The 72,089-nt window shown below is 34.4% G+C and overlaps 1 protein-coding gene and 1 long non-coding RNA gene across 2 annotated transcripts; both read left to right on the top strand.

The window, feature by feature from the left end:
• Positions 1–23,331: 23,331 nt before the first annotated feature.
• Positions 23,332–24,571, top strand: LOC136027705 (soluble calcium-activated nucleotidase 1-like). Its single transcript, XM_065705156.1, has one exon. It carries the CDS (start codon positions 23,332–23,334, stop codon positions 24,487–24,489), a length of 1,158 nt encoding a protein of 385 aa, XP_065561228.1. The 3' UTR covers positions 24,490–24,571.
• A 7,363-nt stretch (positions 24,572–31,934) lies between these two features.
• Positions 31,935–68,808, top strand: LOC136027123 (uncharacterized). Its single transcript, XR_010617506.1, has 3 exons — positions 31,935–32,083; positions 41,277–41,432; positions 67,847–68,808. It is a non-coding gene; the product is annotated as an uncharacterized LOC136027123 (long non-coding RNA).
• The last annotated feature ends 3,281 nt before the right edge of the window (positions 68,809–72,089 follow it).

Below are 72,089 nucleotides of genomic sequence, written 5' to 3'. Positions count from 1 at the left end.
TCCAGCCGATATATGATAAAACATGTCCACTAAAAGTGTTGAGAAATACAAGGGAATCACCGAGAAAGCCGTGGGTTACATCAGAACTTCTTCAGATGATTAAGAAGAGGAATCTACTGTATCAGTCATTTTTAGATTGCCAAAGTGCTGATATGTTTGAAGAGTTCAAAAAAATAAGAAATCAAGTGAATACATTACGAAGATCTTGTGTCAAGAGTTATTATGAATTGAAACTTGGGGAAACAAAGGGGGACTCAAGGGGAACATGGAAGGTTTTGAGAGAAGTGTTGGGTAGTGACAAGAAGAAAAATACACCAACTTCACTAATTGTGGATGGAAAAGTCTATGAAGGCAAGCAGAGCATTGTGAATCACTTTGGTGCCTACTTCTCGACGATTGGTGAAGTGGTTCAAAAGCAAGACCAGCCACTGAGTCAAGGAACAAGTGAGGAAGCTTTCATTGATGATAGAGGCCTGGGACTAATAATGGAGGCTGAAGAAACGAATATGCAGGAGTTGAAAGAAATTGTAAATAGTATTAAGTCCAACTCTTCAGGTAGTGACGGTATAAGCCTTAAGACATTCAAGCTTATTATGGTTTATCTCCTACCATGCCTTGTTTACATGATTAATTTATCACTGAAATCGGGAGAATTCCCGCAAAAGCTTAAAGAGGCGCGAGTGATTCCTCTTCACAAAAGTGGCTCAAAGACTGATCTGACTAACTGGAGGCCGATTTCTCTACTGTCGGTGTTCTCGAAAATGTATGAAAAAGTTATGCATAAAAAGCTTTATGCACATTTAACAAAACATGGTTTTTTAAGTGATAGTCAGTTCGGATTCAGGAAAGGACATTCTACTGTTCATGCTATGCAGCATTTTCTTGATTTTCTGAATACATCAATGGAAAATGGTGAAATGACTTTATCGGTTTTTATAGATTTTAAAAAAGCGTTTGACACGGTTGATTTTAAAATTTTAATTGATAGGCTAAGGTCACTTGGAGTCACAGGTAGTATTTTAAAGTGGTTTGAATCTTATTTGATAGGGAGGTCGATACGTGTATGTTTTGATGATGTTATATCTAATAAATTTTTTATAAGTTGTGGTGTTCCGCAAGGTTCTGTTTTGGGTCCCTTACTATATCTTGTATATGTAGATACTATGCGGTTTTATGTTCCGGGTGTTGTTAATACTTCTTTCGCTGATGACACGGTATTTTCAGCTGCTGCAAGAAATGCTGATGATCTTGTGGAGAAAATTAATCAAGCTTTAAGTCATCTTTTAATTTTTACAAAGATTAGCCGTTTATCAGTGAATGTTTTAAAAACTCATTTTATATTATTTAGTAGGAAAGGAAGTCCAGTTGATTTAAATGGAAAAATATTTCTTTGTAATAGGCCATTGAAACAAGTAGCTGTGGTGAGATACCTTGGTTTCCAGCTTGATCAAAATCTGAATTGGAAAGCACATGGTGATCAGGTGGCAGCTAGGGTATCTAGAGGGCTTGGATTGATTCGGCGTCTGAGAAATCAGTTACCTCATTCTGCCCTTTTAACTCTTTATCATTCTATTGTCATGCCTTATATTTCTTATGGTTGTGTGATATGGGCTGGTGGATTTTATACAAATTTTAAACGTGTTCAGGTTTTACAAAATAAAGTTATTAGACTACTAGGAAATTATGTCCATGGTGAAAATGATACAGTTAATTGCTATAGGAAACTTATGATCTTTAATGTTAGCCAACTTCATGATTATCAACTTGCTATATTTGTATTTCAGAGTATTTATGGTTTGTCCCCTGAAATTTTTCGTCAAATGTTTATAAGGAATTCTTCATACCACAGTTATGAGACTAGAAATATGGATGATTTGGTATATGAGTGTCGCAGCTCTCAGAGGGGAAGTTTTGGTCCCAAGTTTGCTGGACCAGTAGTGTGGAATTCTTTACCAATGAGTATAAGGTTATCTGAAAATGTTAGCCAGTTTAAGAGTAGACTGAAGAATCACGTTCTGAGTAGAAAATAAATAAATAATTTAAATTGGATGGCTTATTGATTTGTTTTTTTAAGCGTTGTTGTTTTTTTTTTTTTTTTTTTTTTTTTTTTTTTTTTTTTTTTTTCTTATTCTTTGTTTTCATGTTGTTTTCTTGTTCCCAATTTTTTTGTTTCATTTTGTTTTGTTTTGTTTTTTTTTTTTTTTTTTTTTCTTATTCTTTGTTTTCATGTTGCTTTCTTGTTCCCAATTTTTTTGTTTCTTTTTTTTTTTTTTTTTTTTTTTTTTTTTTTTTTTTTTTTTTTTTTTTTTTTTTTTTTTGTTAATGTTGTTGGTATTGGTGCTCATTAATGTTTATCAGCCACTACTAACAAGTCTCTGACTTTCTAAAGTGGCTGATGTGTTTTTTTTTGTATATTGATGATATGTATAATAAAAGTGTCCTCCTCTCTCTAAATATTTCTTTATAATTATTATTCATAAACATTATCATCTGTAGTGCCAGTGGAAAATAAAACATCAAATACTTGCAAAGGCACCATAAACCTAAAGCAGTTAAGCAATATTTTTTTCTATCATTAGAGCATTTAAAAAATATTTCAATTTTTGCACCCTACAATTAGGTATACTTTACGTCATATTTAGAGCACCTGAGTTCAAAAATTAACTAATGAAAAAATTTGCGCAATAATTTTTTTACAACGTTCTCTTGAAATCATCAAAAAGCAGCTGAGAAAAAAAAATCAGTGAACTTTTCGTAGCAGGTTTTATTTATGCTTGCCTAAGTTTGAAAACAGGCACTTAAAAACAAAATTAAACAATGGCTGTGATACAAGTTTGGAAAGTGAGCTAAATTTTAGTTGGCTTCCAACTGTCTATTTAAGCGGTGATGTCAAGTGCATTAAAAAGTATCAGCTAAAGTGGTCTTTAGCACTTTTCCCGTTGCAGAACAGCCTGTTGTCTAAGTTTATTAATAAACACCCGTTTTGGAAAAATAGATTTAAGATCACTGTAAAGGAGATATCACTCACAATAAAAATGTATTGTGATAATTTGTTGTAAAAATTGGGCTGAAACTAAAAATATCCGTCCTCTTCTAATATTGTTGTTGTTTTTTATTGTTTTTCGATCATCAAAAACAATCATTAGTGCTGACAAGTCCCAGACTATTGTTATATTGCATTCCTTTATATAGCTCGAGACTCGATTAAGAATTTGTAAGGAAAGCAAAAACAAATAAAGTACTAAGGGTATCAAAATAAAAACATCCCCCCGGCACCTAATTCAGTATTATTTATATCAATATATAGCGGTTTTGTAAGATATTTCTTGTGGCTGCTTCAAAATTGCGGAGATTTTGTGGAGCAAAATGGTTTTGTGCTCCACAAAATGTGGAGCACCACATTTCCGCCAGTATTTTAGCGTTAAAACGCTAAACAAATAATTGAAACTAACTAGTTATATTATAATCCGTTTTTCGATTATCAAAGACAGCTACACCTTCAAAGGAATGCTACACCCTCTTTATTTTCCTTATGTACTCTTGTAATTCTTTTTCAGAGGTCAATGTGGAAACACTGACAAAAATCTCGAACTTCCTTAAAAACTTCCTTCTTTTTTGAAACAAGACCGAAGATGGACCCAGGGAGCAAAAATGGTTAAACTTAAGATATCCTCAAAACTATGAGCAATAAAAAATATTGTCTAAATGAAAAACCAGCAAAAACTAAGGTAAAAAAGCCTTAGAAGGTGTAGCTTTCTTTTGAAGATGAAGTTGTATTTTCCGTGTTTATTTCCTTTTCTTCGTTTTGTTTCTGTGTTCTGATCAATTGTCTCATTAAGGAATAGAATTTAGCTTAAACCTAGTACTCGAACTAATCTTTAATGCTAGCTATTCTCCTTATTTGTGTTTTGTTACGTTTTTCTACGTTCTGCACAATATTTTTACTGTTACCTCGGTTTTAGCTTGAATATTTATGAATTGACAGAGTGATTAAGTGCCATCTATTCAGCCATCTTTTGTCATATTTTTAGCATTTTTTCAAACTTGGCACCTGCTACTACCAAAAACTGCATAAAGGTATGCATTTCGATTTTCTAATTTTTTAAGGTATAAATTGTTGTTTCAATTTTCGTTTGACCGGTATACATTGTTGTTTCAGTAGTTACTTGACCGATTCTGTTTTCACTTGACCGATTCAGTTTTCACTTGACCAATTCGATCAGGTTTTATTTTCACTGTCCTTAGCACTTTAAATAATATGGCAATAGTCATTATTCTTGAAAATTACTGACGGTTTTTTTATGCAATCATTTCACGGATAAAAATTTTAATGTAATTTATAACTTGCAAAGTTGCAGAGCAATCCTTAGTTTTAATGCCTAGAACAAACACAATCAATTTGATGGTGCAATTTTTCCGAGATCTGATCATATTCATGGGTGCTTTTCCACTTTTTCTCTGAAATGAATGACTTTTAGCTATTAAAATAACTCGATAGGTATATTTTAAAAATTGAATTTCCAATTTCCTGGGCTTTTCAAGATATATCTAGTTGTGTGAGTTGAGTACGGTTGGCTAATTTAACAAGTTCAAACATTCAAATTCCACTTCCACTATTTTCACTATCAAATTCCTTGGTAATTTGAGGATAGCCCAATATTTTTACATTAAATTTGATTATTAGTATTAAAAAAGAGGCTAGATTGGCACTTGTAAACACTTAGAAGAAGTCTAAACTAAACATTAGGCCTTATATTTCGTATTATGTTGGCATTATATAAACATTTTAGATTGAACGTTTCGAATAATTTTAAATTTACAATAATTTTGGCACTTTTTATGCAAAAAGCAAACGTTTACAAAAAGTCTAAATGAAACAATAAAAAAAACAGTTTAAATCTTTAATATGATTCATTTTTCAATTTAATTAATATTTAATTAAACTGTAATTTTAATTTCAAATTAAACATTTGGAATAAATAGAAATGAGAAAGAATCTTCTTGGCAATGAAAAGACACACAGCTACGATTCATTTACACAAGATCTCCTTACGTCATACGAAAAATTCTTGTGTAATACATCTTTGAAACTAAATAACATTCAGAGTTCTCAAAAGTTCTTTGCTTTGTTTTCAAAATAGCATTAGGCAGCATTACATGAATAGGATAAAAAAATATATCAATTTGTGAACTTTTTTGTGACCGATCTGATAAATTCTAAAAACAAATAGAAAAGAAAATTGAGTTTCAATTTTGTTCTAAGTCTTGACCAAGTCTAAAAAAAGCATTTGATCGTTTGGAGGTTAAATTGTTTGGAGAGTGGTGTGGCCAAACCTACAAATAAATTAATGAGAAAATTGAGTTTGAAGTCTATGCTTAGTCTTTAGGTTTAGTTGAAACGTTCAGAGACCAAACCTGATCTAGTCAAAAAAAAAAAAAAAAAAAAAAAAAAAAAAAAAAAAAAAAAATCAATAAGATGAATTCAAAGACATTTTCTTTTCTTAATTCAATGTTATGAGTTTGGCTTTAAAAAAAATTAAAACCCCTTTTAATTTGAAAAATTCAAAAAATTTCAGAGGCCAAACTGATCAAGCACAGAAAAAAAAATCTGTCAGTTTGATTTTAGAGTATCAAATCAATTATCTTTTTGAAAAATTTTCAAAATTTAATGGTGCTTGTTAATGCTCAAGCATTCATTCATTAGCACGGAAAATACTCTTACGTACGGTTTAGACTGGACTTAACCAAATTAGTCCCTTTGAAAATTACTTAAAGCTTACGGCTAACAAGTTTTGTCAATACCCAGTACTATTTCATTGCATTACTGTATTATATGATTAAGGCCTTATAGAGAGTGGTTAGGGGGTTTAAAATCCTCCAAAATGTCCTTCTGGCTAGTAAAAACATAACAAAAATGCATATAAACGAATTTTTTATATGTTTTTTTTAAGTTTGTTGTACCCCCCCTCCCTGAACAAAAATTCCAGATACAGCCCGGTACCTGATTGGCAAACATCGATGTCCACGATACACCGTGTATCGTATCCACGGCCACGATTCCAGTACGGTGGACTCCCCAAGTGTAGTACTACAATCTACCTAGTACGGATGTTTGACTGTGTCCTCCAATGGCTTGAAAAAGCTAGCTGTTTCGTCGACATTTGCGCAGTGGATTTCCGAAAGGCCTTTGACCTAATCCGCCACCGGACTGCAGGCATGAATATCCAGGAAATGGGGGCCAAACGACGCACCCTTGGCCTTGTACTTGACTTCTGAAAACACTTGACTGGCCGAAAACAAAAGTCTTTGCACTCCACGAAAACGATTCGGATTCATCATGGTCAGATACTTCTTGCAGGGCCCCACAAGGCACAAAATTAGCTGGAATAATTTTCCTAGCTGTAATTAATTCCCTGCTTAACCATCACGACGACTGTTACAAGTTTGTAGATAATCTGTCCATAGTGCTCGCTTACCTGGTCGAAAACACTATCATAACAAACCAGTTTTCAGACCAGTTATTTGATCAGCTAAAGACCGAATGCTCAAGTCATGATCTTACCATTAACGTAGCCAAATCGAAGATAATTCGTTTCAACCTCTGAAGCGGAATATAAATATGCCTCTAGTCCCTTTCCCGATTGTGAGCGAAATAAAAATCTTAGGAGTAACTTTCACTAGTGACCGTAGTTTCAGTGCCCATATTAATTTAACCGTGCACAAGGCTAATGCAAGTCTTCAGACACTTACCAAAATGAGGCGTTTTGGGTGTGATACTGAAAGTCTTCTCCATGCCTACATGTGTTATGTTCGCCCGTTGCTCGAGTACGCGTGCCCTGTGTAGGGTCCATCTGCTATCCGCACAGCGTACCTATTACGCGACATAGAGTGCGTCCAGTAAAGAGCAGCAAGGATTATACTCCGAAACCTTGGCATACCCTATGATCAAGCCCTCGCTAAATTAAATTTATCTCCACTGGAAGTCCGGCTTGAACACCTTATTCACCAATTTGGAAAATTTGTCCTCGCCAATAAGAGCCACCGATCACTACTACCCGAACCAGACCCTCCCAATAGCCGAACTCGGTTACAAAATAAACTTGTACCCCCTAAAGTACGAACCAATCGATACGCCCACTCATTTGTGCCTTTCTTAACATCAGTTTTTAATGCTGAGTTGTAGTGTGTGATTTTTGTTTAAATGTATGATTTTTGTAAAAAAAAACTGAATTTAGCTATGCTACGATAGTTTTTAGATATACTGATCTCTCTCTCTCTCACCAGCGTTAGCTGCTGATTACATCAGTTGAAGGAGACTGACACCACTCTCTACGCTGAGTCATGTCCGGCAGGAGACATTAGTCGCAGTCTCTGATATTTTATTTATTGCACATGTTGATAATCATTCTTAAGGAATATAAACTTGCTACTTCATAAAAGTAAAAGGGAATCAAGAGCTTTAACTTTAAAACCTCAAGACAGTGGACTTGATCTAAGAACTTTAAACGACTGATATAAAATATGAAAACGCTAATAATAGGTAATTGGCACATTTATTATGTATAAGACTAATACAGGGTTCCCACACCGTCAGGAAAGTAAGTAAAGCTGTCCACAAAGCTAATGAACCGTTTTTCTCGCATAATTTTGTTGGCTTTATTGATGTCAGAAAAAGCTATATTTTACTTAATTTTTTCAAGAGAGTCCACAGGGTTCAGCCAATAGCAGAAGACTTGTTGAAAATTTCAAATAAAGCACACAGAAATAAGTTTCTACATGTATAATAATGTATACGTGTTTAAATATTTCGCCTAGTAAACGAATCAGGCCGAGACAAAAAAAAAACAAAAAACATCTAATCCTTACTTATTAAAATGAAAAAAAAATGCATACGAAGATGGATTTCTCAGCTCCTCGTCTGCTCTACATCTGCTCCACGTCTGATTATTTCACTTATTTGCTAAGAAAAATTGCTATAAAGTAAAAAAAACAAGTTTTTTTCTGCAAGTGGGACAAACTTTAAAGTGCACAATTTCATGAAAAAACTTTATTAACTTTGATGACGCCAGCGGAGCCATTGAAAAGACACATGAAAACTATTTAAGCTCTTACACAAATTTTGACAATGAAAATATTCGTCTGATCCGCCTGTCGAATGAACCATAACGTGTTGTATCCAAAACTAAGATAATTTTAATTATTGAAAAGAAATTAAGGAAATTTTAATTAATCAGACTCCCTGTTTAATTAAGGAAAGATTTTCCCCAAATGAATCCGATAAAAACATGGACATATCCATTTCTTTTTAAAATAGTTCAAAGATCAGATAACAAAAATTTGGCGTCGACACAACCCCTCAAAGCCCGGCGGCAGGCGTTGAAAGTTATGCCCTGGGGGTATATACGGTTCTTATGGAAGGAAATTTCGTTTAAACTTCAAAGAAGGCTCATTTGATTGGAAATTGAAAGCTCTAGTTCACTTTTTAAGAGTCAAAAGAGATTAGAGGGCAACTACCCCCCCCACTACTCATTCCCCCCCGGTGGCACATGCTGTAAGTAATGTCCATGGAGCATATACGGTTCTTATGAAAGGAAAACTCACAAAAACTTCAGAGAGAGCTCATTTGATTAAAAATTGAAATTTCTAGTTCAATTTGAAAGGGTCAAAAGAGATCGCAGGTCAACTAGCCCCACCCCCCTCCACAACCTATTTTCCTCAAACCCTTCTGATAGCAACTTTGAGATAGCCTTTCTTTAAATGGTCCAAAGATCATGTGACGAATACTCAGGGGTCGACACAACCCCTTGGGGTCCGGGGGCAGGCGTTGTAAGTTATTCCCTGGGGGCATATACAGTTGTTATTGAAAGGGTTATCATATGAACTTCAGAGAAGGCTCATTTGACTGGAAATCGAAGGATCTAGTTCAATTTTTAAGGGTCAAAAGAGATCGGAGGGTAACTAGCCTCCCCCCTCCTGAGCTGCTTTTTACCCAAATGCATCTGATAAAATTTTGAGATAGTCATTTTGTTAAAAATAGTTTGAAGGTCAGACAAAAACTCCGGAGTCAACGCCACCGTCCGGGCCCGAGGACAACCGTTTTAAGTTATGCTCTGGGGGCATAGATGGTTCTTATGGAAGGGTTGCTTGTATTAACTTTGGAGAGGGCTCATTTTAATGGGAATTGCAAGTCCTAGTTCTCTTTTTAAGAGTCAAAACAGATCCGAGGGCAACTAGCCCCCCCTCTCTAGGTCTTTATCCCCAAACCCATTCAATACAAACTTTGAGATTGTTATTTGTTTAAAATAGTACAACATCAGGTAACAAAACTCCGGGGTCAACATAATCCCTAAGGGCCCGGGGGCAGGTGTTGTAACTTATGCTCTAGGGACATACATGGTTCTTATAGAAGGGATGCTCGTACAAACTTCGGAAAGGATTTATTAGACTAGCAATTTAAAGCTCTAGTTCAATTTTTAAGAGTCAAAAGAGATCTCCAAGCCCTATTTTCCTCAAACCGTTCCGATTAGAACTTTGAAATACGCATTTTTTTTAAATACTTCAAAAATAATGTAACAAAACTTTGGGGTAGACAAAATCCATTGGGACCCAGGGACAGGCGTTTTAAGTTATGCCATGTTGGCATATAATGAATGAATGAAGTTCAAAGGTCAGATAACAAAATATACAGTGTCAACACCAGCCCTCAGGGCCCAGGGACAGGCGATGTAAGTTATGCACTGGGGGTAGATGTGGTTACTATGGAAGGGATCTTCGTATAAACTTCAGAGAGGGCTCATTAGATTGGAAATTGAAAGTTCTAGTTCTCGTTTAAGAGTGAAAAGAGATCTAAGGGCAACTAGACCCCCCCCCGCTCTTTTTCCTAAAACCCATCCGATAACAATTTTGAGATAGCCTTTTTGTTAAAAATAGTTCAAAGGTGAAAAAACAAACTCCTGTGTAGACACAAACCCCAAGGGTCTGGGGACAGGTATTGTAAATTATGCTCGGGGGCATATATAGTTCTTATGGAAGGGATGTCCGTAAAAACTTCGTAGATGATTCATTTGATGGGAAATTACAATATCTAGTTCAGTTTTTGGGAGTTAAAAGAGATTGGAGGGAAAATAGCCCCCCCCCACCACGCCCCTTTTTCCCCAAATACCATCGAAAAAAAAAATAGAGAGCCATTTTGTTAAAAACAGCTCAAAGGTCAGATAAGAATAACTCAGGTGTCGACACAACCTCCCCGGGCCTGAGGGCAGGTGTTGTAATATACAGAATAATTCCGTATATTGCATATACGGAGTAATTTCGACTCTTTTAAATTTTGATATTGCTGCATACTCCCAGTTGAATTTTTTTTTATATTTAGCTAGAGCATACGAAAGTTAGCATAATTATAACAAAAGAAGGAAAATAACATTCAAGGAGGGAAATCCCAATTAAAACATGCCATGAAATTATGTCAACAAGTGAAAATTGCATCATTTTAATGCAATCCAAAAAAGGGTTATGCCAGTTTTGCCTCTCACTCAGACTATCTGTCTTGGCTTTATCTCCAATTAACCATGGCTTGATGCCAGCAACTTGATTTTAATTCAAAAATCTGAAAACTCTGACTCTAGTACCCATGACGCGATATCTGAAGCCACTATAAAAAGAAATATTTTACTATATGTTCTCCCGAGAAAGGATGCATGTTTTTGGGTTTTATTATGATTCTTTTTTTTTACCAAGAGTGATTGCATTAATCTAGCTGTTTAACTTGAAAAAACTCTAATTTCTTATTTATTTTTGGAAAGCCGCAAACCATATTGTTTTTTTGTATTAAAAAAAACATTTAAGAATATCAAAAAGTTTGTGATTACGGACTATAGGAAGAGGGATGCTGCTCAATAGTGACCAAATATCTAAAAAACAGAATTGTTGTGTCAATAGATCAAAAGAATCAAATTATTATGCTGATTTCAAATATATATGTTGTTCTTTAAGTTTAGAGTTAACCATGCATATATATGAGACGAAAAAATTTTTATGTGTCACTAAAAATGGAAAATAACCCTCAAAGGTCAAGCAATCTTAACAAAAATCACTTAAGGCACTAAGGTGTCTCACTGAATTTCTTCAAAGAGACTTCAATTTCTTTGATATCCGTCAAAATTAAATATTCGGAAATACTCGTCAACACGTAATTTGTCGTAGTTACGTGTTGATAATTGTCGCAGCGATTTATACAGCACCCAATTTTCTACCGGCGGGCATTTGTGAAAATGTCCAAAAATTCGCGATGCTACAGATACCGTCACCAGGGTCGTATTTAAAGTTTTGACGCTTCTAAGCCCAAGTCTTTTTCTCGCTACGTTTGTACAAGACATTAAGAGAAATCCCCAAAAATTCTGTAATAGTGGAAGCGCTAAACAGGACGCAACTGATGAGCCAAAAGTAATGAAAGAGAGAAGTGATACCGAACTCTCATCTGCCATTCTTGGGAGACATCTGACAGTTTATAAATAGCCACAGAATTCCTGTGTTGTTTTAAAATCACTTTCTGTGATTAGGCAGTGCAGTGGCAGAGTACATCTGGCACTTCGACGATGGATCAAATTAGTCCAATTTTTATTGCGGAAAAAATCATTTTGTGATGCTTTATTTTGTCCCTTGGCGCTGAGTGTAACTTAGTACGCCCAATGGTAAATCCTGGCCTGTTTATGGGTGGTAGAACGTATGAAAAATATATACAATTTAGGATATTTTTAAATGAGGGATGGGGAAAATTCGGTTGGGGCTTATAAGTGGCCATGGAATTATTTTGCTGCTCTAAAGTCATGTTATTAAAATCAATTGATTTTTTTTTTTTGAGCTTTCCAGTTAACTTTTATAATTTGTATAAGCCAAAAAATGGGACGAAAGAGAGAAAATGAGCGAAACAGGAAGAAAATAAACAAAAAAAGGAAAGGTAGGAGGAAGAAAAAAAAGTAACAAAACTTGGGCTCTATTACAAAAAAAAGATCTTAGATTTCCATGCAATACGTTAGAATAATTATTGAGGCAGGGTTTTTCCTATAAAAGTGGCAAAAGAAATGAAATTTTCTTCTTTCTCTAGTTAATGACACGGCTGTCATTCAAATTGATCGATCTCAGCACCTCAAAAGAGGGTAAGTGATGTTATGTCTGAAACTGCGAAGGGGACAGTACTCAAACACTTATTTACAGTGATTTTTATTCGTTTTAAGCTTGACCGGCATATTCATTTTAAGTTTTACTTGTTTAAAGGTTATTATTCATGTATATGGTACCTGTTGTATATTTGTTCATTTGCTAAAATTACTATTTAATTTCTGTTCGTTTTGGGTTTAATTTATTCTTTAATAGTAATTTCTGGTCGTTTTGAGTCTGAATTATGATAGATTTTTATATCTGCTGATTTTAAGTTTAATATGGCCTTAGTTTTCTTTGAAGAATTTCTTTTTCAGATATTTTTTTTTTATTTCTATGAAATGGCCTTAGAACTGAATCTTCCTCCTTCCTCTTGTAAATAGCGGGACTGCTTTCAAATCCATTACAGCAGTCCAAAAGATGTTAAATGATGTTTTGTGCTAAACTGAGATTCATGGTTAACGTTGTTAAAATAACGAAGTGGATTGCAAGATTATATTTGCTTCCCTAAACTTTTGGATTTTCAAACACTTAGAATTTTTTCATTTAAATACTTTTCATCATCTTTTTTTTCTAACAGAAACCGATAGAAGAGTTAGACTTAGTCCAGAAAATAGTTTTTTCTGCACCTGCGAGGATAGTGAAAAATAAATCCTTTTTACAAACAAATTCTTATTATAAAAGGTAAAAAATAAAAATTGTAGTATTTTACGAATTACAGAAATATGCCCTCTGAATCACCGCAGTCAAAAGGGCAGAGGACAATGGCCAGATATAATTTATCAGTTTCAAATCCTCTTAGAGCAATGTCTTTACATCAGCTCCGCCTAATTGAATTAAATGTTAAACAAAAAATTCTGAAAAAGAAATGAAGAATTCTATGACATGTTTAACAGACTCAAATTTCCTATCTTGAGTATTGCTAAATCAAAAAGTCCAACGAAAGCAGATGGTTCTGTTACTTATTAAGTATTTTCACTACACAAACAAAGTGTACAATTACAGCTGTACAACTAATGCCCGAACCAAGAGCGGATATGGAATTAATATTTTTGGGAGTGCCCCGGCTAAACCCCCGCTCCCTTGTTTGTGTTTTTAGCCCCTCAACTCCTGTAACTATTGCAATTCTGACTTTCTTGGGAGGGGGAACAGTGCATCTAAGACCACCCCTTGGTTCAAACCACATCGTAGGTATTGGAATGGTAACCGCGGCTGCTACCAGATATTGGTGTGGAAATGATGCTGCACCACTTATTGGAGGGGAAAGCCTCACTGGTACCAAATATTGAAATGGAATTCCTCGCGGTTACCACTACTGTACCGTAAATATATAGTATGTTAGTACCCTTTTACGGTATACACTGCTCCAAGGTATAGCACCGTGATCGAAACGGGCCAAACTATAGACTGCTATATAAAATAGCTTACATGTATTCTTCCAAACGCCCTGACAAAAAACACATATATATCAAATCTGAAAAAAAGACTCTCTATACGGTGTCTCAATGTAGACTACTAAATAAAACACCACTTCTGTACAAAAGCTCTTTCTGTAAGACTAGCCTTAGACTAAGATCTTAGACTAGCCCTGGCCAATCTACTAAATTAAAGTTCAAATCCCTGGCATTTTGAGTAATGTTATCTATCAATGGCCCGAAACAGGAAGACCAAAATAGAATTTAGCTTGCAAGCTTACTTATGGCAAAACAACTATAGCTTAGCACCGAGACTTTAACTTATATAACTTCGAAGACCACACTGCCTTTCCATGACGAAAGTAAAACAGTTCAAAATAGGGATGAAACCTTTTTATTGACAGTGAACAGATATAAAATTTAACTGGATATTTCGAACACATATACAGTGTTCATCATCAGCAGTAAAACTAAAAGACATGAATAAAACCAAACAAAATTTATACCTAATAAACTAATTACATATAGTTTATTGCGCTTTTTTTTCAATGCAACAGCGGAAGCCAGTCTCTTTGACCTTTTCGATTCCGGTTCATTAGGTTTATCTGACATATTCCATGGACAGAGGTCATAGCTTTTAGGTGAGGTGATATTTACTTTATTTGAACTCAGTAAATTATCATAAATTGAATTCAATCCAAATTCACCTGTATCTCTATTTATGGAATTATTCTTGAATAATTTTTTTTAATTTCGATTGTTTCCCTGAAAATTTGCTTTAAACCTTGGTCCCTAGAAATCAAAGAAACATTTTCAAACAAAATAAAATGATTTGGAAAATTATAGATATGTTCCGAGGGGGCCGACGTGAAATCTTCAGGTTTGGTATTTTGCTTTAAAGACGATGAAATAGAATTATGATGTTGTAGCAATCTCATTTTTAAATTCTGGTTAGTACGTCCCACATAAGAGCTTCCACAAGTACATGGGATTTTATAAACCCCACTTTGTTGCTCTACGGAAGTTCGATCCTTTCCAGAATTTAAAAAACTAGCCAAAGTATTACTACCTCTTAAAGCTACCTTTAAGCCATTATTTTGTAAAATTCTTTTAAGCTTTTCACTCAACCCTGGAACATATGGTAGAGAACAAAAATATATTTCTTTTCTGTTGTTTCCAGAAAATCGTCAGAAAATTCTAGAAATTTTTTCCTTCTTTTCGAAAAACTCTGGACAATTAACCAGCCCGGATAATGGTTACTAATTAGAATCTCTTTTAACAACAATAATTCCTCCTCGATGAATTTTGGAGAGCAAATTGTAAAAATTCGGTCAGTTAAGGACATGATTAAACCAATTTTTACTTGGCGAGCATGACCGGAGAGAAACGACAACAATCTGTTATTGTTAGTAGGTTTTCTGTAAATCTTAAAATACAGACTATTTTCATTTTTTAAAAGAAGAACATCCAGAAAAGGAAGTTTATTATCCTCTTCTAATTCTATTGTAAATTTTAAATCACCTCCCCAAAAATTAAGATGTTCTAAAAAACCTTTTAATTCCTCCTCCCCATAATTCCATACTGAAATTATGTCATCCATATATCTCCCCCAAAATTTATGTTTTAAAAAGTATGAATCTAAAGCTATTGTTTCAATATTTTCTACAAAACAATTTGCTAATAAAGGACTTAAAGGGGCCCCCTTGGGTAAACCATTTACTTCTTCGAAAAAACCTCCTCTGAATTGAAAAAAAAAATAAGAGAACGTGTTGCACAACCTAAATAAATTCATAATTACACCGACTTCCAAAACTGTTTCACCACTAATTAAGTCCAGATTCCTTAGTATCTTTCTTTCAAGAAGAATTTCTGCGGCTTTTACATCAATACTCGTATACATTGACACTATGTCAAAACTTGAAATTACAGAATTTGAAGAAATCTCCACTTCTTTTAGTTTTTTTTACAAGTTCTGACGAGTTCTTAATGTAAGAAATTTGTGTAGACATGAGTGGTTTACATAATGACACTAACCACTTACTCAGAGCACTTGTTGGTGACTTTGTGCTTGCAACAATTGGTCGTAATGACAGATCTGGCTTATGTATCTTTGGAAGTCCATATAATTTAGGGCACAAAGAACTTCTTGGTAAGAATTTGTAGAAAAGTTGGGGTGTAATCTTCCCTTCTTCCTTCAAACTCTTTAACTCGTTCTTGAACTTCTTTGTGTATGAGTCCATCGGGTCAAAAGAAAGTTTTTTGTATGTTTTTTCATCTTTCAGTAAAGTGTTTAATTTTAAATAGTAGTCCTTGGTGTCCATTACCACTAAAGTGTTACCCTTGCCTGCTTTTGTAATAATAACAGATTCATCCCTTCTTAAATTCTTAAGAATATTTATGTCTTTGATAGAATTGTTAGGGATTTCTGGTTTTAAAGCAAACTCTGACAGGGTTTTAACTGTAGAAGCTCTTACTAGGCTAATATCTTTGATTAGTATGGGGTTTCTATGTAAAGATGTTTCTATTAAAGAGATAATTTCTTCTACTGGGACTTTATTAGTTCTAAAGCAAAATTTTGGACCTTTTTCTAATACGGACTTTTCTTGTAACGTTAAGGTCCTTGATGAAAAATTAATTACACCTGGTCCAAGAGTTGACGAGGGTATCACGGCTTTATTTTCAGATAATCTTGAAAACTTTTTAACTAATAAAGTCCCAGTAGAAGAAATTATCTCTTCAATAGAAACATCTTTACATAGAAACCCCATCCTAATCAAAGACGTTAGCCTAGAAGCTCTTACTAGGCTAACATCTTTGATTAGGATAGGGTTTTTATGTAAAGATGTTTCTATTGAAGAGATACTTTCTTCTACTGGGACTTTATTAGTTCTAAAGCAAAATTTTGGACCTTTTTCTAATACGGACTTTTCTTGTAACGTTAAGGTCCTTGATGAAAAATTAATTACACCTGGTGTAGAATACTCACCTTGCTTTGCTTGCATTAGTGTCTTATTTATAGTGTGCCTTTATTTATTCTTCCTTGTGTGAGTGATTGCTTGCTTGCTTGTACATATCGCTTTTTCTTTTATAGGTGCTTGGGTTATAATAAACAATCAAACTTCTACATGGTGTCAGAAGTAACCAAGTAAAGATGGATTCAGTTCATTGCTCAACACCAACGATCGACTGGAATTCACAAAACTTGAAACATGCATGGAATAGATTTAAGCAGCATGCAAAATTAATGTTCAGTGGCCCCCTTAGTGATAAAGCAGAAACTGTACAATGCTCATACTTGCTCATATGGGTTGGTGAAAAAGGCAGGGATATATTTAACACCTTCACTATTGTTGACTCAGAACAGAATGTATCTCCATACCTGGCAAAGTTTGACACTTATGTGGAACCAATGGCAAACCCCATTTTTGCCAGATACACATTTCACAAAAGGAACCAGGATGCTGCATAGACTGTTGAACAATATGTAACAAGTCTCAAGATCTTAGCAAAAGACTGCTCATTTGGGAATTCAGAAGATGAAATGGTCAGGGACAGGCTAGTTTTTGGTATAAGAAATGACAGAATCAGAGAAAAATTGCTTACACAGGGATCAACACTCACTCTCACTACTGCCATTAACACAAGCCGAGCAATGGAAGAAACCCAAGAACAACTACTAACTATGAATGAAGCTGAGTACAAGACAGCTATCAAACAAGAAGTTGATGTTGTGAGCAAATATCCTGAATGTTATATGTGTGGTGGACAATATTCCCGTGGACACAAGTGCCCCGCAAAAGGAAAAATATGCTCCAAGTGTGGTAAGATCAACCATTATGCTAGAGTTTGCAAGAGTAAAACTGTTCACCAGCTAGGAATTGCAGGAACAAGCTCTGGTTCTCAGGCTATACATGCATTAGACTTCTGCCCTGGCTCAGGAAGCGAGTTGTATATTGATTCAATTAATTCAATGAATCAAACCAAAGACCATCACATTGATCTGTACTTCAGTACACAAAAGAAGTACATCAGCTCCAAGCTTGATACAGGAGCAGATACCAATATACTTCCATTAAAGGAATATGAGAGATGTTGTCCCCGTCCCACGCTAAACAAAACCAACAGTATCCTGACAAGCTATACCAATGGGAAGTTGAACGTATATGGAGTGTGTGAAGCTGAAATACAATACAAAGATAGGCCTGGACAGAAGCACAAATTCTTCATGGTTGACACTCAGAAAGTGCCAATAATTAGTAGGCAAACCAGTGTTGATCTTGGTCTTGTCAAATTCATATTTGATATGCAAACAATGCAACCTTGCCCTGATCGAATCAAGATCATGATAGACCAATATGCTGATGTCTTTGAGGCTATTGGCCAACTTCCTGGCGTGTGTAAGCTAACGCTGAAGGAAGGATCAGTTCCTACAGTTCAACCCCCAAAACGTGTACCATTTGCATTGGAGAAGAGATTAAAGGCTGAACTCAATCGCCTGGAACAGATGAAAATCATTGAGAAAGTTACAAAGCCTACTGACTGGGTTAATTCTGTTGCAATAGTGGAGAAAGCAAATGGGAACTTAAGGATATGTCTGGACCCCGTGGTCCAGGATAATGTGGAACCTAAAAAGACCACATTATCCGATCCCAACATTCGAGAGCATCCCCCAGAGGTGTGCTGGAGCTAAGATTTTCTCCAAACTCGATGCCACTATTGGATTCTGGTCAATGATGCTTGATGATGAATCATCCGACTTGACAACTTTTAATATCATCTATGGTCGTTACAAATTCAAAAGGTACCCCTTTGGCCTAAACTCTGCACAAGACGATTTCCAGAGAAAAATGGAAGAGGCCTTTGAAAACCTCAATCTAGGCCTAATAGTCGATGACATAGTCATTTGTGGTGCTGATGATAGTGAACACGATGAAAGACTGAAAGCAGCGCTAGAACGTGCGCGTGAGAAAAATGTGAAGTTTAACCAAGAGAAATGGGTGTTTGGTGCAGAGAGCATCCCATACTTTGGGCATCTTCTGACCTCGGAAGGAATAAGGCCCAACCCCAAAAAAACTCGGGCTATTACAGAAATGCCACCGCCAGAAAACAGTGAGCAGCTTCAAAAACTTCTAGGCATGCTTAACTACTTGTCGAGGTACATACCAAACTTGTCCTCATTAAACAAAAGCCTAAGAGAGCTAGCACGGGCTGATGAGTACAAATGGAAACCAGCTCATGAAAAGGCATTTTTAAAGATAAAGTCAGCCCTTTGCAGCAACTTAGCATACTTTGACCCAAAGTGCGAAAACATAGAGATAAAAGTAGATGCATCAAAGCATGGTCTAGGCGCAGTACTAGCAGTTAACGATAATGTTGTCGCCTTTGGCTCACGTTCAATGAGTGAAACCGAGCAGCGGTATTCACAAATAGAGAAGGAATTGCTGGCAGTTGTATTTGGATGCAAGCATTTCCACCAGTATATATATGGCAGAACCGTAACAATAACAACAGACCACAAACCTCTAGAAAGCATCCTTGTAAAACCGATATCCAAAGCACCGCCACGGCTACAGCACATGATGCTGTCAATACAGCCATATAGTTTGAAATTTGTATGCAAACCTGGTTCTGAAATACCTGTGGCTGACACTCTGTCAAGGTTGCACACATCTGACCTCGACAATGAAAACGAGAAACAAGCAGAAGTCTTTGTCCATACACTCTTCAAAAACTTACCTATATCTAATGGGAAAATGGAAAAAATCAGGAATGCAACCTCTATTGAATTACGAAAATTAAGCCAGACTATACTTGATGGATGGCCCCTATCTCGACGACAGTGTGATTCCAGCTGTTTGACTTTCTGGAACTACAGAGACGAACTTGTAGTCAACCAAGGCATAATCTTGAAGGGGACAAGAGTCGTAGTGCCCCCATCCATGCAGCATGAGATCCTTCAACAACTGCATGTATCACATCTTGGCATCGCCAAAACCAAGCAGCGCGCTAGGACTGTCGTATTCTGGCCTGGTATCACAAAAGATATCACTTCCTATATATCCCAGTGTGATGCTTGCAATGCCTTTCATGACAAGCAGCAGCAATATGCTCAGAGATCCCAAAGCTGACTTGGGAACACAATGCCATTGACATCTTCGACTGGCAAAATCGCCAGTATCTTATCACTGTCGACTAAAATAGTCGATTCTTTGAGCTTGATAAGCTCGATTCATTGACATCATCAACTATCATTGTGAAATTAAAGAGCCAATTTAGTCGCCATGGAATACCAAAATTACTCACATCTGATAACGCTCCAAATTTTCTGTCATCAGAATTTGAGCAATTTGCCAAATTATGGGACTTTAGCCACAAAACGAGCAGTCCGAAATATCCACAAGCTAATGGACTTGTTGAAAAGACAGTCCAAACTGCCAAAACGCTAATGTCAAAGGCACTAGAGGACGAATCAGATCCATACTTAGCAATCCTTGAATATCGAAACACACCAATTAATAATGGTACCACTCACCTGCAGAATTGCTGATGAGTCGCCAGCTTCGTTCCGTACTACCGGTGATTTCATCACAACTCGAACCAAAAATAGTGTCTTACTCGTCGTTTGAATTCAACAAACAAAAGAAACAAGGAATTCAGAAATCTTACCATGACCGAACAGCAAAATCATTGACTGCATTGAAGGAAGGGCAACCAGTTTGGGTCAAACTTAGTGACAAAAAGAGGTGGGAAAGAGCATTGCTAATCAAAGTTTTTGGAGATGCTCCCCGCTCATATCTGGTGAAGACTCAAAATGGCTCAACTTATCGGAGGAACCGACGACACATCAGGCCCCGAATGAGTCCAAATGATGATCCTCTAGGGACCGAAACAGATAATACACTTCATCCCTCACCAAGACCCATCTTCGATGGCCCATCATTTGGAACTGGAAACGTCTCGCCATTTGGAACCACACCTTCGCCACGAATACTCTCGGATCCGTCATCTCCAGAGCAAGCATTAACGTCTCCTCTTGCCCTTAGAACTCCAGGGCCTATAGCCGTACCTCCACAGAGCAATGAGGATGTCTCTACCCAGATGCCGAGAGATACCAGATATACCACTCGTTCTGGTCGGTTAGTCAAACCTGTCATTCCCTTGGATCTTTGAAGTAGTAGCTTATAAAGAAGAGGAGATGTAGAATACTCACCTTGCTTTGCTTGCATTAGTGTCTTATTTATAAAGTGCCTTTATTTATTTTTCCTTGTGTGAGTGATTGCTTGCTTGCTTGTACATATCGCTTTTTCTTTTATAGGTGCTTGGGTTATAATAAACAATTAAACTTCTACACCTCGTCCAAGAGTTGACGAAGGTATCACGGCTTTATTTTCAGATAATTTTGAAAACTTTTAAAGTAATCTTTCTCTGGAAAGGTGAAAGTTATGATTGAAATGATTTCTTGCTGTTTGTTGAATAAAACAAAAATCACTTGCACTCACCATTTTGATATAATATTTTCAAGGAAAAGTTTATTTTTCACTAGTAAAGCTATTTTTCTCCTTTTATCTTTAATCAGATGATTTAAAGTCTTGAATTGTAGACCTCGTTCGAACTTTCCTCCTTTAAAAGTGCCTAAATGTAGATTGAATTTTATTGAAGGTGGTAAAATCCTTTTCTTCTTACACTGATGAAGAAAATCTTGTTGATTTATAACGTTTGCGTGTCTTTTATGGGTGTTAATATATTTAGACACCTCCTTGGTCACATTATCCCCATATACTCAACGTAGATGACTTCGAAGACCACACTGCCTTTCCATGACGAAAGTAAAGCAGTTCAAAATAGGGATGAAACCTTTTTATTGACAGTAAACAGATGTAAAATTTAACTGGATATTTCGAACATAAATACAGTGTTCATCATTAGCAGTAAAACTAAAAGACATGAATAAAACCAAACAAAATTTATACCTAATAAACTAATTACATATAGTTTATTGCTCTTATTTTTTTCAATGCAACAGCGGAAGCCAGTCTAATTGGCCTTTTCGGTTCCGGTTCATTAGATTTATCTGACATATTCTGTGGACAGAGGTCATAGCTTTTAGGTGAGGTGATATTTACTTTAATTGAACTCAGTAAATTATCGTAAATTGAATTCAATCCAAATTCACCTGTATCTCTGTTTATGGAATTATTCTCGAATAATTTTTTTCTAATTTCGATTGTTTCCCTGAAAATTTGCTTTAAACCTTGGTCCCTGGAAATCGAAGAAACATTTTCAAACAAAATAAAATGATTTGGAAAATTATAGATATGGTCAAGAGGGCCGACTTGAAATCTTCAGGTTTGGTATTTTGCTTTAAAGACGATGAAATATAATTATGATATTGTAGCAATCTCATTTTTAAATTCTGGTTAGTGCGTCCCACATAAGAGCTTCCACAAGTACTACACAAATTTCTTACATTAAGAACTCGCCAGAACTAGTAAAACCAGACTTAGGGTTGAAAGAGAAAGTAAAAAAGAAGGTGTGTTGAGAAATCCCCAGAGCAACGTGAAAACAGGCGTAAGGCTGAAACAGAAAGCAAAAAAAGTAGGCATGTCGAGGAATCACCAGAGCAACTCGACACCAGGCTCTTGGCTTAAAGAGAAAGTACCAAAAGAAAGCGTGTCGATTTATTATAAGAGCAACGCGTGTATAATCGCCTGGCATTCAGGTACTACGCTTCCGATGATTATAGCTTGAGTCGAGATGTTCAAATCGGCACTATGTCTGAAATTTGTCCCTTTTGCAAGGCCTTGAAATTTAATAGCGAAACAATTGGAATGTGTTGCAGTTGTAGCTTAAGAAAAGTTAAACTTCCTCGACTGGCTGCACCACCAGAGCCATTGAAGACTGTTTGCTGGATATATGTCTGAATCGAAGCGTTTTTTTTTTCATCAAACATCAGGAAATATAACTCATGTTTCCAAATGACGTCGTTTTGTGCCCAAATCGAAGATCGAGGTCATTTTATGCCTACTTTCAGAGTAAAAGGGTAAATTTATCATAGAGCAGGCTCCCTTCTACCATACTCAGGTGAGAATCACACATTTTTGCAACTGTACTTCATCAGTGATAGCAATGTTTAGTTGAATGCACGTTGCGTAATTTTTCCCTACGTTGAAAGGACTTTCGTTTCCCAGTTGCAATATCTTTTCAAAAATAATAATTTAGTGCGTCTGTTCAAAACAGCAATCGATTTGATGCCTACTAGTACGCATAAAATTATTATTTTTGCTGACAAAACACCTACTGGCGAACATATGTGTAGATACAATGCTCCAACTATCAACGAAGTGGCAATTGTTATGGTCGGTGATCAGTTTTTACTGCGAGATGTTTTTCTTCATAAGTGAATATGATTTGTCATTTGAAACTAGAATAATTTCTGAAAATTTCAAATAAAATAATTGTATTTCATTTTTCGTTTCAGTTATATTTGTCTCGTGGATACCAATTGAACGTCTATTTTATTTTGAGATATTTCCATCATTACATTTTGTTTTATTTCAGTTTTCAGTTGAGAATTGCTAGTTATTATGTAAATTGCAAACCTATTTATGGTGTCTGAGCAATAGTTTCAATTTGTTAATTGAATTAGAAAAATACTATAAGATTTTGAAATTAGTTTAATTTTCGTTTCGATTCAATGAACTCGTTACGTCATTTTATTTTAGCTTTTAAGAGATTCTTATCTAACTTCTTAGTTACAAATATGATGTATGATGATTCAAGGCCACATCATTTTACAACAGTTCCTGTCTATAGGATTGGAAACAGTGCTTTAAGGATTCAAAAGCGCCATATACTTTTTGTATTTATATCGTTCTTATTTTTGGTTGTCATATATACTTTCTTTGGGAGTCCAAGTACCAACAAATATTTGGACAGTAGGAAAGATTACAAAACAATTGTGCATGAGCCTCCATATCCACTGACAGCCCCTGAACGGACAGAAAGAGGCTTGAAGTATAAATTTGGAATTATATCAGATTTAGATACATCATCCTTAAGGAAAGATGTAAGACACACTTGGCTGAGCTATCTCAAAGCAGGTTACTTGACTGTGGACATTCCTGCTCAAAAGGCTTACATTGAAATAGAATCGGGTTCCCCTATTGTTTTGTCTTCAAACATTGCGAGTGGCGGAAGAGGAATGGAACTATCAGAACTGATTGTGTTTGATGGGAATGTTTTGACGTTTGACGATCGGACTGGAATCGTATATGTGATTGAAGGGAAGACATCCTATCCATGGGTAATATTGACTGATGGGCCTGGAAAAGAATCCAAAGGTTTCAAGAGTGAATGGGCCACTGTGAAAGATGGTTACTTATATGTCGGTGGCCTTGGAAAGGCATGGACAAATTCCAAGGGTGAAACTGTCAATCATTTTCCTCAATGGGTGAAGTCAGTATCCCCGAAAGGACATGTTAAGCACCATGATTGGCAGATGAATTATGAAGCTTTAGCAAAGGCAGTTGACATTCAGCATCCAGGTTATTTGATACACGAAGCATGTGCTTGGAGTAACATTAAACGAATGTGGGTATTTCTACCTCGAAGAGAGAGTAAGGAATCATATAATGAAGAAGACGACGAAAACAGAGGAACAAATCTGATGCTAATTGCTAATGAGGATTTTTCAGATGTTGAGGTCAAACGTGTTGGCACAGTAACTCCAACTCACGGTTTTTCGAGTCTAAAATTCATCCCAGGCACTAATGATGAATGGATAGTCGCGCTAAAATCAGAAGAAACAAACGGGAAAACGTCTACATATGCATTGGTTTTCAACATGGATGGCCACGTCATTTTACCAGAAACTCAAGTATCTGCTGAGCATAAATTTGAAGGGATTGAATTTTTATGAAGTTTGTCAAACATTTAGGGTTTCATTGCTCTCTAATTATTCTTTTAGCCATTGACTTTATTACTATTTTGTGTCTATTTTACTTGTATTTATTGTCATATCTAAAAATTTTGGTTTCTAGGATTCTACTGTGTGGTTTAATTCGTTTTTTATTCGAGAAGGATTAATAGGCAGTAATATCTCACATCTTTTTCAGCGTTGTCAGCGTTGTGAGTCAGCTTTTCGGTTTCATTCCAGGTTCGATGGTGACAGGTTTGGTTAAGTTTTTAATCCACTTCTAAAACTTATGACCTAATTTAATCTAACTTTAACTTTTATCATCAAGGCTTGTATAATACCGAAAAAGCTGATTCACAAAGCTAATTCAATCCAAGCAGAGAATAAGAAATTTCGAACATTATCTGGTCAATGTCGACATTAACCAGATTTCGAGAATTCACAGCAATGCATATAACATACTGGCTGGGACCAGGCGGCTTCACCGTCTGGTGCCATCAAGCGGCACGCGGAAGGCTTCTAAATATAGATTTTCATATGTATATACAACAGATATGTGCTAATTTTTAAATGCGTAAAACTTATGGATATACAACATTCTTCGCTGTTCTGTTGTCTGTGCATATAAGTAGATTAGCTAGTTTACCGACTCTTGAGCATGCACTATATAATTGTCCGTGGGAAAAACCTTATTAAGATCTATACCACATTTTTCTAATGATTGCCCTTGAGCTTTGTTGATGGTAATTGCGAATGCTACTCGAATTGGGAATTGCAATCTTTTAAATTGAAAAGGCAGATCTGTTGGAATCATGGAAATACGAGGAATAAGAACAGCCTCACCCTCGGAAGGCCCTGTCAAGATCGTTACCTCTATTACGTTTTCCATTGTTTTTTTTTACGGCAACTCGCGTGTCGTTGCAAAGCTTTGGTAGGTTAATATTTCACAACAGTATTATTGGTACACTTATTTCTAGTTGTAGCAAGTGTGGTAGAAAGCCGGGGAGATCCAGGGAATTTAAAAATTCTGATGGATAACTAACCGCCTTATTTGATTCCAGAACTGTGTCGACTGACTTGTAATTGACAGCCTGGTCTCGAATCTTGGTCAGAATAATATTGCTGATTTTGTGGACGTCTTTGTTTTTGTATGGTAGAATCGTTTGCTCACTTAGCCATTTATGATTTTTATAATTGGTTAGAATATTCGGAAATATATTTTCAACCAAATCATTTTTGACGTCACTAAATTACAGAATTCCGGAGGCAGTTGTATACGTCCTGAAATTGAGTCAACCGGGAGCTTTACGTGTCCAATTGCCAGCAATTGATCTGAAAATATTTAACCAGAGTGATCGTTTTGCAATCGGACACGCATGTTTATAGTTAATTTTAATGTCTTTATGTGTACCCCTAAAATAAGAATTTTTCAGGCAAGCATTCATTTCGTCCGCAGGTGTTGATCTAGGAATAACAGGTAATGTTTGCCTAAAATCTCCCGCAAGCAATATTAATGTGCTGCCAAAGGGTTTGGAATATCCTCGCAAATCTTGCAATGATCGGTAAAGTTCCTCGAGCGATTTTTTGTGTGCCATTGTGCACTCGTCCCAAACAATAAGTTTGCATTGCTGCAACATTTTATCCATCCCAGATGATTTGGAAAAGTTGTACGTGGGAGTTTCTGTAGATTGCATATTCAGGGGCAATTTCAAAGTGGAATGAGCAGTTATCCTACCAGGCGGCAACGTTGCAACTATTCCGGGCGACGGTAGAGCCAACGACATGCCATTTTTGGATCGAATTGATGCCAGAATCTATCTTATTAGAAATGTTTTGCCAGTACCTCGTGGCACATCCAAGAAGAAGATTCCTCCAACTTGGTTATCGACACAATGCATTATCTGATCATAAATGCCTTTTTGTTCAGATGTTAACTTAGAAATATTTGTTTGTATATGCGTCAATAGATCAAACGTGTTTTAACTTTGTTCAAGATCCAATTCTACACATGAAGAAATAGCAGCAGTACGATTAGGTGAAGGTATTCCCAAATACTTGAGAAGTTTGTTTGCCATTGATAAGCACAAATCTTCACTCATAACTAAAGTGAAGTTATAAATTTCTGTTGTAGAATTCAAGGTCATATCTGACCCCTCTAACCGTATTCGGTGGATTATATCCTCGGCCACTTGTGATTTGTATTTCTGCCATACCTCTGTAAGAGATAAAGGAGAGCAAGTTGTCAATATAATTCTGAATAATGCAGGAATTTGACTTGAAGTTGACGTTTCGCACGTGTCATTGATGCAGTTATCCCAGTGTTGGTCGTTTTCCAGTAAATTCAGAGCTTAGCATGCACTACGGTAGGTGTCATGTATAGTCCCGTTTATAGTTCTGAAATGCTCAAAAGACGTTGGGTCGGGTACATTCACCAAAAGCAGGTGGAGAAAAAAGCATTCACCTTGATTGGGTGAATGGTGTAGAGTCTTCGTATCGTAGTTTCTTTGAAGATCCTAGGTTGACCGTCGACTGACTCACCCCGTTTTTGACGTTCAAATGATTTCTTATTAGCATTCCACATGTAATACGTAGGCACTTCAGAATACAGCATTTTTTTGCAAAAAAATCATTTTGACATGACGCGAAGAAGGCAGTTAACGCTGTAGGTGGTGGATTCAGGACTTTTTGTTGCACGTTGGATTCCAAAAAAATAAACACGTTGACCATTCTGTATATGTACCGTTAAGTGAACAACAGCTGAACTTGGTTTATGTATCGGAAATGAAATAATTCGCCACACAGCTTCATTACTGGTTATGTATCTCCCAGCCTGATATTGTACGACTTCATCGATATCACTGATTTCGGACTACAAGCCAAACACTTGAAGTTTTACTATGAAATTTATCAGTGATTTCAACTTTTGCAGGAAGACACGGACCGTAATGTCATGTCTATGAACCGGCAATTCTCCAGGAAATAAAAGTTGCTGTATCTCGTCCCAAGAGGGATTGCCCAACCTGGACAACCATAGAAACGAACATAAGCAATGGCCTCTTGAGCATACTTATGCATATGATCCGGACTGCCAGCATATGACAATAGTTCAATTTTAAGCTGGATTAACTTTGGGATATATTATATCATTGAAAGTGCAGATATATTTTACCGTGGCACTAAACAATTAAGAATTCGGACTTGAATTTGTATTATATTTTTTTGCAGGGGGTTTCTTTAGCCCGCTTGTGAGTAAGACTTTGTTTTTTTTTGCTTTTGATAGTAAGGATGTCGACAAAAGTCGTTATTTATGAGCTCTTTAGCTTTTTTTTTATCACCCGGATTGACTCTGGGACTCCTAAGGATCTCCTAATTAAGCTTTGTGTAGATTTTTACTCGGTGGAGGAAATCAACAGAGCAAAAGGAAACCTAGTTGCTTACGTTCCCAGTGAAGTGATCACGTCTCTGACAAAGGAATTTCCAGACTTAGTAAAAACCCGATTGGGCCAATCTACAAAAAGCCTTGTACTTTGTGAATTTTTTTTTATTCTCTTACAAGTTGATAAAAAATTCCTTCCGACTTTTGTGGCGCGTAATTTGCTGTGTCTCCCCTCTTTGTCACTCTCGCACTTTGATCTTGCGAGTATTATAAGCTTTTTTAGTTCTTTGAAATCCAAGTTAGAGGAGCTTAAATTGTTTCTTCAGAATATTGCGTCATTGGATGTTTCAAGCTTAAAACCTGAACTTGATGAGATCAAATCTGCACTTCATGCAATTGTTGCTAAGCAACATTGTTGCTCATGCAATTGTTGACGCCCGTATTTAAGTTATCGCAGTCATCTGAGGTTCCCAGCCTGGTGAAAACCAAAGAGACTGTTTTGACGGGTAGAACTAATGAGTATGCGCCACTTCCTATTAATAGAGCAAGTAGTGGCTCTGTGACTCTTTGTTTCTAGGCTAGCGACTGGTAGCAAGAGTCAAATTGAAGCTGGAACCTATGCCAGTGCTACAGGGAAATCTGCTAACACACCCATGGTTAAAACGGCTCAGGCAGCCGGAGGTTGAGGTTCTCTTTCACATGGTCTTCAAGGTCCCAAATACACTGTGGGAGCTATTATCAGGTATGTGATTCCTAATATGAAGTTAGTCCTGGAAACTAAGCTATCAAAGCTCTTTGTTAGTAGATTTGCTCCCGAAACGACTGAGGACACAGTTGCTAATTTTGTTTCAAAGAAGCTGAAGTGTCCAGTATCTTGCTAAAAAATTGTGACGGCAAGTCCCAGCAGTGCTTCGATCAAGCTCATTCTGTCTGCTGCGCTACGTGCGAAAGTGGTTTCACCTGAATTTTGGCCTGCTGGTATCCTTGTTAGGACTTATTATGAACCTAAGCCTAATATGCCCACTAGTGAACCCACACCTTCCAAAGGTCAAACTTACATAGATGGATGAGAAACTACGTATAGTGTCATATAACTGTCACTCGGTGAAGCATAATGCTGGTGTAGTGAAAACTCTCCGAAACCATGCTACTTGATTTTGATAATGCTTTTTTGGAGGGTTTAAGTGGGGATTTTGTTTCTTTTTCAGTGAATGCTACATAAGCGCGTGATGGACTTTGGAGAGGGAGGCCGAGAGGTGGGTTAGCTATTCTTTGTGAAAACACTTACTCCCGCCTAACATCTTTTCCATTCCCCTCAGATGAGAGGCTGCAGCCAGTCTGTCTCCGTTGTGATGATCAGGAATACCTTTTTGTTAATATTTATATGCCCGTTTTCTCAATTGAGAATTTGCTTGAATTCTCTCTGTACTTAAGTAAGCTAGTACCGTTTTATCTGATAAATATACTTATGTTTATTTCCTGGGTAATTTTAATGCTAATTACAGTACCGATACTATTTTCGTTCGTGAGCTGAAGGCACTAATAGCTGAAAATGATTTGGTTTGTTGGCACGAAGTGGCTCTAGAGTCATTGACTTTTACATATTTGAGCCCGTCAAGCCGTAGGTCATGGATTGATCATGTGGTGTGTTCAAATTCTTTTAGTAGTACTGTTATGCCTATTTCTGTAAGATATGATATATTTGGTTCAGACCATTTCTCACTTTTGTTTGAATTATCTTGTGCTATTTGTGCCGTGGATTTGTTGTGTGCAGATCTGCCACTCCCTGGTCCCCCTGCTGTGGACTGGGAGCGTGTGAGTGCGTCTCAGCTTGTGTCCTATTGTGTGGAGGCTGAGAGGCGTATCCTTGCTCTGGATATAACAACTATTTACCATTGTACCTTCCCTTACTATACTAATCCTTCTCATACTAATGGGTTAGGGGCTCTTTATTGTGCACTGATTTCGATTCTTATTGATAGTGCATTTCATACTCTACTTTAACGTCTTTGTAGTACTAACAGGAAAAAGGGGCTGAATGTTATTCCTGGTTGAAATACTCACGTTTGCCCTCATTATGTAGCTGCAACAAATGCCTTGCTTTTGTGGGTTGCCAATGGCAGACCTCTTGGAGGTGGGCTCGATTCTGTAAGGAGAATTCTTCACAGAAGGCTCTGGAGTGCCCTTCGGTGGTGCAAAAAGAATATGGAGAGTTTGAGGACTTCAGCGCTAGCCAGTAGTTTGGGTTCACTTAATTTCCGTGATTTATGGAAAAATATTGCTAGTTCTAAGAGCGCTGGTCTCCAAAAATATCGAACAGAGTCAATTCAGCGACTGGTCCCAAAGAAATTGCTGAGCTATGGAGGAGTCATTACAGTGCTGTTTTCTCATCAGTGGCTTCAAATCCCAAAGCAGCAAGGGCAAGGTCCTTATCCAAACCTCGGACTGATCCTGTTAAGAAGCTGATAACGGCAGAGTCTGTGGTGCGGTCGTTGTCTGGGCTTTTGGGTAGCACGTCTGGTGGACTTGATGGAGTGACGGCAAATCATACTAAACACGGCGGCCAATCCCTGATTTGTTTGTTGACACTTCTCTTCACTGGTCTCCTTTTCCACTGCTATGTCTCACTTTCCCTTACTGACGTTTGCCTGATTCCTATTCTGAAGTTGAATGCATGTGATATGGCATCGTTAAGGAATTACAGACCGATTGCTCTAGCGGCTGCCATCTCAAAACTTTTTGAAAATGTCTATACTCTCTGATATCACCCCAGATTGATTCGTCGCATTATCAATTTGGGTTCTAAGAAGGATCTTTGACAGCATTCTGTGTGTTTGTCCTTAAATTTGTAGTGCAGTACTTTTGGCTTTTTTCTAGTCCTGTGTTTGCATGCTTCGTTGATGCAAAGGTGGCTTTCGACCGCGTGAAGCTTGAGAAGCTCCTTGACAAAATAGACACTAAAGGAGTTGACCGTCGTATAATTGGAAGTCTTTAATACTGGTTTGAAGTACAGCTTTTCAAAACCAACTGGAGTAGTTACTTCAGTGAGTTTTTCCCTGTTTTGAATGGTGTGTGGCAAGTTGGACTCCTCTTGCCGTTTCTTTATAGCCTTTATGTTGATGATCATAACCTGCGTTTGGCACAAACTGGGGTTGGCTGTTTCATTGGTGGTGTTTTTTTCAATAACCTGAGTTATGCTGATTACCTGGTTATTTTAGCTCCTATAGTGACTGAACTTAACCATTTACTTTCAATATCTGATGAGTTTGCGTCAGCCATTGATATCGTGTTCAACACGGCTAAGACCCAGTGTATGGCTTTTACTCCCGGGGAACTCTTTTGAAACATGTCCCTATGGCTCGGCTTTCTGGAGTGTCATTATCTTTTTTTTGGACCATACAAATATCTTGGATTCACGGTGGATCCGACTCTGAGTAATGAGCTTCATGTTGAAGCACTTTCACGTTCGCTATGCTGCAGTGCTAACTTACTAATTTTTAAGTTCGGGAGTTGCGACCCTTTGTAAGATTTCTTTTCAGAGCTTACTGCACTCCGTTGTCCAGCTTAGCTTTTGTACTATCTTTTCGGGTTCTTTATGAAAATGTTTTATGATGGCTTCTTAATCTTCTTGTGAATTGTATTGCTTCTGAAATATTTTTGATGGTGGCCGCCCATCTTTTCCTGAGCTGCGTAAAAAATATTTTCTTCCTATCCAGACAAGGATACTTGCTTCGGATAATCCCCTCATTTTAGTGCTTTCTGAACCGCTTTTTCGCCTCTCTCAGCCACTTTGGATGACTTTGTCAAGTGTAATTTGAATCACACAACAATTTTGACACGTTTAAATGTACAATTGTTATTTTTATTCAATGAAAGTGGCCCTAGTTATATATATATATATATATATATATATATATATATATATATATATATATATATATATATATATATATATATATATATATATATAAGCAAAATAAAAATAACCATTATTTCTCTTGAATTTGCGTGATTCGCAATGCCATCTGTAGTACATCTCAAATAACTTAGCAACAGTTGATAATAAAAAAAAAGGATTGTAAATTAACAAGCAAGTTAGCACGGTGGATTATGAGATGTAGCCTGATATAGGCTAATCTTGGTAGTCTGGTCTTAAATTCTTGGCTGATTTTTGGATTTTTTTTTCATTTTGAACAACAAGTTGGTCGAATCCCCTTCAAGGTAGATTAGCCTGTCCAGTTTCTGAATCAGGATAAGTTGATATACCTATGAAATAGCCTTTGCTAGCTTAGGCATAGGTTGTATATAGAATGATAATATTATTTTGAATACAAATGCAGGCCTTGGCTAGCATTTATATGTGTTGCAAATTCTTTTGTTTCTCTGTCTAATGGTGAAGTATAGGTCTAACCCAAAATCTAATGTTTGGCAAGTAGTAAATTTGTAGATTATAGTATAATTAAGCTTAAATATAAGTGAATATCTTGCTGCTTTTTGATCCTCTTCCACAAATCAGTAATTTTTTTTAGGGTAAATTATCCGACATTGTGATCCCTGCTCTTAGTAGCCCCTGGTAACCAATAGTTGAAAATATGTGTCTATAAGAACTGGCTGATGAGAAAAAATTACCATTTGTTGCTGATTCAGGAATAGTAATTAGGCCTATAATTTTCTTCGTTTTGATAGTTAAATATTTAGTCCCTATTTGAAAATTGTTTTCCAGAATTTTAAACAGGACCCTCACCTGGGTCAGTTTGTCCAAACAGAATTTTATGTGCTTTTATGCATATAAAGCTCTCATTGTTCTAAATAACTGGTGAACATTTCAGAGTGGGATCTCCAAGTTTTTCTTTTGTTATGAGTTTTTGAAATGACTACCCATGGTACTGGGACATGTCCCACTATATACTGCTTGTGGTATGTACCCGGACATGTCCCAGTACCATGGGTGGTCATTCAAAAAAATCATAACAAAAAAAAACCTTGGAGATCCAACTCTGAAATTTGAATTTGATTGAACAGCAGTTTAATCATTGGCTGGTTGGCATGAATCAGGCAGTTTGGGTTGATGTTCAATGACCCCTATCTCAGACACCAGCTTTGCAAAAAATTTAAAATTTTGGTTTTGGGAGTTTCTCATAGGGTTCTATCACTGTGCCAAATTTCATCAAAATCAAAGATGGTGATGCAGTATTTTATTCTAAACTGTGTGGATTTGATATGGAATGCCCCAATTACTATTTTTCAGTCAGCTGCAAATGGTTTATTTTTGTCACTATATAGTTTTAACAAAATTTTTTAAAACTTGGTTACTGTGAACTATTTTAACTTTTGGGACCACCTTAAAGGCTCTATACGTAATTTCTTTTGAAAGCAATTATTGAATTATTGAAATGTAAAGTGAGCATTAAGTAATATATTATCAGACAAGAAGCTCGATTCAAATGTATCCTTGCTAAACATAGGTAACTCAGTCCCTATTTTGGACATAATATATATATATATATATATATATATATATATATATATATATATATATATATATATCATTGCTTGTTCGTTTTCTTAATTTGTGCAGATTGACTGATATATTTAATATCAATGTTATACAAAGGACAATGCATCTATGCCTCTTGCTTTCATTTATATTGTCTTGATTTTTGAGAAAAATATTTTCTACTTTTTTGTCCAATTTAAAAACAGTTTAGATTTTTGTTATTATTCAGCATCATATAGTTTTTGCTGTATAGGGATCAATCTGGGAATATAATGGCTTAGTGGTCAGATGCATTGTCAGAACTGAAAAAAGCTATTTTAAAAGATAACAAAAGTTTGTGATAGCAATATGATTAATTTTCATTTATTTTTTTTTAATTTGGCCAAACTGTTCTCATTTATAGTTTAAAAATTCTTAAAAGAATTTGAACAACAATAAGCATGAACTTGCTGTAAGTATTAACTTCATTGAATGAAGTCTTCTAAGGCCAGACTTCTGATTCTAGCCAATTAACAACTTGTCCTGTGAAACAAAATGGTTCCATGAACATTTTGATTTGTCTTGCAGGGAGGGGGGGGATAACTTCTTAAAAGACAAGCTTGGTATGGGCTGGTTGTACTCTTATTACTTTTCAACCTTTTTTTTGACATGCCCCTGAAGCTTGTTTCATCTTCTGCAAATATATCCCTCAGTAACATAAAAAGAACCATCTCCAGCCAACTCCCAAGAGTTTTTATAAAGTTATATAAGACGCTTTTACAACCACGTCTGGAGGTTGGAATGTCATTGGCAGCCTCTTTTTTCAAAAAAAATAAGAAGTTGAGTGATGGTTTTTGCAAGCTTTATGAACTACTGGCCTGAATATCTCCTTAGTCACTTATGCTGATGATATTTTTAACATTAGTCAAAGTTGGGAAAAAATTCCTGAAACTTTCCAAAACCAAGAGTAGAATATTTAAAATCTGTTCTTGAATTTCATGCAGCAATGTCTGACATAATACTTTTTAATTGGAAAGGCCCACTTCCTTGTGAAATTGTACTTGGAATTTCAAAGATATGCCCATCCAACCAAAGTGTTTATCTTAGTGTTGCCATCGGAAAAACCATTTTTCTTACTCTTCTTCTCTAAACAGAAGTCATATGCCCACTTCCTCATGAAATTGAACTTAGAAATTCAAAGATATGCCCATTTAACCAAGTGTTTATCTTAGTATTGCCATTGGAAATACCATTTCTCATACTCTTCTTCTCCTAACAGAAGTCATCAAATGCTGTATATCAGCTGCCTATGCTTCCATTGTCTCTAATAAACTTTGTTTCAATCACTGTTATCTTGCAATGCTGTACAACACTGATGCTCTCCCCCACATCCTGTACATTGCACCCTTCTGGAAGATTCTTACAAATGTTGATAAATCGAAAATCTGCTCCACTCTTTTCCATTTTGCAAAAAAAAACTTACTGAGATATCTAATTTGGATTCAAAACTCATCAACAGCTTCATATAGCAGATTCTACTATATCTGTTGCTAAACTTATGGAGAACTGCAACCAAAAGATTTTAAGACATGCTTGGAGCCAACTCTTGAACTATAATTACCTTGTCATGGTTCTATAGCACTATTTTGCTTTTTTTTTCTCCCTGTACAGAGCTCTGTAATTTTTTTTTTTACAAAGATGGGGTTTTATTAAACAGTAATAATAATATACAAACAAGATAAAAATGGCTTAATTCACAATGCTTGACCAAAATATTCTGAATCACTCATCTGATCCCTGAAGACATAGTTATTGATCCAAGTCTTACTCTGAAGAAATGGCTATCTTAAATTTTTATCCGTCTTAATGCGGGGCCCAACAAAAGGGCAAGAGGGTTTGGACTGCCCTTCAATTGCCATCTACACCCTTTCACTGTGCCCTGAAAGTTTCAACTTAATATTGCATGTGTTTGGGGTAGGTACCATCCTTCTTAACATCCCCTGAAAATTTAGCTTAATACCTTTTGCTGTTCCTGACGTACTGAAGTTAAGTCTTTTTGTAAACTGGATGCACATAGTGTCTTGATTTAGTCCAATATTCCCCTCAAGATTCACTAAAGTTGAACCCCGACACCCTTATCCTTGCCCAACCCTTCCTGAATAAAAATATCACTGCCATCCCACTAGTGAATTCTTTGTGTAAATAATGAAAAAATTGCATAATTTACAATGCTTGCCCCTGGAATGGAATATCATCCTGTAGGCATAGCTATTGACCTTTTGGGTATTTGTATAACTGGTTATTTCAAAACTCTGATCTGATTTAAACCAAGTATCTGCAGCATTCTAAATTTATATCTTAACATCTTAGCCTGTTTGGTCACAACCAGGATCATACATTTTCCCCCTTTTAAATAATATAACCTGTATTAAAACAATAAGAAAACTGTCTAATCAAAAACATCTACACCAGAGACTATTTAGATATAGTATCTCTTTAATTTGGCATTTTCTAATTGGAGAAACATGGTTATTTAAAAATTTAAATCAGTATTTAGGGAGAAAAGATTTTAAAAAGGGTGTGCCCCAGTCATTTTTCAACACTGCCCTGAGTATGCTTTAAAAATTTTAACTTAAACCTTCTGATGTTATTTTAGATATGGCAGATAATCTCTATTGACAAAAATGATATATAGGCTATAGTGTGTCTTACTTTTGTTCAACCTTCCCTCCCTTAACCCTTGTGGAAAGTAATCCTTAGTATCTTTAAACCATATCTGAGACCTTGGGCTAGGCATGTTCCTGCCCTTCAATAACAAGTCAGCATGTCAATGATGTGTTTTGAATTTGCAGAGCATTCCTCTTTATATCTTTAGTAAGTTTTACCATAAGCCTTTTTGGAGACCTGAGATCGAACTCCTCCCCTCTTTCCCAATGATGAACATTGTATGTAGATAAAGGGCAATTTGCATAAATTGATGGTCTTTTCCCAGGAACTGCAGGGTGCCATGTCATTTCTAGAGGCAAAGTTGTTTGACCTTAACACTAGTCTGAACAAATTGCTTGTCTTAAAAGTTTTTTTGGGTGTACTTAGGGTGGTACTTTAAAAAGGTACAGGAGGAGGGCTGGCTGCCTACAGACCCCTTTTGACTTCTAAAGAGGAAACTAGAACGTAAAATATCCAACCAAATGAGTTCTCCAGTTTAACAACCGCTCTTATAGGTCCTTATATAACCTTATAGGTCCAATTTAGATTTTAAGCTAAGTTTAAATATTCAATGAAGACATCTGATCTGCTATAATTTTAAGCTATAATATTTTAATTATGGATTTAAATCAGCATATGACAGCAAGTGTTAAGCTGTTAAAAATCAGCTAGGGCCAATATGACTTTTAGCCTTTTCAGGCCCGAATCCCTCGCAAATCAGCATTTAAAAAAATATTGGGCCAACCATTTTTTTTCTTGTTCACATTAGAATTAAACGTTCAAGTGAATTTGAGGTGGCATATGCCTTCTGTTTTGCATGATTCCTGAGACTGGGTAACCCCTTGTATTTTTCAAAATCCAGAAGGGGGAGGTGCAGGTCTTATTGGACTTTTTGAATTTGTTTTAACAATTTCAAATTAGAATAGAAAAAAGAAAAGACAGATGTTCTCCACCAATTGTTACTATTGACCTTTTTTAACCTTTAAGGTTTAATTTTGTGATCCACACTATTCTGGCTGAACAGATTTCGAAGTTGTACCCTAATCACAAGAAAATCTGTGCATGGGTCTGTCCAGGGTGAGAGAACAGGAAAATGTATTCCATTGCTAGACCAAAACCTTATGTACCACTTCCTTTGGGATATTCGATTTTGTGCTTATTAAGAGTGCGTCATTTGCCTGACCCTAGATGTTCTTATAAAATAATAGCATCATAGATGAAAATATTCTTTGTCTTTTTGACTGTGAATTGGTAACACTATTGAAAAAAAAAATAGAATTGCCAATGATAAGGACTTATTCAACATTAGAAGATAGCTTCTGAACCTTCAGGCCGAAGGCAACTATATCTTTTTCCAACACTGTTCAAAGTAAAGGCACCAAATATAATAATTCTGCTGATTTACTAGTAGCCAAAGCTTCTTTGTTAAACCCAAGTCCTTCCTCTGGTTTCAATTCACAAGGCACTATTAGGTAAAAATCTAATGTTGATCACAGTAAATTGATATTTTCTACCTTTCATACTAAATTACACACAGTGCTATCTTACTGTCTGAAATCTTGTGCCCTTCTTATCAATAGTTTGTCATTTAATTGGAAGTTACATCACTCCCCTCTATGCAATGTCTGCTTCTCAACTGATGAAACTATCCAGCATGTCTTATTTGACTGTCAGTCACTCAGTGTGGAGACTTTCCCTTAAGCACCTCTGCTTCATGGCTAATATACCACATACTTCCACTACAATCCTAAATTCTAACCTGCCCTGGCACATTGTCAGAAATATTTTCAAGGCTTCTACTGAGACAAAGTGATTAGAGGGAAGGCAAAACAGAGACAAATTGATGAGTGATTACTAATGCATAATGAAGACAACAAAAAGGGGTTACCCATCATTTGTTTTAGAATTTGCAGGAGTGAGTGGGAAGAAACATATTTATGCTGAATGGCCTATTGGCCTTAAACTGCTGAGGATAGGTAGCTCAAGTACCCCTACTTCCCAAAACCTATAAATAGAATTAAGAAATTTTATTGGGATTATTGGGTTCTTAATTCATAGGAAGACTTCTTTATTTCCAGGGTTTGGTTACAGATGAGAATGAAGGATTTCTGATTATCTGAAGATACTTTTTGGAGAGTAAAGGGGTGAAAGGACCAATTGGCTGTTTATATGCCCTATATATAAATTTCTGAACTGGAACTGGAACTTGTAAACTGCCCATGGTAATGGATTGTACGTAAAAAGTAATAATTTTGAATGGGAACTGGAATTCAGAGGTGTTAAATAAGGGAAGGGGAGGAGAGTGTTTGTGTGCCCTATTTTTTCTTCCTAGAGTTTGAAAACTAAAATTTTTGGGCGTATTCTCTGAAAAATTTTCTTTGACAAATTGAGAATAGCGTAAATCTGTATCCTTCTAATTTTTTAAAAGGCAACATTTTACTTAACCCCAACATTTACTTAACGCAATATTTACTTAATCCTCAATAGTTTCGAATTTACACTACTGTTGAAAATATGAAATGGGATTGCAACATAAGTATTGGCTGTTTGTAGCAACAGAGTGTGAATACTAATGAGCACTGTTCAATCAACTTAGTAACTCATAAAAACCTGTAGATCTGAATCTTATAAGCTAAGGAGTTAACATGGGAAGACAGCTCCTCTCACATTTGAAAGGGGGCTATTTAAAAACGGACATTAGTTAGTAATATATAAGCAGCCGATTGAGTTAAGAAAAATTAAATTTAAAGATGTTAAGAGGGAAGGATTAACAGGGTAAAACCCCCTTTGAAATTTGGTACAGTCCCATTTTGTATTGAGCTTGCAAGACTTTGCAATCCATAGTATTGTATTGCTAGCCCAAAGAATCCTTCTTTTGGTATACCATTTACTTATTGGACCCCTATCAGTATTTTCTTTATAAGCTCAATTTCACACTTGAGCCCTATTTTGCACTGATCATCCAATATCTTGATCTGAATGTAAACCTTTTTATAAAGCTGATTATAGACTATTGTTCTTTTTTGTGAAGAAGGAAATCATTTACATCATCCATAACTCGAATAATGTTTGAGGAAATGCATCTCGAACTTCAGCAATATCTTAGGAAGAGTCGCTTTTTGAAGTTCAATCATACAGGGCTGGTTGAACTAACCAAAAGACAACGTTTGCATCCTAATGCTGCTGCTTCTATTCATACTGCTATTGCTTCTCTTATTACTACTTCTGCTACTGCTTCCCAAGCTACTTTTACTGCAACTATCATTTTCACTGTTACTAGTATTACTACTGGTCTTACTACTTCTGCTACTAAAGATTAGTGCATTAAGGTGAAAAATTTGGGGAATGTTGATACTATATTGAAAATATGCCCCATTGAAATAACTTTGTAAAAATAAAACTTACAGATTCAGTTAGGTAAGAAATAAAATAAAATTAAGGCATAAGATTATATATATATATATATATATATATATATGTATATATATATATATATATATATATATATATATATATATATATATATATATATATATATATATATATATATATATATATATATCATGAAAAGAGAAATCACCAATGCTACAGCACAAAAAAAAAAAAAAAAAAAAAAAAAAAAAAAAAAAAAAAAAAAAAAAAAAAAAAAAAAAAAAAAAAGAGACAGAAGGAGAAAAGGAAGACTGTTTTCCTAAATTAGTGATTAATATAGACCAGCACTTGAATGAGGCCTTAACCCTACTCATCCATACAATCACATAGGTCAAACAGCATAGCCACACACAATCAACCATAAAGAATAATCCATGGACAGGCAGTCATGTCGTCAATAAGTATAAGTCGTCATTTACCGAACAATAGAAAAAATAATATAGACAAATAATTCAGAGGCAACACCCAACATAAGGGCTCATCAGGAGAATACACTGGCCTATATAGGGTTTCGCCACTCTAAATTCTCTACCCAGCACAGTGTTATATATATATATAACACTATACATATATAACACTATATATATTATATATACATTATTTATATATACATTATATATATTATATATACACCATTATATATATGTAACACTATATATATAACACTATATATATATATATATATATATATATATATATATATATATATATATATATATATATATATATATATATATATATATATATATATATATATATATATATATATATATATATATATATATATATGAACTTACCAAAAGACTGGATTTGCATTCTAATGCTGCTGCTTCTATTCATACTGCTATTGCTTCTCTTATTACTACTTCTGCTTCTGCTTCCAAAGCTACTTTTACTGCAACTATCATTTTTACTGTTACTAGTATTACTACTGGTCCTACTACTTCTACTACTAAAGCTTAGCGCATTAAGGTGAAAAATTTGGGGAATGTTGATACTATATTGAAAATATGCCCCATTGAAATAACTTAGTAAAAATAAAACTTGCTGGTTTAGTTAGGTAAGAAATAAAAAAAATTAAGTCATGTTTCTTACTACTTTAAAAGTCTTTCATTAATATTGGTATTACTTGTGATTTTGTTTTAATTTTAATTGGAACATACAAGTTCCATTAATTACCACTACAGAATCTGTGCATTGCAAATATTAATATTCACGGCCGCGACCCACTCAATATTTGCTTGCAACCCGCTGGTAAGTTTTGGAAGCGTGGGATAGCAAAATTTCTATGGGAATAGTTTATTATATAAAAAATTAAAAAGATTTAAATTATTGTTTTGTTTCCTAACGAAAGAGACTTTGTCAGTAAAGGCAATGAGAAATTAATATCAAACATTTTCCCTGAAATATGTTTCAAAGAAAAATAATTTTTCAAAGAAAGAAAAGTATATATGTTTCCACGTTTTTAACATAAATGAATAAAAAAAAAACTTTAAAGAATAATTATCCGTATATTTTTATTAAATTTTTTAATAAACATCAGTATGTGCATATCTTTCTGTAAATCAAAATCAGCATAGAATTTTTTTATATTATAAGAAATAGGAACATTCAGGTCATAAGAAGTGTTTTTTAAGGATTGAATAAAGAGGGATTAACGCTCTATATCTTTTAATGTAGACTCTGTATTGGATATGGCTTTACTCAACGGTAAACTTTCTTTTAGAGCATCCAAAAAGAAGGAAGTACTTTTTAGATTTTTTGTATTGAATTTTTATATTCTCCTTTTTCCAAATTGAGATCATTTATGTGAAGCAAAGAAGAGCAAACGCCCATGGAAGAATGATCTTTACGAAGGCAGTGAAGTCTATGATAGTAAAACCGAAAAATTTTAAGGTGAAAACAACCATTAACAATCCGAGATCTCTGAAGAGTAAAAATATTGCTGTCTAGGAAGTAAGTTTCTCAACTTCCCTTTTCAATTTATCATTATTTTTTTCTGGTCAGATAAAGATTAAAGAAAATTCAATCCAAGTTCGTTAGTTGAGCTTTTGGGAGTCGTTATATCTCCATATAAATGCACGGGAAGTGCGAAAAGCTTGGGATCGATGGATAAAACAACATTTTAATGATAAAACTATGTTAGTAGTTGCTTTAATTGTCAAACCCTCATTTTTATAAACTGAAAATAATTTTAACGAAAGAATGCAATATTGGTGGTCATTTTAGATTCCGAAAGGGGTAAGACCTATTTATGGTTTCTCAATAATTTTGTATCAATTTGGTCTTGTAGACTTTCTTTCGTAGATAATTTGATCCTCTTTGAATCAATTAGATCGAAGGAGGATGTTTCCTGTAAAATTAGTACTGTATTAAATTATTATTTAAATTTTTTCTATTCTATGTTTGAACTAAAGAAGTCAATTTAGAATTACACAAAGATTAGAGGATGAACTATAATTCTTGTACACTTATGAAAAGCCCAATGAAACGCATAGGCCTAATGGCCAATCGCCACCAAATAGCCACCCTCCCTCCCTCCCCCGAAAACTAATACAGATTGAATGAAGGCCTGATAAGTTTGATTTATCTAATTTTAAATTAAACTGAGGTTAGAAGATTTCTTTTCAATTATCAAAAACTCATGGAAATGACTAGGTTCAACCTGCTAAAATTTTGACATAAATAACATTCTCTGTGCATGTTTAGCCGAGATTACCATATAAGGTTTATTTCTCTGATACTACTCGAAAAAAGTTATAACAAATGATTTAGTCTTTACCTTTTTTCATTTTTGTCACCCTTAATTGAAAAAATTAGTGTCGTGATAAGACTCAATAAAAGTTGTTTTTATATAATTTATTCTGTCACCTTTGTATTATCATTTATCATACACTCAGTTTAAATCTTTTATGTAATACATGTTTAATTTGGATATAATACTTAATGGTAAATAGTAACTTCAAATTATTTGGAAGGTATTATTTACTGATGATTTAGTAATTTTTTTCTTTTATAAAAAATTCACTTTAAAATCCTAATTTTGTATGTGGTATTTTGGATGCTATGATCCAGCTATCATATATACGAAATTTTTGAACCAAAACGGAATATTGGTGTTTAATTCTGAAATATGGTAAATCAGAACTAACATAATGATTTGACAAGTACTTATTTTACAGTCAACGAAATCTACATAGAAGTACATGTGTTTAATTAGAATGTAGATGGCACTGTCCATTTCATATATATATATATATATATATATATATATATATATATATATATATATAAATATATATATAAATATATATATATATATATATATATATATATATATATATATATATATATATATATATATATATATATATATATATATATATATATATATTTTCCATTTACAATGGAAAAATTTTGGGAAAAGAGGACGAAGAGGGGGAGGGGACCTAATTGCCCTCTAATCATTTTGACTTAAGATTGTGCTAGAACTGTATTTCCAAGCGAACAATCCTCCTCCGAAGCTGGCAGTCGCTTCCGAAGCTTGCAGTAAAAGTAGCTTGGGAAGCAGTAGCAGAAGTAGTAATAAGAGAAGCAATAGCAGTATGAATAGAAGCAGCAGCATTAGGATGCAAACGTTGTCTTTTGGTTAGTTCAACTAGCCCTGTATGATTGAACTTCAAAAAGCGACTCTTCCTAAGATATTGCTGAAGTTCGAGATGCATTTCCTCAAACATTATTCGAGTTATGGATGATGTAAATGATTTCCTTCTTCACAAAAAAGAACAATAGTCTATAATCAGCTTTATAAAAAGGTTTACATTCAGATCAAGATATTGGATGATCAGTGCAAAATAGGGCTCAAGTGTGAAATTGAGCTTATAAAGAAAATACTGATAGGGGTCCAATAAGTAAATGGTATACCAAAAGAAGGATTCTTTGGGCTAACAATACAATACTAATCTCTCATTTAAATGTTGTGTTTTCCTTATGCTGTCATAACATGCTCGGATTATTGTTCTGTATAAAGATGGACCAAAAATAGATCCAGCAAAGTATCGACAAAATTCAATTTTATCAGTGTGTAATAAAATCTTCGAAAAGGCTATCCTTTCTAGTCTCCTTACTTTTCTAAAATCTTAAACTTTCTTGATGATTTTCAATTTGGTTTCCGAACAAGGCGCTCCACTGAACATGGCTGCATAATCCTTTTGAATTTTATACATTCTGCGTTAGATTCGGGATTAATTCTAGCTGCCTGTTTCGTAAGGTATTTGATTGCTTAACCACTGAAATTCTTCTACCGAAGATGTCTCATTTTGGCATTAGGGATAATGTATTTGTTTTGTTTGTCTTATTTGAATGATGGGTTATTTTCTGTCGATCCACTTTTCTGTTCACCCTCACAAGTGAATTTCGGTGTCCCTCAAGGATAAGTTTTAGGGCCAGTGTTATTTTTGATCTATGTAAATAATCTTTTGTATGTAGTAAAAAAGCAGAGACTTATTAATTGTTGTATATTTTGTCATCCTAAGCCATCCTTTGCCCATTGTGCCAACTATAGTTCACTATCTTCTGATGTCATTGTTTGTTGTGCTGATGACAGCACACTTGGCACTTCAAAAATTATGAATCAGAGCTTCGATAAAATTTGGAAACTTTCCAAATCACAAATACTCATCATAAACTATAAATCCACCAAAAAAAATGCTAAGCGACTATTTCTATCTATTCTATCTGTATATCTATTTCTCATACATGTATTTCACTTACTGGACTTTATACCACTTAAGCTTTACTTTTTCTTCATTATCAATTAAGCATAATGCAGGTGGGACACTGGGGGGAACCAAGCACTAATGCCCTTTGCTTTAAATTCTTTTTGTTTAATTCTAAGGGAATTGCAAATGTCACAAACTCCTTTTGTCACATCATCCTTCATATAGATATATGGGAATCACGTCTGGCTCCTCTTTCGAATGGGTTATAACGTAATTTCTTGTTTCCCTGAAGCGTACAGAATTTGTCATCATGGTCTTTAGCCCTTAATTTAGATTCGCTTTTAATGTTTCATATAATAACATTCCTTCTCCTATTCATGTTTTCTAACACAACGACTCTAGATGCTAATTCACTGAAACCAGGCTCCTTTTCAATTTGGTTTCGTAATGCCGATGTTTCCTGCTTGATACTAGATAATTCATTTTTTGGGCCGTTCTTGGTAATTCTAGATCTTCCACGCGAGAATTTTAGGAACTATCTAACACCACATATCTGATAAAAGTATGAAATAATTTATTTGTTTGTTATGTCCTAAGGCTTATATTACTGATTATATAGGTGTAATAGAAGGGTTGGCCTATTTTATTATCAGAGTTTTGATTTATGGTTCAAATTTGAATTTGGTTAAAATCCAAGTATAGATTGGTTAATATAGTCTGGAGCTTAAGATGAGGGATTGTTGTTAAATAATAAGATTATAAGGCCTAGTAACTATATCTCAAAGATATCAGCTTTCTTTGTATGCACTTTGGGAAATAATTATAGCTATGCCAAAACTGGCACAAATTGGCTAAGTGTGTCATATTGAGGTATAAGGGTTTGACTTCCGACAAGTTAGCGTTCTTTTGTACTTGAACTCCTTCCAGCTCAAAATTAAGTAGTCTAATTTGTAAAAAAAAAAAAAAAAATAACTTGTGACCTATAATTTAAATTTAGTCGAATTTTTAGCCTAACTTAAATAATTAGTCGTAGGTTATTAGTCTCTTTGTATATATAAGCTTATATTGTCTCATAATTAAGAAGAGATTGTATCATAATCATTTAAGAAAAGTTAAATTATTAGATTAAAAATTTCGAAAAATTTTACAACTTTCCCCTTTTTTTTCTTTTTGCTTTAAAAAAATATTTGTTATGAATTACACTTTCCAAGCCGAGTTTTAGACAAAGAGCTATTTAAACTACCCTGGCTTCTAAAATTCTTTAAGCGAAGAAAAATTATATATATATAAATAAGCATACATACATATATATTAAGCATGTTGTTTAATATAGCCTACAGTTTTAAAATAATAGCATTTATGTTTAATTAAATTTTCTTTTTTTAAGAATGAGTCGGTTAAGGGATTAACATTAATACCAAGGGGATGGTTTATATATCAATTATTTTTTTTTGAAGAAAAAAAAATCCATAATTAATTGGTTTCCTATAAACAATTTTGGCCTATAATCTTAAGGAGAATTTTGTTTTAGGCACTCAGGAAAGTGGTGTTGATTTAATAATATTGAGGGAAATATTTACTTTACCATGAATTAAGTTCTTTAGGCTATTTATTTTTAAATGATAAAAATGTATTTTTTGAAATAGTATATAAATTATGCTAAATAATTGCATATAAAAATTTGCACGTCGGTTCAACTTCTAATTATAAGTCATGCTTCCTTTAATAAGACGTTTGCTAATGAGGTCTGCTATCATGGGGTAGTATCTACTCCGTCGAAGATTATTGAGAAACATTATGGTATTAATTTGTTTAGGTTAAAAGGAAATTAAATTACTTTATTACTATATGCACAGTTTTTCAGCGCATAGTGTAGTTTGGTAAACAAAAATAAAAGAAAAATTAATGCAGCGCATCTAGTTTTAGTCTTATGCGGCACATAGCGCAGCGTGTAGCGGCGCATTTTGGTTTTAGTTAAGTTTTCCCTTTTACGGGCCATAGCACAGCGCAATATGGCGCATTTTTATGCGGTGCATTAAATGTTTTTCTCATTAAGTTTTTCCTTATATAAAACCTTTAGGTTAGTCAGAAAATAGGTAAGTGTGTTATTTTCAATTTGATTGAATAAAAAAAAGAACCCATTTGTCCATTCGGTAAAAATACATTCTTAACACAATTACTTAGTTTGTTGAAGTTGTTTTTCTTGTAGCACCTATCTTAGATATAATCTGAACATTATTTTAGCTTTATTTTGGTGATCTAAATCTACATTATACTGTCATTGCGAGATATTTATCATTGGAAGGTTTATTTGAATAGATCACAAAAAGCGTACGAAAAAGTCTCTTTTTTTGTTTGAACTTATTCTTATAGTGATTGTATACAATGCATTACATTGTAAGCTAATGTTTTTTTGTTTTTGTTTTTTTTTTCGAATGGAATTGCTATCTTTAGGGTTGGACCTTATAGAGTATATATTATAATTGATAGGTAAGTGTCTTCTTATGTTGGCTAGAATGGAACCAAATTTTTAAAAATTTGGATTGCTATTCGTTATTTTAATCCTAAGGGCTGGACTCTTTAAATGCCGTCCCTTATTGTACGTTCTTTTCATCTCTTTGTTTGGTTGTAGTGGACTGCAAGCATTGTATTTTCTTTACTAGTTAAGTGCGGTATATAGATTCCTTTTGGTGGCTATAATGTTTAGCTATTATAGTTTTTACTGTTGGAGTAAGTTTAAAATAAGGATTTTTCTGTAGATCAGGATGGAGTTTGAATAAGGTAAGGAATTGAATTTTATTTAAGTATTTTTAGTACCTATGAATTAAGACAAAATTGATTTTAATTTTTGTTATTTTTTTTATATATATTCTCTCGGAACATACTAAATATCTCAAAATTTTATAGCCAAATGTTTTCCTATTTTAACTAGAATTTAAATGAAATCTCTCAGAAAATAAATAGTTTAGTTGGCTAAAAAAGTTTTTTTTTTGTTTACTGCAAATATAGTTAAAATTTGTTGAGAGTACGCCTGGCCCGACCCTTTATTTGTTGTTTTTTTTATCTTGTGGGGTTCAATAGGCTAAGTTTTCGAGTAGTCTATATTTTAGTAGTCAAAATTTTTTTGGTTTTATTTGGAATCCAAAATTCTAGTCTCGTAGGTACATGGTTTTGGTTGGGTTTTAAAGTATCGGTACTGCTTAAAGTTCTTTTCGGTGACATTTTTCTTTGTTAGTTAGTTACGCATGTAAGCAGGTTAATTCGCTAACTGGTAATTACCTTTTCACCCTGGAATCCTTCTGGGGTTTCGTCTAAAAAATTATATATTTTCTTTATTATTTGAATTGTTTTTGGTTATAAATTATTTTTGTACGCTTCTTTTTTTTGCTTCTACTGATTTTTTTTTTAAAGTAGAACTTAGTTCTTTCAGTTAAGTTGAATTATCTCGTGGGGGGGGGGTTGTCGAAGGTTTTATTTATTTACGTCATGACATTTCACCTTGTTCTAAAAGTGGCTATTTTGCTCAGATTTATAGATCTTTTTGGATTCTGAAATAATTAGGAATATTCTATTTTACTGTTTATCGTAAGAATCGTTTAATTTAGTTTTTTTAGAGTATGCAGGAACTATGGTTAATTTATTTGCTTGAGATTATGCACGTGAAATATAATTAAAGTTAAAAATGATTAACTTTGATTATGTTACAATTTTTTTGCTTACATTGTCTTTGCTTTTGCCAAGTTTGCTTAGGTATTGGGCCAATAATAAGCTATAAAACAGAGAAATAAGCAGAGGTATAGTTACTGCTCATATATTATATCTCATATATTTTTATATATATATATATATATTTTATAGAATTCTTATTATTATTATTTTTATTTATTTATTTTTTTCAGAAAGTTAAAGCACTACAGCCAAATTTTAGTTTTCAAACCTATCGGTTTCGAATTATTTCAGATTTCAATTACTTAAATAGACAGTTTTTGTTTGCGAATACCAGTGACAAGTTATATGGGGTTAAAAGTGGTAAAAAATAAGAATCTCTGTACCGACACCCTTTGTGTAACGATTATATAGCAAATGCGTGATTTAAATGCATATTTTTTTTTAAATTAGGGTTTTTCAATATCTGTGTTGGACTTTTCGAATTGGTTCAAAAGTTTGGTGTCCCCTCAAACTTTACACAGTTTTTATCATGTAAATTTTGTTCATAAAATGTTCCGAACCCTTGAAAGACAATTTGAAGTTTGTTTCATGTAAACTCTTGTCGATATTTACACCCAGTCCTTACAAATGCATTTTTTGTAAGTTCAATTTCGTTGTTATTTTTCAGAGGAATCATTTTCAAAGTAACACGGAAGGAAGTTTGTTTAATTATTGTTTTTGACAGACTTGCGTGCTTTTTAATTATATTATTCCGTAAAATTGAGACCTTGCTCTTTATCTTGGGACTTCTGATTTGAGTCGCAAAAAAATAATTGTGCCCAGGTTTTTTTTTGATTTTTTTTTACAAGTTTGCTTATTCACTTTCTAAAAAGACAACAAAGTTAAGAGTTATATAGAATTACTTATGATCAGATATAAATATTTCTTTCATGACGCTTCGTTGTTATTTAGAGTTCGTTAGAGGGTTTTATTATTGTATTTTTAGGTGTATATTTCTCTTGCGGGAACAATTAAAGAGTATTTTGACTCGCTAAAAGAATCTTTTAATTTATTATAGGTATGGAAAAACAAAAATGGGCAATTTTGTTATATTCCTGAAGCGTTGATTCTTGGTCGCCTTTTCTTGTATTGTTTTAGGTGTACATTAAATACTTCTTCAGACTTCTGGGGAGTTGGAGATTATCAAGGTTAAGGTGAATATTCATTTTTCGAAATAATGATTAAGAATTAGGAACGGTCTTGCCAACCCATCTAGCTTTTGCGACTCTAGCCGCAAACGTTAGTTTATCTAGCTGCAAACGGGATAGCTTATCAGATAAGTTCGCAATAAGAAAATGGCAATTAGGAAATTATGGATGACAAACTGGAACACGTTTGTTCCTCGACCACGGCTTGCGTTGTGCTTGCTGGCACTTAATTTCTTTGACTTATTTTTGGGATAATAATGCACTTTTTATTAGTTGTTTGTTAAAAGATGATACAAACATATAAGTTACTCTAAATATAAGGTTTAAATTCCTTTTAGGCCAGTGTTAATTATAGAGGTATTGATAATCTTTTAACGTTAAGGAATTATTTTTGCGGTTCAGAAAAATGTTAATAAAGCAGTTGCACTCTTGTGATTATTCTTGTTAAAAAGATGATTCGGAACTTACTTAGAATAATGAGCACTTTTTGACAAGGTAGGCCAATTTTTCAATCGGAGTCTTAGCAAACTTTCTGAAAAGTACTTTCTTTTAGGGGTGTCTTATTACGGAGTGGTTTCTTGGCGAAAAAAAAAAATTAAAGTAAATAAATTTTTTTGAATCATATATTGATTTTATCATTAAATAACTATTTTTATTGTACCCGGATTGATAGATTGCTTATTTGTAATCTAATCTATCTGGTTCTTTTACAACACGGCCCGATCTGGTTGTTACCTTTTCTTCTTTAGGCACTGTTTTCTTCTTCGGTTTTGCTACCGATATTAAATCAAATTTTTTATATTGTTTCTTAAGGAATTTTTGATCTTTTAGTTGCGCCTTTTTAGCTTGGGCAGTAGCACTATGTGGTCTTGTTCCTCCTGAGTCCTTGAACTTATCTGCGTCTGATTCACTGTCTGAGGAACTAGTACTTGTAGATTTATTATCTGGATCGTTTGAAGCAGAAGTTTGAGATTTAGGTGTTGACCCTGCTTGACCTTCGTAAATTTCTTCTCCTTGCGAAGTAGAGGGCTTACTAATTGATTCGTCTTGTTGATTTCTTGGCTCAGGAGAATTGAAGGATTCTTGGGAGCTTTGGGAGGATTCAAATGTTTTCTTGGGGGGCCTCCATTGTTTGAAAGCCATATCCTCAGGGGGGTGAGGAATTGATTGCATCATGGTTTCCTTCCAAAATACCCAGTCCTTTGGTTTTGCTTTTGAAACAGTTATATCGTGATGCTGGTGTTCACCAGTAGCTGGACTAGCATTAAATGTACTTTGTCTAGTCTTAATTGGGTAATACCTGTTCTGACTCTATGTCACCAGGAGTCTGTATAGCCTTATTTAATTCATCGTGTAACGAAAAAGGTCTGTCTATTGGTGTGACAGGGTGTACCAAATTGTCGGGGAAACGTTTTGGAGGGTAAGGGGTTTATATTTTATCTGGGAAAAATTGTGTTTGTGGAGAAATTGTATAGTCCAATGCTTCTGACTCCTCACTTGAAGATGAGTTGCTTTTCTTCCGTCTCCGCGTGACGGAGGTACTTTTTTGGGGGTAACCATATTTGTCATCGTTAGAAATTCATTAAATTTCTCTTCGTCACTACTATTCTCAAAATATCCTTGTTTAAAATTAAAAGGTTTAAGCTCACTTAGTCTAGAGCGAGGTGGTTCATTTTCGTCTTCCGAGGTATTCGACGTTGAAGGTTGAGGGGTCCATGTTTCTGTGAATTTTGCTCTTTTTATACGACTAACATGCGTTTTATAGGTTTTTCCCGTTTTTGGTTTTAATAGTTTAAAAGTAACGTTATTATCATATTTTTTAATTATTCTGTAGGGCCCAGTGTATCGGTTAAAAAGCTTTTTGCCGTCCGATTTGTTTTTATTTTATAACTAAACGCAATCTCCTACTTGAAAATCGAGTTTACCTTTGACATTTTGGATATTTTTGGCCTCTGGTTTCCTTTTTGATTTTTCTATATCTTGTTTTACAAGTTTAAAAGTTTTTCTCATTCTATTGATAAATTCTTGTTTATAATCTTCAGAGTCATTAAAGTATTGTCTTGATTCTATAATTTCATTATATAGGATTCAAAAATCTCGTCCGAATAATATATAAAGTGGGTTATCCCGTATAACTGTGGAGTAAGCTGTATTAATCACATTTGTTAAATATGGTAAGGTTTCGTGACAATCCTTCCGATTTTCTTTTGTATAAATGCTTAAAATATTAGAGAATAGCTTGTGTCTGTTCTCGATTTTTCCATTGGCCTGGGGGTGATAGGGTGTCGTTACCAATTTATTTATTTGAAGAAAAGACATTAAATCCTTGGTCACTTTTGATACGAAATTAGGACCATTGTCGCTTAATACTGTATTAGGAATACCGAAATTAAGAAATATTTTAGCAAGGGCTTTTGAGGTAGTATAAGTACTTTGGTTTTTCAAAGGTTTAGCAAAAGTGAAACCAGAAAAATGATCGATTACTGAAAGTACGCAGGTGTGTCCTTTGTTAGACGTGGGTAATCCTCCGCTAGTACCATATAAATCAAAAGAAACTACACAAATGGAAACCTGGCCATAGGAGTCCTTCCAATTGTTGGATTAGGGTAGATTTGGGGATTCTTTCTTAAATTACATGTTTCACAAGTATTAACATAATTCTTCAACTTTGTTAAGGCTTAAGTGGCGAAAAAGTATTGTTTTAATCTATGGAAAGTCTTATCTAATCCTAAGTGACCTCCCACATCAGAATGAAAAAATTCAAAAGCGGGTTCTTCTAAACTTTGGGGTAAAATTGGTACAATGGAAGTTTGATTTCTGTTATTTCTATCGGTCATTATTCTACATAATATCTTTTCATCCAAATCGTAATAATAATTATTAATTTCTTTTTTAAACGATTTCATTTCATCAGATAGCTCTTTATCATATAAGAAATATTCTATTAGAGCACTGCAAGTATTGTCTTTCTTTTGATATATTTTTATATTATTTAAGGAAAGGGGGCTGTCTTTGGGTTCTTCCTCAACTTGGTTATTTGTTTTTATTTTTAAACTTTTATTTTTTGGAGCATGTTTTGCTTTTATTGTGTTTACTTCTTCGTTTCCATTTTCAGCGGGAGTATTATCTGGAAACCTACTAAGATAATCACATGGGGCGTTTTGTTTTCCCTTAAGATGTTCAAATTCATAATCCAAATCTTGGATTTTTAGTATCCACCTTGCGAGTACACCCGTCGGCTTTTTGAAAATTTGCAAGTATTGCAGACTTTTGTGGTCCCAACGCAGTTTAAATTTTCTGCCTACCAAATTGTGTCTGAATTTGTCCAAATGGTGGATAATGGATAATAATTCAAGCTGTGTAGCAGAATAATTACTTTCTCCGGGTGTGAGGGTACGAGAAGCGTATGCTATTACTCTTTCTTCCCCATTTATTATTTGGGATAGAATTGCCCCAATTCCCTTGGTTGAGGCATCTGTTGTAACAACGAATTGACCTGTTTGGAAATCGGGTATTGATAAAAAAGGTTCTGAAGTTAAAGCCTTTTTTAAATCGTCTAATGAATCCTGAGCAATTTTAGACCAAATAATTTTTTGTGGGTTTCCTCTAGTTAGGTCCGTTAGAGGTTTCGCTACTTGTGCGTAATTCCTTATAAATTTTCGTTATAAAATTCCTTATAAAATAACTCATTAAACCGAAGATTCCACGTAATTGTTTAATAGTTTGGGGGTTTTTTATATTTTTAACAGATTTTATCTTTTCAGGGTCTGGGGAAATTTGTCCTTGTGTTACAACTACTCCTAAAAATTTTAGTTGTGTTTGAAAAAGACTTACTTTTTCTGGTCTACATTTTAAATTACCTTCTCTGAATTTCTCAAATACTTTTGCTAGGGTTACTAAATGGTCTTCTGTGTCTTTGTCCATTGCTATGACGTCGTCAACAAAATGAATTATGTTATTTAGACCTCTTAATAAATGAAGTAAGGGTCTACACAATGCACTTGAACTAGTTTTTAGTTCAAACGGTACTCTTAATTATTCATAAGAGCCACATTCTGTCGTAGAAAACGCAGTTTTGTAAACATCCTCCTCTGCTATTTTTACTTGATGATAGCCTTGTGTCAAATCCAGGGAAGTAAATATTTTATTTTTATTTGATATTGAATCTAAAATTTCATCAATTCAAGGCAGGGGAAATTTGTCACTGACTTCCTGTTTATTTAGGGCTCTATAATCTACTGCTAGTCTAAGGTCATTATTTTTCTTTGGCACGAGCATAACGTGTGCAGAATATGGACTTATGCTTGGTCTTATGACTTCACTCCTTTTGAGTTCCTGTATTTTATTTATTAGACATTCTTTATGTTTATAAAGAATACGGTAGGGCTGCTTTGCCACTGGTAGCCCCGTAGTTTGTATTGCGTGTTTATAAAATGGGATAAGTCCTATATCCTCTTCAGATGTCGAGAAAACATCTATATATTCCCATAATAAGTCGCATAATTTTTGTTTCAATGGAATGTCCGTTATGTGATTTAGTTTGAATTTTTCAAGAAACTTAATTCTTGTCAGGGGGTATTCCTTGTCAACTTGAATGTTTATACTATTCTCTAAGTTTTTTCCGAATTTTTCCAATTATTTATATCGGTTTCCGATACTACTTGTATCTCTACTAAGTATGTTCCTTTGCTTAGGGTAATCAGGTCATTTGCGTGAGTGTTCGTGTTACCCAAATGTAACCCTCACCCTTAAATAATTTATAATTTGTTCTTCACAGATTATATTTCTTGGGATATCTTCCGACGGTGAGGCTATCCAAATTTCATTTTTATCATTAATGGGTTCTAACATTTGACATATTTGCACTCTCTGCATTGATTTTTGGGGAATTTTAGTTTTTTGTACTAAAAATCCATAATATTTTTCGTTATTATTTTCTTTTATTGAATTTAGAATATTATATGCTGGTTTTTTCCTGGGAGTTTCTATATTTGCTAGTTTTTTCCACAAATAAGAAATTTCTTGAATTTTTTTCTTCCTATACTCTTTCATGTTGCCTATGTTCTCCTTTACCTTGTTTGCTTGTATGTTATTTATTATTGATTTGGTTCCCGTCGGATAGATAGACTTTGAATTTGCTACATCTAATATTTTATTGGCTTTTAAAAAATTAGCGCCTATGATGGCTTGGTATGGGAAATTTTTACAAATTATAAATCGAGTATAGAAATTCCTGTTGTCTTTGCGCAAGGCTAGGTACACAGTTCCTTTTACGTCCAGATCATGTCCGGTTACGCTTGATAAATTGGGACAGATGTTGCTCATTCGTCCTTTGATATAATTCGGTAATTTGTTAAATACGGATGTATTTATCACATTTACTGTTGCCCCTGAATCTATAAGGGCTGAGAAATAAATATTCCCTGCATTAAAATTTTCAAATATTGGTTACATATTATTATTATTTGCACTCAAAAATGGTATAATCACTGGTGGGGACCTATAAATTATTTTGCCACCAAATTTTGGTCCTAAGAATTTTGGAGGCTTGTATTGTTTCCCTGGGGTTCCCAGATGTCAGGTGTAGAACTTTCATTTGTTCTGTTTTGGTTTCCTTGATTATTATTTGAGGTGGAGTTGTTATATTGTTGCCGTCGGCTGATATAACTACCTCTTGTATTTCTATTCCAACTATTACTAGGTTGATTTGTCCTTCCACGATACCCTCCGCGATACTGATATGTATTGCGTTGGAAATTCTGACTTTGGGTTGGGTAATTACCTCTTGTTAAAAATGTGTTCCCTTGATTGCCTCTAGGGGCGTACCCACTATAGTTTGTCCCCCTGGACAAACGGTTACTCGTTCCCCTAAAATTAGGGCGATAATTATTGTTTGCAAAACAATTTCTCGCAATATGTCCTAACCGGTTACAGGTGTAGCACCTTAGTGGTTCATTATTGGTTTGTGCTCTCAATTGATTATCGGGGCAAAACGTACTTGTCTTGGAGGTGTGGTGGTTCGAATTTGATTTCGAATGGGTTTTGGCGATGATTCTCGGGAGAAAAATCGTGGAGAGGAATCTCTTGATTTTACAGGGGTTTTATTTTCTACAGCATTTCTTGACAGTTTTTGATGCCTTAGGACAATCGAATCAATTTCTACGGCTCTTTCTATTTCCTGAACTGCTAGTTCTAGGTTATCAATATTTTTAGCTATTAGTAGACGATATAATTTTGGGTTGAGCCCCTGTTTAAATGCATTAAGTATTATTTTTCATATAATTCCCCTTCTTCTGGACCGTATCGCGCTTCTGTTACAATTTTAATTTTATGTAAGTACTCTCGAACGTTTTGGGTCTGTTCGAATGTAACTAGGCCATGTTTCAGTTTATTCAATGAACTTGTGTCAATAAATCTTTTCTGGAAGGCCTGTTGAAATAATTCTATTGAGTTAATTGTTGAGGTTGCTTCTGTGCCTATCGTATTTTCAATTTGTTTTAAAAACGTTAGCGCCTGTCCTTTTAGTCTTAAAAGTAGCATGCTTTTTAATACTTTTAAGTCAATTTTTGTCATTTCTACGAATTGTCCTAAATGGATGTTGAATTGGTCAATGTCCGTATCTCCTTCATATTCTGGTAATGATTTTGCAATTTCTACCGAAGTTGCAATAATTTGTTGCGCTTTTAATAGTTCATCTTGTTCCTGGGCCATATTTATTGTAGTTTTGTCTCTTTTTAGAAGGTATGCGGTATATAATAATCTCTAATAGTTTTTAATTTTATTACTGTTTCATTTTAATTCTTACAGATTTTGATTATTTTTGAATGGGGTATACCTATATATAAAAAAAATGGAAAATAGAAATAATATTGCACTGCACTTAAAAATCAAAAAATAATTTGTAAATAATCACAATTGTCTATGTTAGTAGGCATTCATTGTGTTAGGTATTTTCAGTTGCTTTTACTGTCTTCTTTTTCTGACCGTGCCAAATGTTACGGGGGGGGGGTTGGTTAAAATAAGGGTTTATTGGGAAGTTTTGCTTAAGGGGGATTTTTGCTAGTGGTACTTGGGACTTTTCTAAGTCTTGGTAGCTTAATGTTGATATGAGATATGGGAGCTAAATTGCTAACAGAATAAAAAGGGTCTGTAGATAATCCCCAGTAACCTGGGAGACAGAATCATCTCAGTGCTGTTCGAGGTCTCCTAAATAGTATAGATTCCCTTGGGACCGTACCTGAAGACTAGAGGAACTGTACCTGATGCCCTAGTACATAGACAAAAGATGATTAAAGACAATTAGTTTTATTTACTTACAGCATACAACTTTGGATAAAACAACTCCAATAATTTATAGCATGAAAGGGTGCACATGAACACTGGAACTTGACTATTCTAAAACTGAACTCCTAGCTGCCTGTGTCGCGCTAATATAAGTCCAAGACTTGATTTCTAAACAAAAACTTGGGGGACGACCTGTGCACTTGACCTCTACTGCAAATTTCGCAATACGACTGGTATTCCCAATCGTGAAACAATCGGTCTCCACTCCCAAGAAACAAAAAAAGAAGTATTTTCTATTTGAGTTCAAAGGTTCATAAAAATCATTAATAGACTTGATTTTGATTGGTTGATTCAAAAAGAAACATTTCTACTCTTTGTTTGACTTGTGTTTAAAGGCACGTAGCCCATAAGGTATTGAATAGCTGCTAAATTCCAGATTCTATGAGACTTAACTTTAAATCTTTTTCTAATTTGAAATTTACTAAAGGGGTATGAATGATAAATTTAGTCCTGAATTTAAGAATTTCTAAGGGGGCATGAATGAGCGATTTTTCCTGAATTTTATAAAGGGGGAGATGCTGGCCTATATGTTACACAAGCAACTACTGGGTTTATCTGATTTAGAGGTTCCTGACGGGGCTGATCTGAAATGGCGGGCTGAGTCGAAGCTTGGAGAACGCTTGGAGGGCTGAGTCGAGGCTTGAGTTAGAGAACTTCAGGTTTTGATGCAGTACTGTTAAAATATGATTATTATGTCTTTCCCTTCCCTCCCACCATGTTTTTTCCAAATTCCAAAGTTATCTACGTTTCTATCTGCATATCTATTTCTCATACATGTATTTCACTTACTGGATTTTATACCACTTCAGCTTTACTTTTTCTTCATTATCAATCAAGCATAATGTTTAATTGACAATTCTTGTTGTTGGTTTCTTTGTTGTGATAAATAATACAAATCAAATGCTACCCTACTGTCTACTTTTATTAGAACTGTTTTAAAAAAATCAATTTTCTTTAAAAGCATATCAGTCTGATCTTAATGAAGTTTAAATATTTTGCTGTATATGTATACTATTGATTCCTAAAGATACACAGAAAAATTCCAAATTCAAGTCCAATTCAAAGCGAATTACTAGCTTAAACATGATTAAAACTTTCCACTAAAGGAAGACAAACAATAAATATTGACACCGTCTAGAATTTTCTTTTTAAATCAGATGCTTCTTTATAGTTTGTTTAGTAGGATTTACAGTCAAAATCTTACACATAAAAACTGAGTGGAAAAACCCCCAAATACTTTATTGATTGCGTGGATATTACTTACTCATTGCCACGTTCAAATTCCTAATAACTTCTGGAGGAAAACTACTTAAAGTATAGTCCTCCCACCATGGCTTTTTCTTCCCATCTGTTTCATTTGGTACATCCGTTTCAATTTGTCTCCGCCACTTCATTATCAGAGGCACTATTTTATAAAAAATCACAAACTTGAACAAATTGATTATTTTTTGTCCAAACATAATTGTGACCAATTGTTTCGTCAATTCGAGCATGCAGCTTCCCGGAGAACACTAAAAAGATGAAAAATTAGTCTTGAGAGTTTCTAACTAAGGGAGCTACAGGGACGAAGGGAACGAAGAGAGCCAAGGGCTATGAAAACTCTTCAAGCTTCAATTTCTTGTTTTTAACTCATCTAATGGATAACTTATATACGGTGCTGATTGCAGAACCTGAATTTAAAGGCATTGACTTTACAGTACAAGGATAGAACCAAAAATCTCGAACCCCTTTTTTGAGCTATAAATTTTAATAATTTTCACTAAATTTACGTTTTCTATGTAAAATAAGTAAAATATCCGCTTCCCAAACTGAAAACTGCCTAAAAGTCCCTAGATTTTTCTGATGTACTCAAGACAATCTAAATACATTACATAATTCACTGTTTACTACTGCATTTATTCTAATTCACCCTCTTCTCTGAAGTAATTAAACACAAAATTAAGTTGTTTTTAACTGAAAGTAAGGAGCAACATTAAAACTTACCCCCTCGCCAATACCTCGCTCTTTAACTCTTTAGCTCTTTAAATAGATCCAGCAAATTATCGACAAATTTTATTTTTATCAGTGTTTAATAAAATCTTCGAAAAGGCTATCCTGTCTCTTCTCCTTACTTTTTTAAAATCTAGGAACTTTCTTCGTGATTTTCAATTTGGTTTCCGAACAAGGAACACCACTAAACATGCCTGCATAACCCTTTTGAATTTTATACATTCTGTATTAGATTCGGGATTAATTCTGGCTGCCTTATTCGTAAGGTATTTGATTGCTTAACCACTGAAATTCTTCTATCGAAGATGTCTCATTTTGGCATTAGGGATAATGTATTTAATTGGTTTGTCTTATTTGAATGATGGGTTATTTTCTATCGATCCACTTTTCTATTTAACCTCACAAGTGAATTTTGGTGTCCCTCAAGGATCAATTTTAGGGCCGATGGTATTTTTGATCTATGTAAATAATCTTTTGTATGTAGTGAAAAAGCAGAGACTTATTAATTGTTGCATATTGTGTCATTCTAAGCCATCCTTTGCCCATTGTGCCAACTATAGTTCACTATCTTCTGATGTCATTGTTTGTTGTGCTGATGACAGCACACTTGGCACTTCAAGCACACAGCACACATTAGATACTAATTCACCGAAACCAGGCTCCTTTTCAATTTGTTTTCGTAATGCCGATGTTTCCTGCTTGATACTAGATAATTAATTTTTTTCGGTTGTTCTTGGTAATTCTAGATCTTCCACACGAGAATTTTAGGAACTCTAAACCAGCTTTAATGTCAACGATTTCAAATTTTATTTCTAAGACATCGTTTTTAGTTGCTCCGACTATTACAAGGATTTTATCTAACTTTGAGATATTATTAGTCGACTCCGTGGATCCTCTTGAATCCTCTAAATCAATTTGTCTTGATCGCTTCCCGCTTTTGTTAACCATATTTATATTCAATAATGTTTAGAATTGTCAAAAAATAGATAAACCAACACCCAAATTCATTGAAAAAATGTTAAAGAATTTACTTGTCAGAGTTAATCTGGCTGAAAATTGTATAGAGCAAATACAGATGTCCGCTGAATGAATGTTTGTTCAGAACTGTTGAAACAACTTCTTTTATACATCCTCCTCCGGGGGACAAAACCACTCCACCAAACGTCTCCAAAAAGTTCTCTTTGTTTCATAACGGACTTGACGTGGTATGCCGATGAGCCGACGCCATGACAAATGACCTGACGACGATAAGTAGAGTATACAAAATTGGAGCTTTTCCAGCAATGCTTTCTTACGTCATATCACCTAAAAATTAGCTATGGTTGATATAATTTGAATTCCTCTTCCCCTGTAAAACCAATTATATTTTTTTGAATTGTCTTCGTCTTTGTTCTTTTTTAGTGAAAATTTTTCAAGTTTAAATAGCGGAAAACGTATGTCTAGTTTAAATACCGTAGAATCAAAGAGTAATAAAGAAAAGATATTCAGGTAAATTTGATTTATAGAGGCTACCAAGGGAAATAATATATTTTTAGAACTTACTGAAATATTTCAGTCAATTTTTAACTTTTTGGGCTTCGTTTCTCATTTCACTGAAAACTGATAGAGATTAAACATGTAGGAGTTTAGATGCCATATGTCACACGACACAATCCATCCGTTTTACTACTAAACGCTTTGTGTTAATAACAATAATGCACTTTTAAAATTTTCAGCAATGCATGCACGATTAGATGCACTATTTATTAACAGCCAAATTAGCTTGTGAATTTTCCCTCTCATTTTTATGGTTATCATACCCTTTTTCTACTATTGTTTACACAATGAAAGGGGAAGTCAATAAAAGTGGAAACATATTTATAAATAATTGAATACGCTTTTATTGTCAAACATTATTTTGACACCTATCTCGAAATCGTTACAGCTTTTATCAGACCAACACAAATTACGATTCACTACTGCTCGGGTAGTGATCAGTAATTTTTTCAGTAGCACATAGATAAAACAGAACCGAATGTTTTCCAGACTATGCTTTCAATTTACCTTATGAGTGAATCTCTTTTCTTCAAATTTTTACCAGCTGTAAAAACCAGTTAGCTGTTGAGATAAGAGCTAGCAATTTTATTGGTGCCATGACGATCATTTTCTTGTATGATTTGCATTAATTTGTTTTTATTATTATAAATTTTTTCACATTATTTAGGTATTTCATGTAAATGATTCATGTAAATTTTGCTCTCCTTTGGCCTAGCTTTGTTAATCAGGTTCGATCTGATATTAGGAGAGGGAAAAACAAACAAACTCAAAACTAAATACATAGATTAAGGGGGGGGGGCATTCAAGAATTTCTATATTTTTTCATAACATTCAAAAATTACGTTATAATTTATGCTTATTATATAGGTCTTTTCTTAAACAGTTTGTTTAGTTTACAGTTTATTCTTTTTGATTAGTTTACCAAGAAAAACTATGAGGGTGATGTTGCAGTTATCGTTTACAACACCGAATCAACTTTCAACAAAGAAATAAACGAATCAACTTCCTCAGTTTCTTCTTTTTCTTGGTGAAATTTTCAGTGTAAACTATGTTGACAACTTCTAGATTAAGTATTTAAATTTTCCTGGAAAGTATTTTTCTGTAAAATTTAACAGAAATAAACGAAACCAAACAAATTTGGTTTAACGAAGCTATGAAATGGAACGACATATTTTTAAAGTCCGTCAACTCAAATTAAATTTGACTTGTTTTTGCTTGACACGGTCAATCATTAAAATTTTTTTCATTTTTAATTTTTCAGTAATTTCTAAGTTTTTTTAAGCTTTGATTTATTGTATTATTTTATTTCTCCTCACCATGAATTTTGATATGGCTCAACTTTTTTGATAAAAATTATTTTTTGGAAAACTCGCTTTTTTTCATTTAATACAGAATAAGAAAAGAATAACATGAAAACACAAAATGTACTTGTAAAAAACGCACTGTTTACTAGCACATCAAATATTATTTTGTTTTCTCCCTTAAAATTGTGATAGCATGTTTCACGAAAACAGGATATTTTTACCGGCATTTCTTTCAAATCTTCTTTTGAAAATCAAATGGAAGTGAAACCATGCAACAAATTAAGCAAGTAAAACCTGATTCAAAGAAGGACTAAATGTGGCTTACGTTAGTTCTGATCGAAACCTTTTCAATCAGGTCCATTACGTCGCCTAAAACACCAATGCCCTTCACAGTGTGTGCGACTGGCCTCTGATAACGTTTCAAGAATTTCTTCACGTCCAATCCAATATTAATGACATTGGAGATGAAGAAAATCAATGTAGCCAATGGAAGGGCTGTCACGAAAACGGTGCAAAACCCAAACTGTAAAACTAAAAGAAACAGAAAACTGAAGACTTTCCTTTATTGTGCACAAAAAACACAAGTGTCCAAGCATTTTTTTACAAGACTAGTCTGATAAAAAATATTTTACGATGCTGATCACTTTAATGTTTCCAGAAAAAAATTCTGAGTTTGGGAAGAAGAAAAAAAGAATAATAATTTAAAAATACTTGATTGATAGATTTTATCTTTAGTTTTTTCTTGTTAGTTTTTATTAAGAAGCCAGAGTGTAATGGTTCTCAACTGATTTTGTGAATTTGACATTATTCTCAACATAAATGTTTTGTTTCTTCAAAATTAAGGCTCTAGAGTACAGTGAACCGAAGGGTGCATGTCCAGCACAAGACCCACCAAGATTCTCAATCCCTCCTCCCCCCCTCCCAGTGAGGCATGGACCCCATGCTGGGAAGCGTGGTTGCAAAATAAAAGAAACAGGGATCTACCAATTCTTGACATATATGATTTTCCCCCTCCGTTTTCTTGGCGTCCAATGGGGTAGTAACATCACACATAGTCCAAAAAACTGCAAGCAGACGATTATTGTGGCATTAACACGTTTCAATTGATACAGATTAGCGAGAGTTTTTTTCTATTCTGACGTGTTCAGTTGGGTTCCTCCCGCTATCAAGAGAGGTGGCGGATAGAAAATAGGGACAGGTGATGTTTTGAGAAAGATGGTACACTGTTAAATAAGAAGAAACAATCGTAAAAAGGTATCAGGTTTTAATTCTGCTAATTTCAGCTTATATTGAATTTTGTCTTTTATTTTCGATTTTTCGTTGGTTTTATTTTAGTTTTTAATATTTTTTCAAATTGACCCTCCGCGTTATTTTCCAATATTTGCAACACCTCTTTACCCGCCCCGTTGTTTTTGTCATCAGCTAACTCATCATCATATTGTTCTAAAGTAGTTAGAAATGGGATTTCGTCTCTGAAATCAATGTTGGTATCATATGGCGGAATATCAGACATGGTAAAAACACTAAAAATAACTATCTACACATTTTATACAAAATGAACACTTCAAATATATATACACACTTTATGAAACACAAACAACAGTTTAAACTAAACTATAAAAATATTTTTTGTTTTCCTTTGCGAGATTTTTAAGATTGTTCTCTCTATTTAACAGAAACACAATGAAAGCATTAATAATTGAAACGCTGTGTCTTTCCCACCATCTTTTAATTCATCTTTAAAAACTTGGGTGTTCAAATAGGCAATTTGGAAGGAATGATGCATATCTAATTGGTTCCTAGCATCCGCAGTCATCACATATTGTGGCTCGATCTTAGGCACAACATAATCTGGAGGGATTACCAGATACTCTTTCTTACGGAGTGGACCAATAGTGATTCTTTCATCTGAGCATTGAAAAGCTCAAAGAGATACAAGAGTTCTTTGACATCATTAGAATCAGGCTTATCACCATCGTATTCAACAGCCTTCAGAAAATGTATGATGACTGAAGGGCTCCCATTTTAATGCCCTTCTATTAAACTGGTCGGGTAAAATATATTTTCTAAGACATTAGGGGGGGGGGGTATTTTTTTTCCTGTCCTAAAATAAATGCAAAAAATTTATTTTCAAAATCTGAGGGGATGCAGACCGATGATTCTGCACCCATTGATTTGTCCAAAAATGCATAGTAGTTTAAATATACAATTCCATTACTCAATCAATCTCATTGGCTAAAAGCTGCAAATTGGGCTATGTACGCTGGCTCTATAATCAGCCAATCACGATACAGGGTAGGTGTATTCAATCCATACCAATTTTTGGCTGCGGTTTATGCTAATATTTGGTAAATTATTTGATGGTCTCATCGCTATCTGTAAATATGCCACACACAGAAGCACTTTTATCTTTTTGAGTTTTTGAGAATTCTTGTTGTTGGTTTCTTTCTTGTGATAAAGGATACAAATCAAATGCTACCCCACTGTCTACTTTTATTAGAATTGGTTTAAAAAATCAATTTTCTTTAAAGGCATATCAGTCTGATCCTCATGAATTTTAAATATTTTGCTGTATATGTATACTATTGATTCCTAAAGATACACAGACAAATGCCAAATTCAAGTCTAATTCTAAGCGAATTACTAGCTTAAACATGATTAAAACTTTCCACTAAAGAAAGACAAACAATAAATATTGAAACCGTCTAGAATTTTCTTTTTAAATCAGATGCTTCTTTATAGTTTGTTTAGTAGGATTTACAGTCAAAATCTTACACATAAAAACTGAGTGGAAAAACCACCAAATACTTTATTGATTGAGTGGATGTTACTTACTCATTGCCAAGTTCAAATTCCTAATAACTTCAGGAGGAAAACTACTTAAAGTATAGTCCTCCCACCATGCCTTTTTTGTCCAATCCGTTTCATTTGTACATCCGTTTCAATTGGTCTCCACTTCATTATCAGAGGCACTATTTTATAAAAAATCACAAACTTGAACAAGTTGGTTATTTTTTGTCCAAACATAATTGTGATGTAGTAACAGCAGATAATTGTAAAAGATAATTGTGTATGTAGTACAAAAGCAAAGACTTTGTTTTTGCCCATAGTACCAACTATAGTTCACTATCTTCTGATGTAATTGTTTGTTGTGCTGATGACAGCACACTTGGCACTTCAAAAAATTATCCCCCTCGTCAATACCTCGCTCTTTAAAGTAAATTTAGCATAAAGAGCAAGGTATTAACGAGGTGATGATCCCCCTTGTCAACACCTCGCTCTTTACGCTATTTTTTTAGTACTTTCAAAAGACGTATTTATTCTAGTTTAATGGCCTTTGGGATTCAGGGGTCATTCTTCTAGAATTGGAATACAATTTTAACTTCATTGCATAGAGCTAGGTATTGACCAGGGGACGAGCCCCCCCCATACAAGTAATTTAGTTTTAATGTTGCTCCTTACTTCCAGTTGAAAAAACCTTCTTTTTTTCTGATTGTTTTTTTAAAAAATGCTGACAAATTCGGCACCCCTTCCATGGAAAATTCACTTCCCCCAAGATAAATTCCTTCTACTTAGCCCTCTCCCTCGAACCCTCCCCCTGAAAATATCTGAAAACTTCCCGATAACCGACACTATATGTAAACAATGGGCAAAGTCCATAACTTGCAGCCCTTCCCCCGGGGATTGTGGGGGATTAAGTCATATTACTAAAATTGTTAATGGTTTGGGAAATTCGTCCTAATCTGGGCCAGATTCTATTCCTACTAAGGTAGTTAAATCTATTCTTCCTTCGATAGTTGTATCTCAAATTTGTTAATCTTTCATTTAAATATGGTGTTTTCCGGATGCTGTCTTAACATGTTTGGATTATTGTTTTGTATAAAGGTGGGCCAAAAATAGATCCAGCAAACTATCGACAAATTTTAATTTTATCAGTTTTTAATAAAATTTTCGAAAAGGCTATCCGTTCTCGTCTCCTTACTTTTCTAAAATCTGGAAACTTTCTTCATGATTTTCAATTTGGTTTTCGAACGAGGCACTCCACTGAATATTTCTGCATAACCCTTTTGAATTTTATACATTCTGCATTAGATTCAGGATTAATTCTGGCTGCCTTATTCGTAAGGTATTCGATTGCTTAACCACTGAAATTCTTCTTTCGAAGATGTCTCATTTTGGCATTAGGGATAATGTATTTTTTTGGTTTGTCTTATTTGAATGATGGGCTATTTTGTGTCGATCCACTTTTCTGTTCACCCTCACAAGTGAATTTTGGTGTCCCTCAAGGATCAGTTTTAGGGCCAGTGTTATTTTTGATCGATGTAAATAATCTTTTGTATGGAGTGAAAAAGCAGAGACATATTAATTGCTTTATATTTTGTCATCATAAGCCATCCTTTGCCCATAGTGCCAACAATAGTTAACTATCTTCTGATGTCATTGTTTGTTGTGCTGATGACAGCACAGTTGGCACTTCAAAAAATTACGAATCAGAGCTTCGATAAAATTTGGAAACTTTCCAAATCACAAATACTCATCGGAAACTATAAATCCACCAAAAAAATATCAAAACAAACCAAAAATATATCTTTCTCATACATGTATCTCAATTACTGGACTTATACCACTTAAGCTTTACTTTTTCTTCATTATCAATTAAGCATAATGCTGGTGGGTACACTGGGGGGATCCAAGCACTATTTCCCTTTACTCTAAATTCTTTTTGTTTAATTCTAAGGGAATTGCGAATGTCACGAACTCCTTTTGTCACATCATATCTCATATATGGGGATTCACGTCCGGCTCCTCTTTCGAACGGGTTTTCACGTAATTTCTTGTTTCCCTGAAGCACACAGAATTTGTCGTCATGGTCTTTAGCCCTTAATTTAGATTCGATTTTAATGTTCCATATAATAAAATTCCTTCTCCTATTCATGTTTTCTAACACAAGTACTCTAGATGCTAATTCACCCAAACTAGGCTCCTTTTCAATTTGGTTTCGTAATGCGGATATTTCCTGCTTGATACTAGATAATTCATTTTCTTGGGCTGTTCTTGGTAATTCTAGATCCTCCACGCGAGAATTTTAGGAACTCTAAACTAGATTTAATGTCAACGATTTCCAATTTTATTTCTAAGCCATCGTTATTATTTGCTTCGACTATTTCAAGGATTTTATCTAACTTTGAGATATTATTAGTCGACTCAGTGGATCCTTTTGAATCCTCTAAATCACTTTGTCTTGATCATTTCCCACTTTTGTTAACCATATTCATATTCAATAATGTTTATAATTGTCAAAAAATTGATAAACGAACACCCACGATAATTCACATCCAATTTTGTAAAGCGCTCGCAAAAATGATCCTATTACTCCGAATTCATTGAAAAAATGTTAAAGAATTTAATTGTCAGAGTTAATCTGGCTGAAAATTGTATAGTGCAAACACAGATGTTCACTGAATGAATGTTTGTTCAGAACTGTTGAAACAACTTCTTTTATACATCCTCCTCCGGGGGACAAAACCTCTCCACCAAACGTCTCCAAGAAGTTCTGCGAACTCCCAACGGCATTTTAATTCCTGTTGCCTTAAATTTTCTTTTTAGTACAATGAGACCCTAAAAAAGATTTTTTAAAATTGTCCAAATTTGTTGTTGATACTGCTGTCAAATTTTATACAGCATTCATTCAACTCATTGCCACTATTTGATTGTTTTTCTACCATGTTTTTGCTAGATACATATTTTTTTTTTTGCTATCGCAAGTATTTATTCCTTTTACTTAGCAAAGACAATATTTTTTTGTTTTCCAAATATGACTCTAAAAACCGAAACCCACTGCTATTTTTTAAAGGCAACATATCTTAAGAGTATTCTAGATACATGTTTGTCTAGTACTAAAAATCTACATGGAACCAACTGCACGATCATGTTATCCTGGGAGAGCCTTCAAATGGTTCCATAAGGCTACAATTCAAGACAACCACTAAATTTTGTGATTAAACTGATAAAGGGAAAAGTGGTATATCAGGTACTTGTGCTACATCAAGCTGCACAGTATATTTATAAAAAGATAAGATCCAAAAATGTTAAAACTCGGGAAATTCGTCAGAACTAGGAAACACTTGTGTACTGTATGATGTCAGAACTAATATTCGGACAACTAAAGGTGAAAAAAAAATAAGAAAAGAATTCACCAATAAAGTAAAATATTAAGTTAAAGTTAATTCACTGATTTGCTTTTAAAACTAATGTTTTTAGTAAAATAGAAATTTAATCTTTTTAATAACATTTATGAAAAAAATTAAACGTAAGCTATTGATGAGGAAAATGAAAAACAGGGAAAGGGGGAGGGACAAAAAGAGAAAGGACAAAGAAAGAGAATGCAAGAGCAGTGAAAGAGTCCAGTAGCCCCATTCATGGTTTTAAAACTTCATGTGAAACGACAGTTCTTTCCTGCAAACCTTATTCCTTGAGTTACGTATTAAAATTTTATCTTCAGTTGGCATCCAAGAGTGTTTTTAACTTGACTATCCTAGGGGATTGTCAACCAAGAGAAATCGATGGATGGTTGATTAAGATTCCTACCTAGTCTCCCATTACCTCTATCGTTTTTTCAGACCTTTGTATTTTTGGTCCTGGATTATTTCAAACTTTGCCACGGTGTGATTCGTGTTTTAATTGGGATACGATTTTGTTTTCACCAATGGAGATTAAGAGACCAATTCAGGTGATTTTGCTTGAAGATTCGAATGTGATAGTACCTGATTCTACGCTTCTCTGAAATTTAAGCTCTTGCGAGCAAGAAACTTTTACTTAACCATGCTAAGCACGAGTATTTGCTGTTGATCTTTGGGCTTTAATTTTTAATCCTAATGTTGATGCCCATGCGATCTAGACCATGGTTGTTCTGCAATAGAGACGCGTGGGTGTCGACAGATCCAGAGTCAAGCTGTGGGCAATTAGCACAAACGAGTGAAGAAAAAAGCCAAATGGTTATTGTAAAGTTGAAGTTCAGTGTTTTGTTTGTAAGGATGAACCAGCATAGCACATGTGTGGCAATTTATCTTACGGTGGGAAGTTTTGGGGGTCTACTCCTTTTTCTTTCTTTTTTTCAGAAAAATTACATGTTTTTCTTTCGTTATTAAATTTGCTTAGATGTGTCAATAATCTAATTTTATTATTAAAATAATGCGAAATATTTTACTATTAAAATCTTGAGAAATAATGCGTACTGATTTTTAATCATGAAGCTGGTTGCATGATGATTTTTCTTTTCGTGAAACTTTTACACTTATTTTTCAACTCTCAAAACTAATTTGTTCAAAGAAGTTGTCGCGCACTGATTTTTGCTTGTGAAAATTATTCAACATTTTTCAGCAGCTACGTGAAACTTGTGCATCTCTCTGTGAAACATGTACATTGATTTTTCTATTAGTTGATGTTGATTAGATTACGTGTCATCTAACCTAAATTAACCTAACATACCATGAGTAGGTTAGGCGAAGGTCCCGTAAGGCTTAGTTCCAACCCCCAAACCTTACCTAGCCTACAATAAATTCGATGAATAAAATAAATTTAACGAGGAGAAAAATCAATGTACAAGTTTCACGTGGACAAAAATCGACATGCAAAAAGTTTTGCTAATAAAAATGAGCACCAAACAAGTTCGCCAAGCATAAAATCAGCAAGCAGTGAGTTCCATAAATAAAATCAGTTTCCTGAGGGAAAAAACCAATGTACAAGTTATACGAAGAGATAAATCAAGATGCAAGAAGTTTCACAAACAAAAATAATCACGCACTAAGTTTCTAAAGCAAAAATCAGTATGCAACAAGTTCGCTTAACAAAATTAGTTTCACGATGAGAAAAATCAATTTAGAAGTTGTATGACGAGAAAAATCAATATGTAAAAAGTTTTACGAACAAAAATCTGCACGCTAGAAGCTTTACGAACAAAAATTAGCACGCAAGAACCTTATTGAATAAAATAAGTTGCATGAGGAGAAATATCAAGGTATAAGTTTTACGAAGAGACAAATCAATATGCAACGGTTCTCATGACCCGACAAATCAGCACGTATCGAATTCCATGAACAAAAAGCAGCACTCAAAAGTTTCCATGAACAAAATTGGTTTCATGAGAAGAAAAATCAATGGACAGGTTTTACGAAGAGAAATCCAATTTTTCACGGATTTCACGAACGATTAAAAATTAGCACGTAAAAATTTCTTTGGACAAAAATCAGCACTAAATAAGTTCCATGAAAAAAAAAATCATTTTCCTGAGGAGAAAAATCAATCTACAAGTTTCACGAAGAGAAAAGTCAACATGCAATAAATTTCACGAGCAAATATCAGCACATAACATGTTCTATGAACAAAAAATAAACATGAAACAAGTTTCGCAAGCAAAATCAGTTTTGTGACGAGAAAAATCAATGTATTAGTTTTACCTAGAGAAAAATCAACGTTCAACAAGTTTCACAAACAAAAATCAGAACGCAAAAAGCGAACCAAAATCATCATGCAACAAGTACCAGGATCAAAATCAGTTTCCCGATGAGAAAGATCAATGTACTAGTTTAAATAAGATAAAAATCAACATTACACAAGTTTTATGAACAAAAATCAGCAGGCAACAGCTTCAAGAAAGCACACAACAAGTTCCAAAAATAAAATCATTTTCATGAGGAGAAAAATCTGTGTACAAGTTTAACGAAAAGAAAAATTCAATAAATTTCACAACTAAAAACCAGTATAACAATCACATACAACAATCAGCACGCAACAAGTTTCACAAGGAGAATAATCAATCTAAAATCTTCATGAAGGGAAAAATCAACCTACAAACGAGTTTTGCAAACAACACATAGCTAGAAACAAGTTCGACGAGCAAACATTCAAAACATAATAAATTCTATGAACAGTTTATATTTCAAGATGAGAAAAATTAATGTAAAGGAATAACAAAGAGAAAAATCAACATGCAACAGGTTCTACGAACAAAATGAGCTCATAACAAGTTTCACTAGGAGAAAAATCAATAAACAAGTTTTTCAAAAAGGAAAAGTCAACATGTAATAAGTTTCTTGAACAAAAATCAGCACGAAACAAGTTTCCTCGCAGGAAACAGCAGGCAACAAGTTCTATGAACTAAATCAGTTTCACGAGGAAACAAATCAACATAGAAGTTTCCGACAAAAAAAATCAACCTTTAAGAAGTTTTAGGAATAGAAAATCAACAAGCAGCAAGTTTCAAGAACATAAATCAGCACGCAAGACGTTCAACGAACAAAAAATCCGCATGCAGCAAGCTCAACATACAACATCGGTTTCAGGAAGAAAAATACAATGCACAAGTCTTACGAAGAGAAAAGTCAACATGAAATAGGTTTCATGAACAGAAATGAGCACGTGAGAAGTTCCACGAACAAAATCAGTTTCACTAGGAGAAAGATCAATGCACAAGTTTCACGAACTGAAAAATCAAGATGTAACACGTTTCACGAACAAAACATCAGCACCCAACAAATTCCCTGAAAAAAAATCAGTATGTAAAAAGTTCAACGAGTAACATCAGTCTTGCAAGGAGAAAAATCAATATACAAGTTTAACGAAGAGAAAAATCAACATGTAAAAGTCTCCTGAACAAAAAAGCACACAGCAATTTCCGCGAACAAAAAAATAGCACACTGAAAGCTCCACAAACAAAAAATAATCTGCACACAATGAGTTCAATGAAAAAAATTAGTTTCATGAGGAAAAAATCAATCCTCAAGTTTCATAAAAGAAAAAATAATCGTGCAGCAAGTTTTACGAACAAAAATCAGCACTTAACAATTTTCATGATCAAAAAAAGAATGGACAAGTTCAATGAACAAACAAATCTCGTGAAAGTTAGTTTCACGATGAAAAACTAAAAGTGAAAAAAGTTTCTCGATGAGAAAATTAACTTGCAGCAGGTTTCACGAAGAAAAAACAACATAAGACTTGCTTTGTGCCCAAAAAAATCAATGTGCAACTAGTTTTATGAACATAAAAAACGGAGAACGTTAGAAATTCAATATAAAATATGCAATAATCAACATCAATATGCAATACACTTCCGTTTTGTGGTGCAAAGGAACTATTCTAGCCGGAATAAAAATTTATTGTATGTAAGTTCTGTGGTAGTTTTTCATTTAAAATTATTAAAATATATACGCATATTGAGCTTCGAGTTGAAAAAGACAGTAATTTCGTAAGGTGGTGCACTTGTTCTTAAAAATGTAGGTAGTCCTACAAAACAAACGGTTAACATAGGTATATATTTTAGCCTCTCTAATAAAATGCATATATTAACGAACAAAATCATAGAAAGAAAGATTGTTAATAAGGCTTATGCCCACCCAACACTAAGAATCAAGAGACGGAATAGATAAAGTGTAATAATAAGAGGAGACGAAGAAGTTGCAGCGAAAGTACACATTGAATGGTGTATGGTGACCTGCAATGGGTGAAGCAACTTGGCTTCACCCATTTTTATCTACCGAAAAATCGGATGAAGTGGGGATTAAAAAGAGCTAGTAGGTCAGGGTTCTCTTACGACTTTGAACTTTATCAAGGTAAGGGTACTTTTGTTGATTAGAACATAGAGCCAAATCCTGGAGTGGAAGGGGAACATATTTTAAGTCTGATGAGTACCTTGCCAGGGAAAATGAACTACAAGACTTGCTATGACAACCGGTTTTTGAGCCTGAAACTAATAAGTCTGCTGAAAATTAAAGGATTCTCTTTTGTTGGTATTTTGATTAAAGCGTGACTGAAGAGCTGCCCGGGCCTCACAGATGGTGAAGTGAAAAAACAGGAAAGAATAATTTC

Source organism: Artemia franciscana, chromosome 5, assembly GCF_032884065.1.
Source record: "Artemia franciscana chromosome 5, ASM3288406v1, whole genome shotgun sequence".
Lineage (NCBI taxonomy): Eukaryota > Metazoa > Arthropoda > Branchiopoda > Anostraca > Artemiidae > Artemia > Artemia franciscana.
Note: the sequence above shows the minus strand (reverse complement) of the source record. Positions and strands in the feature narration are given on the sequence as shown.

Excerpts from the sequence above, each read along its gene's own strand:
- LOC136027705 (XM_065705156.1), top strand. The coding sequence starts at position 23,332 with ATGATGTATGATGATTCAAGGCCACATCATTTTACAACAGTTCCTGTC.